This window comes from Neltuma alba, unplaced genomic scaffold, assembly GCF_004799145.2.
Source record: "Neltuma alba isolate B1F8T4 unplaced genomic scaffold, ASM479914v2 tig00003207_pilon, whole genome shotgun sequence".
NCBI classification, from domain to species: domain Eukaryota; kingdom Viridiplantae; phylum Streptophyta; class Magnoliopsida; order Fabales; family Fabaceae; genus Neltuma; species Neltuma alba.
In genome coordinates, this window is record NW_021633189.1 from 32856 (window position 1) to 101827 (window position 68972).

Below are 68972 nucleotides of genomic sequence, written 5' to 3' on the forward strand. Positions count from 1 at the left end.
TTATTTTTTAAGACCAAAATAACAGGTTATTTACGGAATCTTCTTCAAGTCCTGATATTATTCTTCCGAGGTCCTTCTTTAAAAAAAATGTAATGATCTAATTAATAGGCATAAATAAATAAAAAATTAATAGTCACGTTTAGCATTCCAAAAATTCGTTATATGTGACTATAGGATTCATTTGTTTTAATGTTGAATTTCTTATATATAACTATTTAGTAAGGTAAATTTTGTTTTCTAAATATTTATATTTACAATTAATTGGATCTTAAGTTTTTAAAGTTTGAATTTATTTTGATTTTAGTATCTGAAATTAGACTTAATTTTGGTCCATCTAAAATTTTTTTTTTATCTTTGTAACAATATTTTTTTTTCTAAAACAAGTTTTCAAAAACTAAAGTTAATCATTTCAAATTTTAAGAGTCAAAATTAAAATAAGTTCAGATTTTAAAAATTAAAAAAAGGCTTAGGTCAGATTTATTTTTCAATTACACATAAACATGTGTCTTTTTTTTTCATATAAATTTGTAATTAAATACTACTAAATATTAATATTTTTACATGATCATTATTAAAAATTTAACATAATAAATATAAAAAACTTGATATAAGTATTTTCTAAATTAAAAAGATTATCAATTCTTAGTTTTTTTTTTGTAGATTTGGGATATTTATTTATAAATAGCTGGTTCAAATATAAATCTATTGTGATGTCAGCCAGGGACCCAGGGAATGAGGAGCGTGGAGGGATGGGTGCTAACAGCTAACATGCACCAAGGGTGTTGTGGGATAAAAATAAGAAAAGGCTTTGAATTCCGTGAAAATTGATGCCATGCTGAGTGGTCGGAGGGTTGTCGGATCATGCACCCTCCGGTGCCTTGTTGGCCGTTCTCTTTCGCCTTCACTATTTCCATTTCAACGCTTCTGTTGGGCTGGCATCACCTACATCTTTATCAGCATCTTCTTTTCCCCCTTCTCTCTCCATTCGTCTACAATCGCCTTATTTTTGTTTTATTTTTGTAATTTATTTCATGATTTTTCCTCTTCCATTTTTGCCTTTTTGCTGAAGCCACAAGGAGGACATGCCAAATAGCTATAACACTTTGATTCTTAATATAAATTATTAGTAATATATTTTCACAAAATGCATTAAATTATTAATTTTTAAAATTTTATTTTTATTATTATACTCCCCCGGTCCTTAATATATAACCTAATTGGTGAGTTGATTTTGTTCTAAATATAAGACATATTTATCATATTTATTAATTTTTTCTAAATTATTCTTATGGATACTCCCTTAATCATAATCAAGTAGAAGAGGGATTAAAGATATTAAGGAAGATGATTATGATATTTTAGGAAAAAAACATGTCATATTTTTTTATAAATAACTAACTTACCTAACATCCTTAATCTAATCAAATTAGTTAAATAGTTCTTATCTTAAGGACCGGATGAGTAGTTTTTTTTGTATCTACATTTACAAATATTCTCATACCTTTTACTTCTTTCTCTTTTTATAATAAGAATTAAACAAAGGTAAGATTAGAAAACAAGTACTGGTTCTTAGTATATATAGTTAGTTTGACATTTAATTTGATCATTAATATAAGACTCCCAATTCACTTTGTCTCTCATTTATCTATTTTTTTAAGATAATCCTTGTAGTAATTTCAAATGTTAAAGATTTTATCAAATAATAATTATAACTAATACAAATGATCAACAAGAATATTTTAGGAAAGACAATACATATATATTGCAAATAATTAATTTAACTAGTTTTCTTAATATACTCAAATTAGTCAACTAACTCTTGAGAACTGGAGGCAGTATTAAATATACTACAAGTTATTTACGTTTAAAACCAAATTTTTTTTAACAAGTGACTTATCTTTGGGACTAAAGTAGTATACTTTTTACTTAAAACAGAACTATCCACAAGATATACCGTTATGGTGAGTGACGATGATGACAATTTTACTCTTGGACGAGTGACCATGTAGTGGCATGTTAAATTTTAAACAAAAATAAGTAATTGAACAGATAATAATACTCAAAGCTTTATCGATGGCAGACGGAAAAAGATTAACACGCATCGGCCAGTATATATGTGTGTTTGTATATATAGCCTTATCTTTCTTTGGTGGAGGTATAATCTTTTTAACGATTACACCAATTTTACACTTTCATTTTATGTATTTTCTTGGGGCGGTGCGCTGAAATTTAAGCATGTCAACAACATATACGGGTATCAGAAAAAGAGGAGTGTGAGAAAAGGAGGAGGATACGAGCTGATATTGTCATTTCTAACCAAGCAGGGGTATTTTTTAAAAATTGAACTGGTCAGAAAATGTGGTTTGAGCTCGCCTCGCCGACAAGGCTGAATCTGCCTGAATATTTTATTTAAAATAACAATAAATATCTTAACTACTATTTGGATTTTATGATTTTATTTTAGTATATACTACTATGATTTTGTCAGTATTAACTATTCGTCATTTGGAAATAATTGCGCGGCAGCCCTATGTGTCCCCGCCACGCTGTTAATTAAAGGTCAACTAGGTGATTGTCTTCCGGCTCTGGCCCTCTTCCAATACTACTTGTGTGGTTTGCACAAGGCAAAAAATACAATTGATTTATTTTGGTTCTAAATATAAGATTTTAATTCATTTTATTTTTTAAATTATTTTTGTCAATTTCAATTATCAAAAGAAATTTTATCAAAGAGTAGTGTCAATACAGATGTTTAAAAAAATGTCATGCAAATCAAATCACAGTTTTCATAATATTTGTAAACTAAATATCCAATTATTGGGTTTAAATCGGAGGAGAATAAAATTGTCGGTTAATATATCTTTGTCACAGCATGGCGTGAAAGAATACAAACATTTAATTACAAACTGGGACAGAGGGGCTACTCAAAATAAGAATAGAAGAGCAAGAAATGCAGAAATAGGTGGCCACATGGAGCGTGTTTGTTGGAAAAATGATGAAATATTCTTGCTGTGAAGGGAGCAAACAGGTCCAACACATAAGATGAAGATTTATTTGGTTGAGTGTGGCAGTTCCGAGTTACTCACATGCATCCTGCTGGCCTTTCATCAACACGTGAACTGCTTCCTCCCCCTTCTTTCTTTAATATATACACACACATATATGTATGTATCTATAAAGATATATATAGATATATATATCTATAGATGTGGTTGTCAGATTCTGTAGACCTCCCTCTGCACAGGAACACAAATTAACGGATCTTATAAATTGCATTCCACAGTTCTCAATTTTAATATAAGAGTTAGTTTGTGTAATGAGATGGGATATCAGATGATTATGTATATAAAAATCAATCCTAACCAGATTTTTTTTTTTTGGAAAACCTTAGAAATGTTTACGTGTCCGTTTGTTGGTTGAAAATTACGGGAGGATAGAAGTCAGCTGTGGCCATGCAGAGTGATTTATCTTTGTTGCTTCCTCCAGTTGGCTCAGCAGGGGGGATGCACGTAGTGATGACTGATGGTAGGGAATCACAAGGTTCTCTTTTTTATAATGGCCAATGGGAAGGGAAAAAAACAGGGAAAATATGTGGAATTTTTGTTTTTCCGTCATAATTATGTATTCAGTGTTTAAATATTGAGTCACCGTTATATTCGGGCTCAAGTTATCGTATGATGACGTAATAAATAACACAAAAATGTCAGGGGGCGGCATTAAAAAATATAAGAGGAAATGTCAACGTCGCCTTCGACTGTCATTGACTATGGATGGTGTTATATGGGGCAGTAGTTATGTGAAGTGAGCCTGTGAGGCATCTGCAGTTAATTAATTAATTCAATAGGATTGACTTTCGGCGTTTGAAAATTAAAAAAATAAAACCAAGGGAAGCATGTTTGGTTACATCGCGAGCAAGCAAAGCCTGCTACCGTGTGAGCACATGACTAGATGCCACCCCCGTTTAAACCGGAAAAACGAAATATCCACAAGGGACGATGGCAAAAAAAAACTAAAAATTTGTAAATATTAAATAAGGAATGTCAATAAAAATTTGTTGTTATTTATAAATCCAAAATTGTCAATACTAAATAAAGTCGCGTTACCGAACCTGATTTGAAATTTGTAATTTTTATTTTTTTCCCGTCATTCTCCTTATCCATAAAGGGGCAAAAATGAAATAAAAGCCAAAAAAAACAAAAGAGACCTGCTCTGTGCGGCGAGAAACAATATTGCTTGTTGAATTCCGACGCTTTTAGGGCATATATGAATATGACGATGAACGTTAAAGTGAAAAATAATATAATTAATAGTAATTACATGAGAAAGAGAACTTGGAATTTAAGTGTTAATTTGTAAATATATTATGCCCAACTTTTGGCGCGGTGGCCAGTGGTGGGGCTGTGAGTGGCTGGGTTTTGGGGATAAGAAAATTGATTGCATCAGAAGAAGCACGCTGCAGATATAAGAAATGAAAAGAAATTAGGGAGTCCGGTCCACCGTCCACCTGCATGTCCCTCTAAACAATGGGTTTTTTTTTTTTTTTAACTCCTTATCCTCAAAAAGATAAGAATCTTTCTGGCTGGTATAGTAACCTGCGGCAAACACTAACACCATCGGTTTTTTAAATTGAAAAAAAAAATAATAATATAAGATTATTAGTGTTGTTCTCGTCTGGTAAGCATCATTTGGAATGCAACACTAACCCAGTGGAATCAGGGGAACAGCCCCTCGTTGCTTGGTGCCCACTTAAAGGGTAAAAGCCATTTTATAACGAGTCCCCTTATACCTGGAAACATGCGATCATTAATGCGTCACCCGTCATAATTAATCAGGTTCATCTGTTCCTAATTCGGGAGCTCGCCTACTCCTTCGATTCTAAATGAAGTTTAAATATAGTAACAAAGAAGTACATAAATTTTTGACCTGAAGAAGTAAATAAATTGATTGTTTATAATTATATGCAAAAAAATTTGTGACAGTGTTCCCAAAATATGGTAACTTTATTTTTTAATGATTAAAATTTAATGCACGGGCATGTCAAATATTATAGTAAATAAAGACATTGTCAAAAGACAACTTGATGTGGGAAATGCTTTGCTGAATGCTGGCTAGGCCCGGGCCCCGAAGATAAATAAAGAAGCCGCGTGAGACGTGGGATTCACGCGATATTTGATACGTGGATCAATGTTTTTTCAGAACGGAACGGGAGATGCCCTGATCCCGTTTTCCGTCTACATACACTCCCCCTTTATTTTATTGGAAAATATTACCCGGTCTTTAGTATAAAATGTTGTTTAATTTTTATTTTAATTCTGATTATAAGATTTTAATATATTTTGTATTTCATTTTTTCTTTTCATAATAATTTTTTAATAATGATTAGTTCTAGTCAATAAATTTGATTAATAAAAATATTTTAACAAAGACAATATCTATTTATCATAAATAACTAACTTAATTTATTTTTTTAATTTATTCAAATCAGTTAACTTACTCTTATATTTAGCACGAAGATAGTATTTTTTACATACCAAATAGCAGTACGTACAGTGTATCTTAACGTCTCATAGCTCCCCAGTGCCAGTGGTGGGCTGATGGCGGTGAGGGAGTGTGTGTGTGTGTTTTTTTTGGGGTAATATCCTCTTCATTTATTGCTTTTATCATTGGATAAAGTCCAACAGCTAAGATTTAATACTACCTTTCGTCTAAATATAAGATTTTGTTTTTAATCTATAAAAAGGTCTTATTATTAAGACCTGCAGTAGCATATCATAACAACATTATTATAATGCTAATTAATAAAAATAAATAAAAATAAATAAAATTTAACTTATACTATTCAAGAGTTTAAAAAAATATTCTAATAAAAATCTATCAAGCTGATATGTGCAGCTTATATTTGTGATTTAATTAATATTATAATAATATATTAAATCTCAGCATGTTAATCTAATAATGCAAATGGTAAGTGAGAAGGCCTGATTCCTTAAATATGATGTCTTGAGTTCCAATCAAATCGTGTCCATAACAAAACTTTGCTGCGCGAGATAAAACCCCGCTTCAATAATTTCTGTGTTTTAGGAGAATTAGTCTCGGGATACCATTTAATTTCTAGTAAGAAAAATGGTAAGTGAGGAAGAAATAGAGTAGAACTTAAGTAAAAACTTTCCTTCATGGGATAAATTGGGCTTGAACGGAATGCGATTAAAACCTGGTCTCATGAAATTAAAGAGAATATGATGCTCTTGAATGAAGAAAAATATCTAACGGAAAAGTCATTCAGAAAATCGTTAGATTCTATCCTATCCCCCCTTTTTATTTAAAAACTACACGTGCACATCTTTCCGCCTTTTTGCTTTCCAAGGGAGATCAGAACCATCTACATTTCTAATGTCGTGACAGAAATTAAGGGGGTGTTTGGCAAAACCAAAACCTAGGTTTCAGAATCACTTTTCTGCAAAACGAGGTAACTTCCTCCACATATTTACTTCGTAATCCGTAAAAGCACTTCTGAAACCATGGTTTGGTTTCTATCCAAACACCCCTAAATCGTATTCTCACGTGAAACATTTAACCATAATTATTGTCATGTAATTGAATAAAACAGACAAACATATTGATATAAACATATACTATAGTTCTTAATATAATAGTAGTTAACTATTCTGACTTAATAATTATGACCGAACTTCCTTAAGGTATTATCGTGTAACATCATATTATATAGATAAATTAATTTAAGAAAAAATAAAAAATATTTAGGATCAAATTATTTTCTCCACAGGCTCTCATGCTTTGAATTGTAGTAAGAGCATGTTGCAACAAATTTTATGATAAAAGGTGTAAGCTCGTGTCAAAATGTTCGATCTAGTTAACGAGGCATGCTTGTGGGCGTGTGGGAGAGCGTGATTGCTTCGGGAGGAAGTAAAGGGGGAAAATGGGATATTTTGGAGGAGAAAGGGGGAGTGGAGAGCAAAGCCTGGTAAAGGGGCAAATTGGCGAATGGGGAGTGCTAATTGTTTAGTGGCCGCTGAAAAGGCTAAGCTTTGATCACTTTTTTTAACAGAAAACGACGCTTCCTTTGTGTTATTCCCACTTCAATGTGTCTTGTCTCTTTCTCTTTTCCCCGCCACCCACTTCCCCTTTACAGTTTTGGGCCTTCCGCATCTCTTTCCCACTTGGGATCTATTTGAACATGTTTTTATTTTTTTTTACTAAAACATTAGTATCTTCTTATCAGAAATAACTTTATTCGAGTTATTGTCAGGTAGTAAATATGAGTACCTCTTCCAGTAAAAATTCGAATCCTGATTCGATTTGAACTTGCTTTTGTGAAAAGTGTTTTATAAGCACTTTTACAAAACAATATTATCATCATACATTTATCTCGTATTCTGTAAATTATTATTGTTTTGAAAGATTCAGTTGCAATTCCAAATAAGCCATTAAACACTTCCTTATTACTACCTCCAGTCCTAATTATAAGAGCTAATTGACTAATTTGAGGATATTAAAGAAATAAGTTAAGTTAGTTATTTGTAATAAATATGTGTTGTGTTTCCTAAAATATCCTTACTTACTAGGTTGATTGGCTAGAATTACCATTATTAGAAGGTTTACTTTAGAAAAAATGTATAAATACAAAAAACAAAGTGGATTGAGATCTTATAATTAAGAGTAAAATAAAAATTAAATAAAGTTTTATGTTAAAGACAGGAGGTAGTATAACTATAATAGTTTATGTAACAAATTGCCCCCCATATTCGCATTGTGGCCCCGCTGATTAATGCTGGAAAGACACTTGTGTCTTCAATTTCATGTATTCAACTAGTCATTGTTCTGCATATAAACAGCAAAAGGATCAACATTTTTAAAGTTAACAATTGCTCGAGATATTTTATTCTGCGTCATAATTAAAATAAACATATTTTTTTCTTAAAAAAGCAATCTGGAAAAAAAGATATTTTAATTTTTTGGATAAAATTGTTTAATTTTGAAAAATGATGGATCCAATCTAAATTAAAAACAAAAAAATCATCCATGGTCACCCTAATCACACGTGGATCGCCTCAGGCTATTCAACAAGCAGGGTCAAGCGAGTTTGCGGGGCTACTAGTTTGCATACTTCACGGGCCTAATAGCAGGGACCCGTTAAATTTGGGCCTTTCTAAAGCCCTAATGAGCTCAGGATTTTGGCCCAATTCTACACCGAGCTTTTGTTACTTTCATCAAGTAAGAGTGGGCCAGCTTACAGAGGGCTTTGCCCACCTGTGTTTACTCAAGTCATGCAAGTTGCCCCCCACAAAAAGATGAATAATATACAATGTAGTTGACAGATAAATTTAATGTTGGGCATTATTTAAATAAATATAAATTCAAAAAATATTCCAAATTGGAGTTTCATTTTTATAAATGGTTTTCATATGGAAAGCCATACTGGTTTAGAATTAGATTCATCGTTGTCGTGAAAACTTAAGCGACTTGTAAACGAGCAGCTGCGATATATTTTTAATCAGAGAACGATCGAGCCAGAGGCGAGAGCACGTGGCACACCCTACGGTAAAGAGGTTCACATTTTATTGCATCATTTCTTTCATCCTAATTTTATTACAATGTAATTGCCAGATCGATGGAAATATGACATGCATGCGTGTGTGTGTGTGTATCGATGGATATGACATGCATGCGTGTGTGTGTGTGTAACCAATAATCCACGGAGCAATCATTCATTTGACTTTATCAATTTGGAAAAAATGGTTTTTTCTTGCATGACAAATAACATTGCGTGCTGTGGTGCACATGGCTTGTATAAATCAGGATAATCATAAAAGCTTTATGAACATTCCAATGCGAATTATTGGTAAGGTAGACATTCCTTTCAAGTTTTTATTAATGTCTGAAGAAACACTTGAAATGCTGGCAGCGAATTACAGGTTTGTTTGAAATGTCTTATAGATAACTTATAAGTAATTTTTTAATTATAGTTTATAAAATATGAGATAAGTATGTAAAGAGAGTTTTGCGTCAACTTACGTGAACGTGTTTACTCATCATCAATCTAACAAAGTCTACATAAGTTTGGGTGGGCGTAGGTTTTGAGTTGTTTGGTTGATATTAAAAGGACGAAGGGTTCTTATCCACATAGATAATTAGGAAACCTATATTCGTATTTTTGGCCTAACCACATGAAGTATACAACTTTCTCATGAACTCTCTTATTGAGTTGAAGCATGCCCTAAATTATTTGAGTCGCCCATAATCTATAACATGGGGAGATCGATGAGAGCATAGCACGCATGTGGAGACTCCACAGTACAGGTACGTTTGGGGTCTTGTGTGTGTGTATAAAAAATAATGCTGCTCACCCACTTTTGTCAAGTGTCAAAATCTGATAACGAAAGAGAACCATATATACGCAGTGGGCGACCCCCATCAAGTGCCTCCTGTACGTAGATCCTAGAGCCAAGTTTGGTCCTCAAACCTGATTCTCTGACGGCGAATTCTTGTCCATATCATGCCTTGCTAGCTGATGACGGGAGAGACTTTCACACTTTATAAATTAAACCAGTCTAACCTGGTTCTCTTCACCCTCAGTTTATGTAAATTAACCACAAATTAGTCTTATATGGATATAATTAACAGCGTCAGCAATTCTGCACAAGACAGAGACAGTATTTTCCAGCAGCGGCGTCATGGCGTAATAATTGAACGCCTGAATTCATGACCCCTTATTGAGTGTTGACGGACTAAAACCAATTATATACGGCAAATCCTCACTATACTTTTCTTCATTACTGCAGGAACTATATATATATATATATATATATTCTCTCAGAATATTTCGGATTATTATCTATCATGTATGTTTGAGGGCAAAATAAATAAATGAGACAAAATAGATTAAGATCTTATATTTAGAATCAAATTGACAAACTAATTCTTGTATTAAAGAATGGAGGAAGTAGTGTGCATTATTGCATGCGCTGTTATTTTCAAAAACCGTAAGTTTTTCATACACTAGAAGCTCTTTGGCGGCGAGACGGCTTGAATTAATAAAAATGACTGCCTAATCCTAATTCCTTATAACGCCCACCTCTTCTTTTTCCCAACGGAACACATCCTAATTTTCGGTCCTTTTTAATTCAACAGAAGACAAAATATATTTTCATGTAAATTAAAATATTGAGATTTTTTAGGCCGTGACTGTTATCTTAGATGTTCATTGTTACCTGACACAGTTTATCCTTTTTTTATTTTTTAATTATATGTTTTTAACATATATACAATGTATTTAATTGTGATTTTTTTAAACTGAAATGAGTCCTTTTAAAAATGACTTAGTAAGGATATATACTTGAAAGTTTTATTTAAATAATGAATATATTTATAACTTAAATTGTAAATTAAGTTTAAGTTTTAAGATAACCTTTTTTTTGGTATTTTAGATATAAGTAATTTCATATATTTTTTATCCATGAAATTCATGTAAATTACTCCAGCGTGAAGGGGAGATTTTTTTAAATATACGGCGAACCGAGTCAAAGCATTGAAATCAAGTTTTTTTATAATTGACTTCCATTTATGAGAAAAAGTTAAAGGATGGCTACGTCCCGTTCTGCTATAAATGCCGAGGCACCGGATACGTGAAGCTGCGAAGCTCAAACTCTTTCTGCTATTCGTTTCTCTCTGATCACTCCGTTGCATTTGGCAGAACTTCTCTGCCCGAGCACAGCCTTGAAGATGGTGGCCAGAGCAGCATTAGCTCGTAACATCGTTGGCATTTTAGGTTTGTGGGCTGGTCATATCAGATCAATCAACTCTTTCGATCTGCGTATTTCACTGGTCTTCCGCTGCTCGAATTTCTCTGACTTTAATCCTGAATATAAATGTTCCATTATTTTTTCCCTGTTACTGGATAATATGCTGAAGGTTAGATAATTTTCTCTCGAATTCTCTGTTCGACATTGAGAAGAGGGAGTCGCGTACTGGTTTTGTGCGCCATCGGATAGGCATGACTTTACTTGCTTTGAACCCTAAATTTTGGGGATGCATAGAGATGATGTATTGGGAAAAAAAAACCGCCTACTCCGATTTCAACTCGATGATTGAAAATTTTCATGTGTTCACGTTTGTGCAAAGACTATTTGAGATTTCTGTGTTGTGATATATTGTGTTGGTTTTCTCTGCAGGAAACGTTATCTCCTTCGGTTTGTTCCTCTCACCGGCGTAAACCTTCTCTCCTCCCTCCCTCCCCCCGCCCCTCTTGTTCTTTCATTCTTCATTTCTTTTTTTGTTTTCCTCCTTTGTTTTGCGTACATATGCATAATTGAATACTGGCCTTGTAAGCTATGCATTGCTGGAAATATTGTTGAAGTTTTAGAGAAAGAGCTCACATCGCCAATAAATCAATGAATACCACATTTTCTGAATAATATATGAATACAGGATCGATCACCTTTTTCTGATTCTAAAATCTTCGATAAAAAATTCTAGAAATTGAGAACATCTGGATTCATGAATTAGGTGAGTGCCGTAAATTCATATTTAATGAATGGGGCGTTGAAAAATACGGAAGCTTCGAGTTCGATAAATTAAGCTGTGGAGGCTCCAGGAGAAGGCATGCAAATGCAATACCAATGAATAAATGATGCATGATGAAACAAATAAAAAAAAAAAGAAATTATACAAGTAGTTTTGTCTGTCAAATTGGCTTTACACAGTTATTTCAGCTGTGTATATATTCATCAGTTATTGAATTGTTTTCAGTCCCACTTTCATTGGAATAATAGAGAAGAAGGCAGTAGAAGAATTCAAGCCAGACCCTTATCTAGCAACGGTGCTGAACTGTGCTTTTTGGGTGTTCTATGGAATGCCTTTTGTGCACCCCCACAGCATTCTTGTGCTTACCATTAACAGTGTTGGACTTGTATTCGAACTCGTCTACCTCGCCATCTTCTACACATTTGCCACCAAAAAAGGACGGGTACGTTTAGTTTTTCCCTCCTTGAATTAATGCACTTGAATGACCTGACGTCATATTTTGATTGGTTCATTAGGATACGTATGTGTGTGTGTGTGTTTTAAGTAGATTCGCTTTTTATTAGTTTTCTTCATGCCAAAACGGCTTGTAATTGCACGATGCTCACATTTTATGGAGGATATATCCGCGAGGGATGAAAGCAAGAAGGAGCTTAATAAAAAGATTAAAATTATAAAAAAAATGCGGGCAACGAATCCTCTAGAGCACAATAGGCCAAGGAATATTATAGGAGTGAGCAGAAATCCGTACGTGCTCGTCGAAGTTTGAATCGAGAATATTTCCTTCATTGAATTAATAGGGCGTTTGGGCTTTGCTTGCTGATATATTCCTTCCGTTCATGGTTAAAACTTCACCTAGAATCCCATGAATTTAGGTATATATTCGTAAACACGTGCATTGTCTTCCCTTTTATCAGTTTTTTCTTCTCTAGAGGAATCAGGTTGAGTCGTGGGCACTATAAATAACCCGTGATTCTTTTATTAGTACTCTTTATAAATTACCTTGCCTACTTTCTTTCCACAAACTGGTTCCTATCTCTGCTGGGTAAAAGCTGGTGCCCATCTTTAGTGGGTAGATGGTACCGTGAATACCTTCATTGAAATGTTTTTAGATATTTTTGGCGTCGCAAATTTTTTTTGGCGGGAGCCCTAATAAAATATTTAAATTAAAATAATAAAAAATAATATTATTTAAAATTTATGTTTTATTATATGAAATTATTAATCGCATGATAAGATGATGGATCGATTTCTTTTTTTCATTTAATTTTAAAAAACAAAGAGAAGTACTAGCATATATGTACCTTATCTCCGTGGCTGAAAAATTTACAGCAGCTGCCATATAGTCTTGCACCAGCTGTCGTGAGTCATGACTTCTAAAATTTTTGTGCCATTATTAATCTATTGCGATTTGCAAATCCTCTTTCGTCTTTTAGCCTGCTATGGCATTTCGTCCCATCATGATACACTAAAAGGACATAGACGAACAGTACCTGATGCGTTGTTTACTCTCTTTTTTCTTTTTTGCCAAAATATGTCATGTTTATTCAGTAATCAGACCCGTAAATATATTCACGGTGGCAAGAAATTTGGGTCTCTTACAGAATTCTCTAACTGCATAATTAAATATATTGTCATAAAAAACTATTAGCTGTCAAAACAAAACTAATTACGTGCGGAAAAATATGTTTAACCTAGGAATTTAAACTGTACTGTGTAACTAATAAAAAAATTTAATATAGGGAAACTTGTAAAACCATATTTTTTTATCATCTTTTAATTTGAAAAAAAAGTAAAAATTAAAATAACTCTATCTGCATATGGCTGCTGATCGATCTGTGTCCAATGGCAACCTATTTGACGCACCGCCACATTTTTTTTTGGGTGAAATGCTACGTTTTCGTATTCACATTAGTTGATCCCACTTACGCAAATACTTGTTATGTCAATATATGGTTACACTTTCCTTATGAAACTCGTCACTGGCTTGGTAATTATATATGTTGAGAAATGTTCATTGTTTCATTGCTCAATTTGTTCAGAAGAAGGTTGTGCTTGGGCTTCTGGTGGAGACCATATTTTTCGCAGCTATAGTTCTCATCACGATGCTGGCGTTGCATGGCACAAAGAAAAGGTCGTTGATCGTTGGTATTCTGAGTGATGTGTTCAATGTTATGATGTATATTTCGCCCCTCACAATCATGGCCAAGGTTATAAAGACCAAGAGTGTGAAGTACATGCCCTTTTGGCTCTCGTTTGCTAACTTTTGCAATGGTTTGTGCTGGGCAATTTATGCTCTCATCCACCCCTTCGATCTTTATGTTCTGGTACATAATTTATCATTGTATTTCAGTCTTATCTGCTAAGTATCAGCTTCTGATAATTGACCTAATGATGAATTGCTACTATGGATGATGTTACAGATTAGTAATGGTCTTGGAGCGATCTCCGGTCTTGTTCAGCTAATGCTATACGCTTTTTATCGCAATTGCCAGCCAGATACCAATGACAACGATGACGATGATACTTCTAAAAAACCAACTGACATCCAGCTCCCTACTGCAAATGGAGCACCTAGAGCCTGACCAATATCTTCGCATCACATATTAGATTTGGCCATACATGCCTCTTTCCTTTTATTTTTTGAGACCAAAAAACTGGAACTTGCTTTGATATGTATATGGAAATGACTGGAGTGAGGACTGAAGTGTAATTGCATTTATGCAAGTTATGTTCCCCGTCTTGTAATTGGGAGATCATGACTGCAGCCCAAGTAATCTTACACTTTCAATGCCAAAACCTATTGTGCATGCTTGGTAACTTTAATTGCACTATAAGTGAGGCGAACATAGTTAAATTTTACTAAATAATTTTTTAAACTAGTTATTACTGAGATGATTAGATTTGGAAAAAATCCTAACCAAAGTTGGTTATGGGTACTCCATTAAACTGGAATTAAGTAAAGTCAAAATCAAGCATCGGCACAAACAAACAAACAAAAACGATAAATGATCAAATTTGACCTGATGTCCCTAAAAGGAAAAAAAAGGGAAAACTTCGCTATTTTAGCTTTCGGCAACGGTGATGGTTGGATGGGCTGAAGCCTGAAGGTGGAGGCCTGGTCCATATCATTTGCCAAACACATCAAAGTTTTTCCCCCCCTTTCTTTCCGTTTTTTGCCCTTCTCCAGTTGGTCCAATTGGGAATTCCAATTTCCGATTACATCAGCTTTAGATATCTCACATCATCATATCTTATCCGATTCCTGACGAATGAATGGATGATCGGTGAAATCTTTCCGCGACCTTCCCTTACAAAATATAAACCCCAAATTGACTAAAACCTTATCCATTGCTTCTGCTCTTTGTCTCTTTGTTTTCAATTTCATCTTTCAAACTGGGAGTCACTACTACTTCGTCTTCGATAGTGAACGCTCATGAAATTTGTTCTCTGATATCTTGGTGTAATTTCTATGGCAGCCATTGTTCCCTGCCACTACTGTGCTTCCGCAGCTACCGCCAGATTGGCTAAGCCATACACATTCTCTAGCCGCTTTCGCTACCCACTTTCACTGGGTGATGCCGGACCTCGGTCTTTCAGCACTCGATGCTCTTACCAAGATCCCCAACCTACAGAATTCCAGAACAAACATGTAAGGCTCAAAAAATTCTGAATTTTGATCATCATGATCCCTCCGCATTCCCTTTTTAATCGAACGTTAATCTTGACATGGATGAATACGTGAGGTTGAAGTAATGATAGGTGGAATATCATCCCATCAGCGTCTAGTTCCGCCTTAGAATGTATCTTTGGGAGACAGTTCACCTTCTAATCACGTGTTCATCTGCAATATATTTTTACAAAAATGGGAATAGCGAAACTGAAAAGACAAGCCTTCCATAGACCAGGAATACAGTAGATAAAGTAATAATCTTCTAAGCGAGTTCCAGTCATATCAATATCTGAAGACCCGATATTAAATGGTGATACAGATTCGTGTTTTGGATCAAATTAATCTGCATACAATCTAAAATCTTGCGTTATGCAATGGCCCAAAAAAAAAAAAATCTTGCGTCATGTTTTCAACTGGAACTATTGTTTCAGTTACAGGTTGAAAAAGAAGTGTTAGCAAACTAGTGGTGCCCGAGTGCCCGTAATGAGGCCCCAAAAAAAAAAAAAAAATCTAGTGGCACGGTGCTGATGGCATCCGTATTATCTTCCCTTACGATTAATTGCTTAGTGTTAAACAATTGGGAACCGTGTGCATTGCTATTAATAACTTTAACCCTGTTTGTGCTGCTTTCTTGGTATGCAGAATAAATTTACCTTATTTATATCCTGGTCTTGTTGCTTTGAAAAGATTTGAAATTATTGCAATGTACGATTGGAGCCTTAACTCTTGTTTTTCTGTACCTTGGAGTAGAACGGGTGGCCATTTTCCTTAAAGCATTGTGCAATTTCTATAGCACTGGCAGTTGGTTTAGTTACGGGAGTTCCTCCCTTGGGCTGGCCTACCAATGCTCATGCAACTAGCCCTGTGTTGCCAGACCTGTCTGTGTTGATCTCTGGACCGCCAATAAAGGACCCCGGAGCATTGTTGAGATATGCTCTTCCTATAGACAATAAAGCAATTCGAGAAGTGCAAAAACCTCTTGAAGATATTACAGACAGCCTAAAGGTTGCTGGAGTCAGGGCACTTGACTCTGTCGAGAGAGTAAGTCATCGAGATTCTTATTCTTTTTTGTGGTTAGTGTAGTGCCCATGCAATTTGTGTTCTTTTTTCCACATAACAATAAAGTTTAAGGGGCCTGTTACTTTGGCGTGAAATGTAGAATGTGAGACAGGCATCTCGAGCTTTCAAGCAAGGGAAGACTTTAATTGTATCAGGATTAGCTGAGTCAAAGAAAGAACATGGAGTTGAATTGCTTAATAAGCTGGAAGCTGGTATGGACGAGCTTGAATTGATTGTACAGGATAGGAATCGAGATGCGGTTGCACCGAAACAGAAAGAGCTTCTTCAATATGTTGGAGGGTAAGTATCTTAGTAGCCACATTTAGGTTTGTAAACCGCATGAAGATACCGAATTCCTGTCATTCCTATTTGTGCTTATAAGAGAAATAGCAGGGAGTTAGGCACATCAGTCCATATTTTGACTATGTCAAGGCTCAGGATTTCTCTTTTTGCAATAATAGATTGTGCTATAAATGGTTGTCCAATCATCTGGTTACTTTAGAATGGGACTCTTAATAGAAGTTAAGATTTACTAGATTCACATGAGCGTACTTTGACCAGGTAAACCACGTCATTTTCCTTAATCTGTTCCTGGGAACTTTCAGAAAGCGTTCTCTCGAAAGGTTTGGTTGCTTCAGTTGTTTGAATTAGGTTGTACCTTATATCTGTGGAGGAAATCACCATGATTTCTGGTGTTAACAAGAACTGTATCCTTTCCTAAAAATAGGAGGTTGAGGAGGACTTGGAAAATTAATATTCTGGAGGAAAGAAGACTGTTCTCTTATATAACCTTTCATTGACTGCAGCTGAGATGTTCCTGGGGCATTACGTTTCTGCAGTGTTGAAGAAGATATGGTCGATGGTTTCCCGTATGAAGTGCCTGAGGAGTACGGAAATATGCCTTTACTGAAAGGAAGAGCAGCTGTGGATATGAAGGTCAAGGTTAAAGACAACCCAAACCTGGAGGAATGTGTTTTCCACATAGTGCTTGATGGTTATAATGCCCCTGTTACTGCTGGAAATTTTCTTGATTTGGTAGAAAGACACTTTTATGATGGCATGGAAATCCAGAGAGGTAATAAATATAACATCAGCCATGAAATTTTGCTCCTCCTGATCTCCATTCAAGTATTGCTAGTTTTGCAGGGAATATTTTATATTCCCCTTCTTCAGCTTTGTTAGAGAATAATAGAAGATACATACTCGGTACCCTGATTCTACTCTTTGCACAAGAGTGGGCAGTGGGTATTCATATCACGCTTTCATATTCCCAATCAATGGCCAAAGTCGACAGTAATTTATATTTTGTAAAGGAAGCATTATCACATACCACTATGAAAAATGTATAGTTTTTTTTTATAATAATAATGATCCACAGATAGGATGTTTTCACTATTTGCTGCCCCACTTTTATTTGCATTTTGACCGAGATGTAGTTTCTTAAAATGTTTTCAATTTGTTCAGCGGATGGGTTTGTTGTCCAAACGGGTGACCCTGAAGGCCCTGCTGAGGGTTTCATTGATCCAAGTACAGAGAAAACAAGAACCATACCTCTAGAGATTATGGTGGTAGGAGAAAAGGCACCTGTTTATGGGGCAACCCTAGAGGTCAGCTGCAACTCTGCCCCTTGTTTGTGTATTTGTTCTTGTTTGATGTTCAAGTGTTTGGGAGCCAATTTAAGCCTTAGTTAAACCTTTTTGATGTTGATTATAATGTGTTTTCACAGGAGCTTGGTCTATATAAAGCTCAAACGAAACTTCCTTTTAATGCATTTGGAACAATGGCAATGGCAAGAGATGTGAGGATTTCATTTTTGAGACGTGATGTTGATTAATCTTAATCGATTATATGTACTACTAAATTTTTTTTTCATTTTACTGAAACTACTTTCGCGTTGAACAGGAATTTGAGAATAACTCAGCCTCTAGCCAAGTATTTTGGCTATTGAAAGAAAGTGAGCTAACTCCTAGTAATGCCAATATTTTGGACGGTCGTTACGCGGTATTTGGGTATGTGACAGAGAATGAGGATTACTTGGCAGATCTCAAGGTTGGTGATGTCATAGAATCGATTCAAGTCGTCTCTGGCCTCGACAATTTGGTGAATCCAAGCTACAAGATTGCTGGATAGGGATCTTTCTCTACTCTTTGCTTCCCAATTCCGCATAGGTTACGATGATTCGTTGCTGTTATGTTCTGCATAGCTTATTTCTTTTGTCTTAGAATTCCTTGTACAAGAACCTAACATTCATTTGTTCTGGGCGAGCATATTCTATTCTAGACTGAATTGTAGCCAATATGTATCACTGCTTGTAACTTCTATTGAATCAATTCCCAAATAAATTTGTGATTTTCCCTGGAACAAATGGTAGATCGCGTGGTTTAGGTACTAGCTCACCTCATCCTTATTAGAAGATCTCTCTGGCATTTTTCATAATATAACATATTCTATTTAAAGTATTAATTTTTTTTCTCACCTATCTCTGTTAAAATATAAAACTTTTTAATTATTAATCAAACTTCTCTAACTAACGACTTTTATGAAAGATAATTTTGATATTTTATAAAGGGAGTAATTGCTAGTGAATTAGTGAGTTGAAAAAACAAGTTTCCCTGCTGGCATGGTAAATCTTCACTTGTGATCACCAGAATTTGGTGGTCTTATGTTAACCTTAAATTAGGAAATAGAGAATTGATGCATTTATAAGAGTGAGCTGAGAAGCAAACTTGAGCTAAAACAGATCACTTGCAAGCTCATAGGACATGAAATGACGCGTCGGCTAACACAGTCGAAGTATGACTTACACAAATGGGGTGAAATGAGGATGAGCATAGTTAGCTTTACAAAAATCACAGCCCAACAGTGTAACTACATATTGCAGAACTCTTCATAACTTTTTCTGTGCATTTCATCTTTGATTCTCACATCCCTATGTATCATTTCAGTTAAAGAAATACGAATTGAGCCTCCATATTGCTAAAATTTTTGAAGTTTCAAGGTCCCCGATATCTTCGGAAACAAAGACAACCTTGGGGCTCATCATGAGGGATCATACCTCCACCCTTTGAAGTGTCTATGGCTTCCAACATCGTCACCACCTCGTCCATCTCCGGTCGCTTGTCAGGATTCGCATCCCAGCATCTCTTCATTACATTTGCCAGCGAGCTCGGGCAACATCGAGGTAAATCTGGCCTCAGATTCTGTATTCCCACAAATATTCCAAACATTGTTAACACGCCCAAAAATTTGTATCCCACTTACAGTTTCACCTGTTATATCTACTCAATGAAAAAAAGAAATCTAAATAGAACCTGTTTAAGTGAAACCCCAAAATTCGACTTTTTAATGATTAGTTTTATCTGCTTATCTTTCATAAATTGAGCGTTAGAGCCATCTAAGACATTTCATATACCTGACGGACAACAGCTGATGTCACTTCTGAAAAGCTGAGGTCAGGATATGGCATGTCGCAGCAGTATATCTCCCATAAGCATATACCAAAACTATACACATCACACTTTCTATTATATGGATTACCGTTTAGGACCTGCCCAAAGCAAGAAGTTTAATGGACGTTAGATGAAGTATCTGAAATGAAACAAGTTATGCGAAGCCCATTAAGAGCTGATCATTACTAAAAACAGAATATACGCTGAAGGTCATGGATCTACAGAGAGCTAGCTAACCACAAATTTTGACCATGTACAACATTGATATTTGAAATCAATGAATCAATTCTATGAAGATGCATAACCTTCTAAGACTTCACAAACAAAAACACGACTAGGGTTAGATACGTGATTTGCTCCGAGGATTTCACCAGTTCAGGGTTCTAAAATTTCAGTGGTTGGAGATGCAATCTTCTGGGGAACATATTAAAGTAACAAAAACACAAGCATAGATGATTTTGATAGCCTAGCAATGAAAAGGTCATCCTATGTCTCTCATATACCTCAGGAGCCATGTAACCAAGAGTTCCAGTTTCACCCGTCATGTCATGAGGATTAGAAGCCTCAATACGAGCTACTCCAAAGTCAGCTATTTTCAAGGTTCGTGACTTGTCTAAAAGCATGTTTTCTGTTTTGACATCTCTGTGGACAATCTTCTGTGAGTGGAGATAGCTCAACCTATAAGTTAAAACAAAACAATCAAGCTCAGACAACAGTCCAAGATAATAGGCTGGAAAACACAAATTTAGAGTATGATTTGGACCCTCTTGCAAGATCAAGTGCCAGTTGGACAACCACTTTAAATGCCAGCTTCTTTCTCCTGTTTTTGATGAGGTAGGACTTGAGGGCACCCCCAGGACAATACTCAACAACAACACAGCAAATATTACTTGGCATTCCCATATGACCATTTTCCATTTGTATATGTAGATCTGCTGAGCCCATTGTTGCTCCAATGAACTGAAAATAAATATAACAATTGAAAATAGAGGTGCGTTAGCAATAGAAATAGTGCCTCTAATAGAATTGCCTCTAATAAGAGGATACCTATGGTATAGCAAAAAAGAAAAAAAGAAAAAGTGAAGAAATACTTTTCTTTCTGTAAAGAAACAGGATGGTGTATGTACTCTGTTGTGAATCGAAGAAAAGTATGATAAGAACGAAGAATTGAGAAACATACCTTTGTTACGTTAGGATGGTCAAGCTTGTGCCAAACGGCAACTTCTTGCGTAAAGGCTGCTCTCAGAGAAGCTATTTCTGCTTCTGACCGATGGCCCTCTTCTCCCCAGTCAAGGAGCTTCACTGAGAGTATAAAATGAAAGTATAAACTACTCCATATAAGTCATCTGGATAGCCTATGTAATAATGACTTACTCGTATCTTTCATTTATTCGAAATGCAGTGTTAATGCTGAAGGGTTAACAAATTCAACATATCGGGATCACAAAAATAACTATTGCTCCACATAGAGTCACAGACCATGATGACCCTAGTTTTTTCTTTCTTGGAAAAGAAGACTTATTTGGCGGATGGTTTCAGTTGAAAAATTTCGACAAATCAGAAATGTAACTTTTCGTGGCAGTATAATTTTGCAGTCAAAACCAGCCAATGGTCTCAATAGTATAAATTTTATCCTCCATCATACCTTTTTTTGCCAAAGATCTTCGAGCATCATACCAACTCATAATAGTAGTGGTAAACTACAACACATGAAAGTTCAAAAAGGAAAAGACGAACGATAAAGTTGATGGATAGAACTGTCAAGTCAACTCTATCTTGTGAGTGCTGATAAAGTTTTTTTGAAAAAAAAAAAAAGACGCAAAATCACCCACTCAATCTTGTGAATCACGGATATTGTAACTTTGGGTCTACAAAGTTTCATTGCATGCATTCCCAATTGCTCAAATGGCTTCTTAAACAACTAAAGGAAGCAAAAGGAAGTAAGAGATGGACTTTGTGTCCTCCAATACATGCAAACCTCAGAGGAGTATTGAGCAAGCAGAAACTGTAAGCAGAAATATGGAGCCAAGACGGTTAAGAATCAGAAATTTCTGCACTTTTAACATGCCTCTGGAATATAGACATTGACATGGAAGAAGAGACTAAGAAGTTAACTACACCTACACATTATGCAGAAAGGTCAACTGAAAACACTCAGAACATGGCCATCTCAAAGCAAACATAATTGCTTCTTCCAATAGCCAATAAGCAAATGTCGTATAATTAACAAATAAGCGGAAGTGAAAGGTACCGATAACGCCGGTCATCACTATTTTTTTAACAAAAACTTGAAATTGGAAATAGACAAGGAAGAAGCAGAGGGGGTACCTGCAACATCTTGTCCATCATAAATGCCGCGGTGAACGGAGCCAAAAGTGCCGCGAGCAATGACGCTCTTGACGATGAGCTTGGAAGGGTCAATCTCCCATTCCGGCCTCGTTCGGGTAGACCTCCCTGCACTCTCCTCCTCTTCTTTCTTCTTCTTGTTCTTTTCCATCGCCCATGCTCTCGTCAGATGCCTCTGAAGCTGCTCGTCCAAGCTCTTGAGATCTATCTGATCTGCTCTCACATACCCTCCACCCCCGCTTTCGCTCTTCTCCTTCATCTCCTTCCCACCCTTCTTCTCCACCTCGAAATAATTGCTATGGGAAGATTGTTATTACGGCTGTCGTCGTTGAATGTTGACTTCGCATGCATATGAGCATCAAAGTACCATATCCATGATCCGAGTAAGCAAATTCCGAGCTGTCTCTATGCCTTTTCTGATTATGATACCACGGGGGACGATGTTGGTGTTGGCGTGAAGGTCATAAATATGTACAATTGTGGCTGTGGATGCTAGTACTGGTTAGAGTCTCACTCTTCTCTCTCTGTCTCTCTAATCACAGTCATACATGTGGGCACATGGAGTTTACCTGAGCACGACGTGTGTCTGGAACCCGCCTCGGTCTGCCCCTCGCTTCTTTACTCGCCCTCTGACGTTCTGTTTGAAACCGAAGACTTTCTCTCTCTCTCACTCACACACACACAGACAGAGGGCTCTGCTTTCTTGGGCGTTGTGTGTTGTTACTCTTTTTTATTACTCCTCCGGTCCTTATTATAAGACCCAATTTGACTTTTTATTTGGTCCTAATTATAAGACCCAATCCATTTGTCTCTTATATTTAGTATTTTTTTCCAAGATAATCCTTCTAATAATGATGTTTAAGCCAATATACTTAATTAGCAAGGATATTTTAGGAATGACAACACTTATTTATTATAAATAACCAACTTAACTTACTTCTTTAATCTCCTCAAATAAGTCAATTGGGTTTTATAATTAGGACGGGGGAGTACCTTAATGGAATTCACGGTCAATGGACGTTTCCATGTGACATCCTTTTCAGACTAGAAAGAGGCTTGTCCTTCCTCACTGGGTTTCGCGTTTTTATTAACCACTTATGCGCCGCTTCATGCTTAATCCTGTGTTTCATAATAACGCTTCTTTAATACTACATACGCTAACTAATATAAAAATTTGCTTCATTTTTATTTTATTCTTAAATATAAGGTCCTAATTAATTTTATCTATCATATTTATCTATTTTTTTAGTAATAATAATAGTTCTAGCTAACAAGGATATTTTAAAAAATACAATACCTATTTATTACAAATAACTAACATAACTAATTTTTTAATCTATTCAAATTAATTAATTAGCTCTTATATTAAAAATTAGAAGTAATATTTACTCTAGCTTAGTATGCTAAAAGAAATATTAATAATCCTAAATTACGCTTTCTTTGGGTAAATCCATAGCCAAAAAAAAAAACAAAAAAAAAACAACAACACTAAGGCATTACGCCCATCGAAAGCGATCAGATCACAGCTCGGGAGGGAGGCGTTAAGTATCAATCATCAATCAATAGTGGGAAAGGAGAAGCACGGGTGGCGGGGAAGACAAGGCTTCATTTTTAGATTCTTCGATCCTCCCTCCATTCTCTTTCATCGATTAGCTTTTATTTTGGAAGTTTTAGTTTGCTTATCCCTTTACCGTTGCAATTTTCACTCAATTATTCTCTCCATTCTTATTATAAATCTTTTTAACTAAATTATGCAATTTAAAAAAACATTAAAATTAATTAAAAAACAATTAATATGTAGTAAATATAATTTTTTTTAAATATACTACTATATATAAATGGGTAAATGTGAAAAAATAATAGTAAGGTAAATAAAAAAAGATAATATTAAATACATTAAATACAAACTTAAAAAAAACTTATAAAAAGAGATAAACCCATTCAAAAAATTAAATTTTTATAGTATTTTCCAACAGATTAATTTGATTTAATTGAGGTGACAATATAAATGAGTAATACATTGCTTTTTAAAATATGTATTAATTATCAAATTTTTTTTTGGGTTTTATTATTTAAATACACTTACATACATGCAATTGCAAACTGTTGTGTTTATTAAAGCGGAAAGGGGTAACCAAGCTTTCTCACCAATACTTCTATTTCACATTAACTAGAATTAAATTATTTAACTATCTTAATGAACCCAAATTAAGTAACTTTTGCATTAAGACCCAGAGGAGTGCATGTGCGTATATATATAAACGACTCCATACTTGATGAACACAAAATATAGTTGATTAATAAAGTTAAAATTTAAACGTGCTTCCCATATATTCGCATAAAATTCAAGATAAATAACATTTTTTATGCCAAGATAGATCAGACTCTTGACTGCAACAGAAGAAGAATCGCAATGGTAACCACTCATTAATGTTTCCTAAACCTTTTTTACATTTTATATTGATTTATGGCGGTGGACCCAAGGAGTTCAAATATAAATTGATCTTACACGCAACAAGGGATCTTGAAGGAAAGTAGCCGTTGCAAGTATATAAGCATATTTAATTGAAGTTCAGTTCATTCAATCCAGCGGGGGGAAAAAAAATCGATTCATTCAAATTGGAGGATAATTTTAGGAAGAGAAGGGTGGGGGGGGGGTTAAAAGGGCGGGCTGGTGCTGCCGGAAGGACCTTTTTCCTTTTTTTTTGGTCCAAGCCGCCGGAAGGACCCTAGTGCTACAAGCTGGCATTGGCAATGATCCCTGAGTTTTCAGACAATTCAACCTCTGGGCTAAGACTCGAGAAGGTTTGAGATGATGATTAGGCAGCGAGGGGGTTAGAAAAAGGGGCACGCAACGCGGGAGGGGAAAAAGGAGGAGCGAGTTGAAGGCGAGGGGGACGTGCCCGTGAAATGCTTTTGTGGCTTCTGATATGATAACAGGCCACCATCCTTCCTTACTTTAACGCGGCGCTAAAAAGATGTCTCCCTACGCTCCCCAACTCACGAGGCCGCCTTCATCTCCAACGCTATAAAACCCCACATTTTACACCCGTGATGTCAGAGACAGAGAGCCTTGACTTTCGGAATTCCCCACACAAGCAAACAGCCCCCCAGGCTTCCTGTTACTGTTACTGTTACTGTTACCCCATAGTATCATACTAGCACGCTCATGAGCTAATCCCGAACTAATTCAAAGGGGCCAGTGGGCCAGCTACTCACAGGGGCTCAGAAGAAGTGGAGTGGGTTTAGGTCCAAAAGGGTGAGCATAATAAGCCCATTCATTCATTACCGTCAAGGAAATCAACCGCTATTGCTATACATGTAGATTTATATTTGATACGGGGAAATTCGGACCAGACACCCCCCCCCCACAGTGGCAGAAACGCTCAAGTCATTTTAGCGGCGTGTTAAATCTTATATATGCAGCTCACTCTTGTGGGAAACTGACTAGAAATACCTGTATACTTATAGAGGAGAGCAAGAGGTGCCTATAAAGTGAAATACAAACGCCATCATATCCACGTATTGCAACGACGCTTTTTCTTGTCTGGTGTTGAATGCACTTGTGGTTTAATCCCGTATGTTTTCAACTGAAAATTCTCGAAAGCCTCTGAAATTACTTCCACCTATACAATTTTATATTGGGACAAAAATAGAAGGTAAGTAAAAGCTGAACTGAAGCTACGTCAAGATACTATGAAGGTTTCAGCGGCATCTGACTTCACTAACCAATTCTGGCCTTTTGGAGTACACCCTTACTATCATGTCTTCATAACATACAGGCAGCAAGTGGCTTATACGATCATCGGGAATTGTAAATTTCTCCTTACTTTCATAATCCTGAATAAATTAGCAAACGAGTAAATATGCTAGATAGAAACGAAGGAAAAAAATAAAAAACTAGATTCTGGGTTCATAACTAAAAGGTTTTCCTTTCATGGTACATAGGTTCCACACACAGAATTTCCCTCAAATATTTTCCCCCCCTTTTCTGGCAAAATTCTTTGCATGAAGTGATATCAAGTCTAACATATTGTTAAATTGTTCAACACAACACCACCCATACCAGAAGATTGTAACTAAACAGCTTCTCCAGGAGTATCAGCAGAATTCTCCGTAAAAGTTATCTTGACTCAAAACGCCTTCAATCATCATGGAACAATACCATGCAACTTGGTTGTTGAACGTCAAATCAACTCACAATTTCAATTATACAACTATGTGCTTACAAGAATGCCCTAGACCGTAACTTAAAGTCCGGCAATCAAGATGAAACATCTTTGATAAAAGATAGTAGAGTTCATTCACGTACCTTGAAAAAGTTGATGCTGCCAAAGAAACAAGCACCAAAACAAAGAATAAATTATATTTAGCATCTGATAAAAAGTATAATAAAACACCTACAATCTAAAACCAGCATGCAAGTTCAATCTTAATTGAATACCTTTCAAGTGGATTGTGCTTGCCACGAGTCAAATCAATCCTGACATTACAGACAGCTACATCCTCCTCTTTCAGTGTGACTCCCCCATCATTCTATCAGATGAAATTATATGATATTAATACGGAGTCTTGGCAAGAAACAAGAGTATTTGTAAATTTGATGGTTCAAATGATAAATTCAAGGACCTGCGAACAAACAATGTCTTGAGCAGTAACTTTCTTAAAATTCTCTAGTTCATCCTTTGGTACGGCATACTCATTGCAGAACTGCGAAAATGAAAGGGCAAATCCTGACCTTCATCAGCACAACTCTAACAAAAAATACCATGTATGAAACCGCCCATCGCAGAAGGGATAAAATGAAAAGAAAAGCAAGTAACCAACAAAAACATACCTGGTACAGATTCCTCCTCCGAATGCGCAGAATCAATTCCCTTGCTTCCTTTAGTTCTTTACTTGGAGATGTCTCAATGGTTTTAATTATTGTGTCATCTAACTGCAATTTCCAAATAAAGTCATTTAAACTTGAAAAAAGGGAGAGAAAAGAGAGAGAGAGAAAGAGAGAGAGGTCAGACGCATGCTATGAATATGGTTTAAATTCAGTTGAAATCATCTCTTGGAACCTTCCAGTACTCAGAAGGATTTAGAATGTGAGATGAGATCTCCAAATAGTTGTTTGCTTCTACAAGCGCATCGGACACCATGAGCTCTATTGCCTGAAAACAACAACACAAGATTATAAATGGTAAAGCCAAGGGATAAAATTAACTGAGTCTGGGAAAGAAAAAAATGAAAAGAAAATTTAAGGATATACGCCTCAATGAGCAACCAGTAGATCTTTACAAGGAAGATAGTAGCCTCACTAGTCCGTACCTGGACTTTTGGATGAGTGTAAACTCTTCTATGCAGGTCAGCACGAGTGGTAAATAACTTGTGGATGGTAAGATCTAATCAATTGCACAACCAAGAGCATGGAACAATTAAAATGTAAAGCTTGAATGGGAGAAGTTTAAAAGTGTGTACAATTGTACAAATAATACTGACATTCCTTAGCACGATAACAGATCTCATCATCCAAAACCTGCATAGTATCCAATAATCTGCAAGTGGAGCAATTTGAGTTGCTAGGCATCTGTATTTGCTTCTCCTTCCACTTAAAAAGAAAAAGATGATAAAGAAAAAGTTATCTTGAAGTTCTTTGCTTAACCTCTGAAATTCGAAGTTGCAACCAAGACCACAAGCTCGGCTATCACGGACAATGTAATCAAACCTGCAAATCAATTGTTTCCTCAAGAGATTACAATAGAGTATAAATCCACATGCACGGAATCCGAACTCTACAAATGCAAATATCTATATGTATGTATAGCATTTTTGACCATTAAGTTCACTCAGTTTACTCACTTGTCCACATCGACTCCATTTCGACCATTTGCAACAATATCATATAGGAAACTTTTCTCACTTGAGCTCTAAATAAAAGGGGGGAAAATAAATAAATAAAATTAGTCGTTAATAAATATTTATGAAAGGTGAGATTAGGGGGGAGGGGAACCTTCAACCAAATTTCATAAACAACAATTATGTCTTGAGAATAGAATATAAAAAATCAGAAGAAAAAGAATAACAATCTTACTCTAGGAAGCGCAAACTCAGAGCTTGCTAGTATCATCTCCTGCCAAGGGGAAAGGACATGAGGAAACAGGGAAGCTACATAACTGATAACCATCTAGGTGAGTGGAAAAAATTCACCCTAATGACATTTAAGCAATAATCAAGATGACAAGGTACCTAATAGATAACAGGAAAAAGAAACTTATATTAACCAAACATACCTTCACTCTTTTTATCATCTCAGGGTCAACATCAATGTGGTGTTCATCAACCATATAATCAACCATATTAGCTGACATTTGCTCATGTGACCTACAAAGGACAGAATATGATGCATCATGGATAAATAACATTCGCAAAGTAACAGAAGAATAAGCAGTTAAAGAACAGATATCCTTTTTAATCATTTCAGTAAAACAAGAACAAATAGCATAGACAGAATGAACATTCTTTATAAAGTCCAAAGGAAAAAATGTGGGAAAAATAAAATATTTTTAAAATTCATAATAAAAATTACAGAATAATAAGAACAATAAAGAAGTTTACCAATGAGAACTGCTGACCACCCGGGGAAGAAACTGGCGTTCAAACAAGTGACTGAAAGGCCCATGGCCAATATCATGCAGAAGTCCTACAACAATTGATGAAAAAATCAGAGGATGTACAGGATAAGTTTCATAAGGAGTTCATAAGAAAAACGGTAACAATACCTGCCAGCCTTACTGTTTGAATATCGAATTTATCAATGCCAAGCTCCCCGCCCTACAAGGATAATACAGACCCATGAGAACCCTTCAAAATACAACATTGTACCTTTATATAGGCAAAACCTATGACAAAGAAAATACTGTACTTGATAATTTTTAAGCTTTTCTATAGATTCACCAGCAAGCCAATAAACACCAAGAGAATGCTCAAATCGAGAATGCACAGCCCCTGGATATACCATATTTGTCATACCTGAAACACAAAACATATGCTAAAAAAGTTTTTATACCCTGAGTATTGAAAGTTCAAAAGGTAATGGCGAATCACATCACGAGTCCATTATAGTGTGCCAGCCTTTGAGGTGATTTTAAAAATAATTTCATAAACAAAAACTTCCATAAAGGCATAGCTTCCTTTAAAAGTCAACAAGGAAAGTACAAAACATGCTGCGACCAAATGAAACCAACCCAGTCTTCTCTTTCCCCACCCCCTCCGTCCTATAAACTAATTTACGCTAGTTAAACTATTGCATTTATTATGTCTTCGAGAGGAAACGACTGAAATGCCATTATCTGATTTGGTCTTTGAATAACTAGTGTGAAAACCCTGCTAGAGGTATGTCAAGATCGTACATATTTTCCATGGTGTCATAAGAATATATAGTATGAATGACAATAGGCATGATAATGAAATTGCACTTCTTGTGGTGACATTTATTGAACCCCAAGTTCAAACTTTAATCAACAACAAGCCTTATCCCACTAAAGTTCAAACTTTAATCAAATTTCTTAAATCATTTATCAAATCCCAAAGCAAAGAAATCCGCATTTCAATACAATTTTCCAGCCTGCAAAACAGTTGAGCCAAATGCGTGATATCTTTCTCATTTAAAAGAAAAAATGCACAAGCATAATAGAGACCTCTCATCAACCTACTTGAAATCATTTACTTATTCTAAAATTAGAGGGAAAATAATATTGCAAACTGTTCGAAAAGATAATTTAGAATAGGTAGCTTTGCCAGTTTATCTCGATTCTAAACTGGTTTTCATAGCACCTTTTGATATCAATGGACAAAGGAGGAGGGAGTTAACTCACCAAGCTGTTTGAGGTCACGAAGCCTGTGTATAAGGATGCAAGGCAATATCGTACATTGCAAATAATGCAAAAGAAGCAAATCAGCAAATAAACGCAAAAACCAGTGTTAGAGAGTTAAATCATAAATTGAGTTGAAAAGGGGGGAGGGGGGGAGGAGGAGGAGGAGGAGAAGAAGAAGAAGCGTACTCGCCTCTGAAACTGCTCGGTGTCTATGAACTTCAAACTGAGCTACAAGAGACAACAGAAAAAAAAAGTGTTACTGGATTACATCGTCACATATCCAATTTCTGCAGCTAAAAGCATCACGTAATAACTTAACATGATTTATAGACGCTAGGACCAAAAGAGGAAAAACACTGAAGAGTCGATGCAAAAGGAAAAAGATAGTTAGACACTGAAACACACTATTTCTGTTTATTTTTATATCAAATCAAATTCACAACTAAAAAAATATAAAAGGATAGGAAACTGGTGTATTTGGTTGTCCGGCAAGTTCACTAGCTACAGGTTTATAACTCTTCGTCGACTGGTTAGCCGTGCTCTTCTAGTCTGTCCATTTCGACGAAAAAGTTTCAATGAACTCATAGGCATGTTTCAACGCATTGCAAGAAGAAAAGAGCAGAATAAGCCTTAAAAGGAAAGCAGCGAAAAATGAAAATATGGGGGGGGTGGGGAGCAGAGTGTGGGAATACTGTATCAAGATAGATGTTGCCATGGACGTTATCGTGGATGTGCTTGGAGAATCGGCGAGGACCAGGGGAAGGAGAGAAGGAAACGTCGCCGTTGAGGCAGGCTCCCATGGCTTCCCTTCAGTCTGGGAGAGTTGCAGGAAAGGAAAGGGCTGAGCAATTAAGTGGAAAGTAATGGGATATGCAAAATTTCAGTTTCGGAAACGGGAAGCAATTTAAGACCAAACATCTTATAAATAGTTTTTTAATAACAATTTATAAAATAAAAAATAAATATATAATAAAAATTTTGTCTCAATTTATAATAAGAGTTTTGTTCAATTTATATAAGATGTGTCCACTTTTCCAAACAGGCACTTATTCCGTGCAGGTCAAAAAAAAAAATTTATTCCCCTTTTTATTCTTTTTTTTCCTGACCAAATTCCTTTTTTCTTTTTTAAATTATAAATGGTTCTTGGTAATAAATGAGCCAAGTCAACGAAGCGTGTTTGGAGTCTCCGGAGAAAGAAAGTAACAAGATTATCAATCAAACCGATAGTACTCCGACATAAAAACTTCTTAATTAATTTAAATAGTTTAAAAAATAATTAATTAATTATTTGTAGTAAATATGTGTTGTTTTTTTTAAATATTCTTACTTAATAAGTATATTGGTTAAAACTACTATTATTATAAGGACTATCTTAGAAAATAAATAAATATGAGAGACAAAATAGATTGAGATCTTATATTTAAAACAAAAATAAAAGTCAAACGAGCTTTTATACTACTTCTGGTCCTTAATATAAGAGTTAGTTGATTAATTTGAATAGACTAAGAAAATTAGTTAAGTTAGTTATTTATAATAAATAAGTGTTGTTTTTTTTAAAATACTACTATCAATCAAATATCATTTGATAAAACATTTAATATATACAACTACTACAATAATATCTTAAAAAATAGATAAATATAAAAATAAAATATATTAGAATTTTATATTTAAAATCAAATTAAAAATTAAACTAATTGAATAAAAAGTATAATTAATTATTAATTAGCCCACCTAAAAATTGAGAATGCGGTCCCCGCTCTCCGCGACTTTGGCATTTCCATGTTTTACTAAATCGGGGCCTATTCTCCCTTTAGTCCCAAATTTCTAGTTTTATTATCTTTTAGGCCTCGCTGGGTTGCTACAAAAGCAAAACCATACCCGACGGAAAGAAATTGAAAAACGAAAAAGAAAAAGAAAAAGGGCTGTCCATGTTTGGCCTTTTTTTTTTAAAATGTTTATTTTAATAGTTTTATGAAAAGATTCTCGTAATTTTTGAAATGCCATGAAATGAGTAACCATTCCAGGACAAAGGAATAACTTATAGCCATATTCTTCACTCCTTACGTTTTATCATTATCAATTTTCCTAAAAGAATGATGTTAGAAATAAAATAAAAAAGAATATTTTGATAATTTTATTAGATAAATATCTTAATATATTCTTAAAGAAAAGTATTATGGTTATTTAGTTATAAGATTATCTCTGATAGATAATTAAAAGTTATCTGTTAATGTAAATAATTTGTACGAATTAAATAAATTACAATTGAAACTTCAATTTTTTTATTAATATGATGCAAAAAAAATAATTTATAAAAATATGAATATCAAACAATGTCCCTAAGATTTCGTAAGGCCCGATTCATGTTAACATTATTATTTGAGGAGATTGTGCCAGGCTGCCAGCCGTGCGCCTTGCTATCCATCGCAACTTTATTTAAACATGCGTCAATTAATTCATTCTACAACAAAAGGACAGATCTTTGCATAGTCATTAAACTTAATATTAAAAAGTTTAAATGATTAAATGTAACTTTTCCCCCGCTAATTTTCGTCTCCTGTCAATCACTTAACTACCATATTTGGTGGGGCGGGGGGTGGTGATAAACAAAGACAACTAACAGGACCTTCGGTGGCTTTGTTTAAAAATTCATGTAAATCTTCACGAGCAGAACCTTCATATTCGAATCACACGTGAAAGATACCAAGACATAAACTCCACTCACCACAGCTTTATTTCTGAATCAAATTCCACAATTCAAACTCTATAAAGACATGATTAATTATTTGAGTGCCTTCCCAACTGTTAAGTGATCATCAAATCAAATCAACAACGGAAGACTTTCACACCCAGCACAAGTTTTAGCTCAGCGGTATTGGCTAGCCAATTGACCCTCCTTGACAATGTAGTTTTGTGCTGGGAATTCTTCACCCTTGAAGTACCTATCGAGCATGTCTTTGACCCCAGCAGCATATCGTAACTAGACAAGATTCATTATCATTACTTCATCAGCAAAAGACGCAAGATCTGAAGCACACAAGAAAGCAAGCATATGAATCAGAACTGGGAGTACCTGTGCATCTATTGTGGTTCCGGATATATGCGGAGTCATGGCATGGTTTGGCATGTGACGCCACGGGTGATCCTTTGGAGCAGGTTGCGGGAACCAAACATCACCACTGTAACCTGCAGTGGTCAACGTCGTTCAAAACAGTTAAGGAAAGCAGTTAGCTAGTTGGGGAGATGGCATCAGTCTCACGCCACTTGTCAGTCTAACGACAGTAATCAGTCTAAAATACAAGCCCGTATCTCTTTTGTCACTTGATACCCAAGACACAGGATGTCCCAAAAAATGGCATTAAGCGCAAGATGTTTTATGGGAATTAAATCACAACTTTTTGAAGCCATGATGATGTAGGGTTATTTCAATGGATGTTTCTAAAACATTCATGAAATTCTAGACAAAAAAATCCACCACAAGCACGTAACATAAAATTTAGATGGTACATTGACAGCAACAATTTCATTTTTTGCTAAAAAGGCACCAATATTTGGTTGGTGGTTTCAAAATTACCTGCAATGTGCCCACTAGAGCAAGCATCTGCAACTGCTTGGGTGTCCATGATTGCCCCACGGGCATTGTTTACAATCAAGACGCCCTTCTTGCACTTAGCAATTCTATTTTTATCAAACAATCCCCTAAGTCAGAAGCCAAGTTTTGGTTAGAAATAAAGATGATCGAAACCATTCTTCATGCTTGAAGCATATACATCAGAACAGAATTGCCTTTTATTTTGGACTAGTCTCAACTCCCTTGTTTAGTCTGTCCTGATGAATCACTATACAAAACAAATAACATATAAACGATTCTTTAAGTGCTCAACGGTATCCGCTGAATTAGTACTCAACCACGCTAGATGTACAGACCATACCTTGTCTTATCAGTCAGAGGTGTGTTGATAACAATTACATCACATTTGGGCAGCAGTGTATCAAGGTCCTCCTCGTACTTAGCCCCAGTTTGTTTCTCCAATTCAGGATCCATCTTAAGCCGGTCATGATAGAGAAGATTACAGTTAAAAGGCTTCAATCTTTGCAGCAAAAGCCTGCCAATTCGGCCGGCACCAATAGTCCCAATAGTCTTCCCTTGGAGATCATATGCTCTATGAGCAATGCCAGCAACATTCCATTCCCCATTAGCAGCCTGATGATACCCAGGTACGAAATTCCTCACTAGAATAAGGATTCGCATGAGTTCATCCTCTGCAACTGACACTACATTGCTTCCTGTAACCTCAGCCACAGTCAATCCAGCAGCTGCGGCAGCATTAAGATCAATGTGATCGGAACCGATTCCAGCTGTTAATAGCAGTTCAAGATTTTTAGCTTTCTTTATTCTTTCTGCAGTGACATATGCTGGATGAAATGGAGTGGATATGAGCACGTGGAGATCAGGAATGTGTTTCTCAAGTTCTGAAAAAGAATTAAAAAAATAAATCGATAAGTTCAAGCAATCATAAAAATTAAGAAGAAAATACAATAAACCAAGGAAAGAGGAAATTCTTCATGAGTTGGTGAATTGCAGTTCTCGGTAAAAAATAAGAACACCCAACAAAAAACACATTAAGTAATTAAAAGAACCATAAATAAATGCAACAAACATTATTGGAAAAATTCCATGCAAGTTCATTCAACAAAAAGTCTTCTAATTCTGCTCCTAGAAGTGGTTATTTGTCTTGAAATGCAATTGATTCTAATAAAGTGGCTGATCTTCCAAACACTGCAGATAGGAAATAAATTGGAAATTATTTTTCTACTAAAAGGAGCTCAGCCGAAACTGCTTTTCCTGAAACTTTCAGGAGTACAGACACACACAAGCAAGTAAATGAATCTCAATGTTCTAGATGTCACTTTCAATTGAGCATTTTTCTTAAAATGCTGATAAAAGTTATGAATATTTTTTAAGACTAATGTACAATCTGTAGGAAAAAGAGTTCTGTAAAATGGGTAGAGTCTAATCGATAATCAGTAAGTGATACTGGTTTAGAAGTCTATTCACTTGCAAATGAAGAGCTTCAACGTTTATATTCATCGCAGCAACTTGAACAAACTTAACTGCTGCTTATGCTTTCACAAGCACAGAGTGGGGAAAACGACTGCCTCATTTAGTTATTAAAAAAAATTGAAAATGTTTCAACGAGTGAATTTTCGGAGTTTGGGAGAAGACTAACCGCAGTCAGGTCCTTCTTTGTCATCTGTGACAATGTACTGATGACCTTGTGATTCCAACCATCCACGTATACCCAAGGCTCCTTCAACACAACCCACGAAATTGGGATTCAGGGAAGCGTACTCATTGGCTTTGTAGAAAACCCCAACGATTTTCTTGCTTCCACCAGTAGCCTATCCTCAAAAGAAAAGGAAGAAAACAAATCAGCTTGACCCAAGAGTCAAGAAATCAAAAGCAGAGACCATCTCAAATGATTCTTCCGATTATCTCTTTTTTGTTTTCGGGCGAAAATTATCAATAGAAATTCAAAGCATTAGAATGAGTTATAATGGGCCTAAGTCGTTACGAATCATCAGTCGTGGAGCCCATACCAGCCCAAGCCCATAAGAAAAAAATAAAGAAAAAAAATTACTGAAAAAATATGCAGTGGAAGACTGGAGGATCGCCGAAAACATGGTACTTGTGACCACGAGTGGCGGGCAACTCCGGGAGCCAAGGCGATCCCTGCGGATGAATGGTAAACCCTGCCATGACCTGGGAATGGATCAACCACATGACCCAAACCACATCAAGACGAGACCGTCTGCATGTACAATTATGTCATCCATCGTCGGGATTACCCTTCCCTTGAACAACCCATGCAAGTATAACTATGAAACCCACCCATAGAAATTACAAATTTGTGAGGATTTTCGACAGAAAACAAACAAAAAATGAAAACGAAAGGCTCAATCGACCGAATTAAACTGAAAGCGGCAACTAAAAAGTTGAACAATCATATAGAGCGCTATGAAGAATGGAATTACATGAAGGTGCCTGGCGAGAGCGGGTGAGGAGAGTGAAGTCGAAAAGATCGAAGAGGAAGAAGCAAGCGATCGAACCGCAGAGGAAACAGCACGTTTCATCGCCATCTCAATTTGGGCGTGGAAATGCGGGAATAAGAGGAGAAGGGTTTGGGAGTGAAAGGAAATCAAGTGAACCCGCTCATTTATACTCCTTGCCGCAGCAGCAAGGGGCTAAATCGTCTAATTGCGCTGGCGGCCTGTCATTGACTAATCGTGAGTTGTGATGTGATAAGAATCCGGATTAGCTTCGTCTCGGTGATCGTCAGATACATGCACAAGTCATGTTGGGGGTCACCATGTACCCACGAGCGCGTACAACGCTTGCTCTCTGGGGCCACATACAATAAATAAAAACCCAAGTCCTCGTAATATAATTAAAAAAAATTATAACAAATCAATTATACTTATTTTGATATTAAACTAGTTAAAGCGGTGTGCAATCAACCACATCCATTTAAATATGTTTAATATTTAAACAGTGTAAGGTGATAATTTTAATCAAAACATAAAACTATGTTGATTTTTTCAATACCCATTTTATATAAGAATAACTCCCAGAAAAAAAAAATCAAAAGTGCATGTTAAAGTTTGCATGTTAAAGTTTTTTTAAAATATAGTTAGTAGAAAAACATAAGTTAGGGAATAAAAGGACTTTTTTGCCCTTTTCCTTCTCACATTTGTTAAAGTTCAAATTCCAAAAATATGACTATAATTAAAAAAATTTAAGAAGCTCTCAAATGTCATTTGCCCGTATCATGGAGGAGCGTCTACTGAACCATATTCGTAAATCAAGTGCACAGGGATGGAATATCGATATGAGAAACACAATTCATGGGTCAGCATAGCAGGGTCCTTTAGCGATAAATAATTACGATGATATTATATTATTTATTTTTTATACTAATACCTCCTGTTTTTAATATAAGACCTTGTTTGATTTTTGTTTAGTCCTAATTATAAGACGCCAATCCATTTTGTCTCTCATATTTATGCATTTTTTTCAAGATAGTCCTTCTAATAATGATAGTTTTAGCCAATACACTTAATTAGCAAGGATATTTTAGGAATGACAACACTTATTTATTACAAATAACTAACTTAACTTTTTTTTAATCTCTTTAAATTAGTTAACTGGGTCTTATAATTAGGACAGGAGGTAGTAATAAGAATTGAGAGGGACAATCTGCAGCGAGTGGAATTGGGACTTGGGAGGGACGCCTTTGTCGCGTAGTGGTTGATGGACCGCAGCGAGGGACGGTGACTAGGTGCCTGGTAGGCCCTGGCAAATGTGCAAAAAAAGTAGCCCACGTGCTTCTGGTATTTATTTTTTTAAAATTATTTTTAATAGTATTTTTTTAATCATAATTAAATAAGAGAAAGAGGCTATTAAAAAATATAATTACAGTGTTTAGAAAAACTAATTTGCGGGTCCTTATAATTTACATCAATTTCAAATCAGGTCCTTATAGTTTATTTCTTTTGAATCGGGTCCTTATACTTTAATCTGATAAGTCCATCTATCTCTCAAAGTCTAAACTGTTATAACACTGTTAATTTTAATGAGCTGGAGGTTGATCGAGCTGACACGTAAACATAACAATGTGATTTGGCTGCCAGGTGGATTAATTCCCAATGTTCAGAGTCTTCACCGGTCATCATGTGACCTCGTTTTCATCTCATCCTAGGTTCATGAGCACAGCCGCTAATAGCAAGAAGAATAATCACTCTCAACCAAGGAAAGATAAATTTCTGTTGATCACTACATCCACTAGATCACCAATACCCAATGTTTGATTCATGGACATGCCTTCCCTGCCATCATCGTCGGTACCTTCTATATTTCATACTTCTTCTCGTATTTCAATTTCATTAGGGAAAAAAAAAATCTTATACAATAAAAACCCATATGTTGAGTTTTTATTGCCAGGTAAGATTCTGATCAGCAACTTAGACCTTTCAAGTACTTTCTCCATTTTAAAGTCACAATTCATTTCGATTCAATAAATAAAAGTTTTATATTTTGAACAGTATATGTATATTGCCCACTTTCATCCTCCTACATTATGATATCCAGTTGTAGTTTTTTCCTACTCCCAACAACCCTTCCCCTTCAATGTAAGGAAATTTGAAGAACTTAATGAAATTTGGGGGGGAGGGGAGAGATGGAAGGCCAACCCCCATACTTATCATGGCCAATTTTGCCTAGAAACTTGAATAGCTTGAAGAAACCAGATGTTAACTCTCCACTCTCATTTGAAACTATTCACCAGCAGGTGTGGGGATTGAGAGGGATTTTCCTTCCTCCTACCAACAAATGTGCTTAGGAAGTCAAAGGATGAGATGAGAATGAGGTGGCTATAGACTCTCAACACCACCTAGCTGCCATGTCATGTTTATTTGTCTATGTATGTGTTAGCTCAGTCAGCTTCCAATTCAGTAAAATTAACAATGTTATAACAGTTCAGACCTTCAGAGATGGATGGATTTAACAAATTAAAGTATAAGGGTTTGATTCAAAAGAAATAAACTATAAGGAGGTGATTCAAAATTGATGCAAATTACAGGGACCTGCAAATTAGTTTTTCCTACATGTTTTAACAAAAACATATCACATATCTTATAACTAACTAATTTATGTAACTTTTGTAATGTAATCACATTAATTAAATAAATTTGATGTTAAAAACCGAAGGAGTATTATATTATTGAAAGGTGAAGTAGTCCTAGTTGGCTTTCGCATCTCCCTCGGCTCGCCTCCCCTTTTCTTTATTTTTAAATCTTTGTCGCTGGCCAGTAAATTGTGAGTGTGCAAATAAATTTGATCCGTTTTCAAAGTAATCGGTATTTGATTAGCCAAGGACCATGCAAATCCAGAAATTAATTAATTTCTTAAAAAAATTTATGTAGACGTTACTTTTTAATATTTTATTTATCAAAATGCCAAACAACATTTCAAAATACATATATGGCCTTCGAATTATTTTTGCAGGAAGGGAAATTTAAATTTAAAATCAAATTAATAAAGTGTTTGGATAAAAAATAAATTACAATTTTAAAAATAATTTTATAATATATAAAATAACTATGCGATAAAAATTATATTGCTTTTATAAGATTGCCTTTTAAAAGTGTTTTGAGTCAAACCAAACAACGCCCCTAAATCCAGTTAGCCTCCTTTCAGTCAAAAAAAAGGCCAGCCTCCTTACTTGATTAGGTGATGGGATGGGCCCACTCGTGCCACATGGCACACACTGCGTCGGATTTCAAGGGTCACCAAAATTCCATTCCCCCGCATATTACTGGCCCGGTTGTCTCCTCTACACTCTGCTTCCCCAGATGGCATTTGAAAAAGATGAAGGTGGCACCTGGTGACTAATCTGTAGCACGCTTTGTTTGATTCATGATAATCCGGAGTGTTCAATACTGATCCGTTCTAATCGGCCTGTTCCGGTTTCGGTTTTATTGCGATAAGACAGATTCATCCTGAAATTTTTTAAAATGAGATAAACCAAGACAAGACAAAAAGAAAAACTGGGACAGGACAAGACAGGACACAGGACAGGATGATCCCGTCCCTGTTCCTTTTATTTTTTTATCATATTGATATAATATAATTTTTTTCATATTTTTTTAAGATTTAAAACTATTATATGAAACTATAGACCTATTTATTTATAACTTTTATATTTGTTGATGATTTGAGACTATTGATGATTAGAATTTTCAACAAGTTTTTATTGTGTTCCAAACTTTTATTTAGAGTTTTTAATGACTATTATTTATAATATTTTGGGTTTTTGTTTAAGGGTGTCTAAAGAAATTTAAAAATAAAACAGAAAGACGTTTTTACAAGGGTTAAGTCCAAAAAAATACAATTAGAAAAAAATCAGATTTTATTATGCCCAACAACTCAGAAAAATAATAAAAAATATCAGGATGTTTCGGTCCCATCCCGACTAGGACCAGGACAATACCAGGACGGGACAGGACAAGAGACAATTTTGTTATCCCGTTACTGTTCAACGGGACGGAATTGTGATAGGCCTGTCCCGATCTCGATCCGTCCCGTGAACAACCCTATTGATAATTACTACCCTTGCTTCTAATTATAAGAATTAATTGACTAATTTGAAGGGATTAAAAAATAAGTTAAGTTAGTTATTTGTAATAAATAAGTATTATTTTTTAAAAATATTCTTACTAATCAAGTGTACTGGTTAAAACTACTATTATTAAAAAAATTACCTTAGAAAAAATATATAAATATGAAAGAAAAATTGGATTGGGATCTTATATTTAAAATTAAAATAAAAATTAAATAAAATTTTATATTAAAAATGGGGATAGTAATTAACCTCCTGTGACTTTGGGTTGCGGAGAGGAGAATTTGGTATAATTCACGTTTATCCCAATTAGACACGTGCTCATTTGTACTACAATCCAGTGTTTGTCGGGCACAATGATAAGATCCTTCAAAAACCACTTCTTAATCGTAAAAACACGAAAATCTGTGAATAAAATTTTATCTTAATTAAGGGAGTGTTTGGTAAAAACAAAACCTAGGTTTCAGAATCACTTTTCCGCAAAACGAAGTAACTTCCTTCACATATTTACTTCGTAATCCGTAAAAGCACTTCTGAAACCATGGTTTGGTTTCTATCTAAACACCCCATAAGTCGAGCATGCTTATACATATTTATCATAAACAGTTCCAACAAGCACTAAATTGGCTAAAACCTTTGGTTAGGGTGTTAAAATTGGTTATGTTTTTTTTTTTTATTAGCTTTTGGATTTTTTCCCCACCGGCTCTTACTCCTTCTAATCTGGGTTAAATTAAAAATAAATTTTCCTAAAAACTGGAAAAAATCTCCTATTCTCCGGTTTTTAATATAGGACCTAATTCTTAAGTTAATTTGGTCCTGAATATAAACCTATTTTTCATATTTATCAAATTTTTAAATTATCCCTATAGATACTCCCTCAATTATAATCAAATAAGTGAGGGATGAAGGATATTAAGAAAGATGATTATAGTGTTTAGAAAAAATATGTTATATTTTTTATAATTAACTAACTTACTTAAATTTTTTAATCTAATCAAATTAGCTAAATAAGTTTTATATTTAAAAACCGGAGGAGTATTAAATTTTTTATTGATAAAGAGGGGTTAATAAAATTTTTTTTTTGGGTGTACGGGGATTAATAAATTTTTATACACAAAAGGTATTAGTACATTAGTACTCTGCAAAGTACGGGCACCCAAGGTGTTCTTTGTTTTTGGGTAAAAGGCATACAAGGTCACTTGTTAAACGTCTTCAACATAAAACCTGAACTGAGTATGTCAGCGCAGGGAAGTCACCGGCCCAAAAGAAAAAACTCAGGGGAGTCCATAGGAGCGTTTGCAGCAACAAAAAGTGCTTCTCTACAGAATCAAAATAAATTTCTCTGTAGTTTACCAAAAAAAAAATAAATAAATTTCTCAGTATATTTATTTTATATATTATAAAAATATTTTTAAAATTATAATTTGTTTTTATCTAAACACTCCTTGTTTTTTTATTGGCATGGTTGTGTTAGAGAGTTGAGTATTTTGCCTCCCTCCGCAGTTTTCCTCCATTTTCTCTTCATAATATATTTCTTGCTCTTCCCTCGACGTTTTAATTGTATTGCATCAATTTTTATACATTATATCACATATTCAGATATATTTTTTTATTAATCATAACAATATCTTGAAAAATATGTCACGTTCTTTAGAATTTACAAACAATAAAAACATACTCGTAGCAAAGTACACATTATATTTCGGCTAAACAAACAAAATACTACTTTCTATTTTTAATATAAAAATTCGTTTGATTTTTATTTTTGTCATAAATATAAGATCATAATATATTTTATCTTTTATACTTATCTTTTTTTTTAAGATAATCTTTATAATAATGGTAGTTCTAGTCAATGCATTTGATTAACAAGGATATTCAGAAAAAATAACACCTAGTTATTACAAATAATTAAGTTAACTAGTTTTTTTAATTTATTCAAATTAGTCAACTAACTCTTATATTAAGAATCAGAGATAATATGTATTTTTATTTTAACTCACAATGATAGTATGTATTTTTTATTTTAACTCACAATCTTTTTTCCTAACAAATTCACGATCTATATTATGCTTCTTTGACACGGATTGACAAGTGATAACTCACCGTATGTTTTTGGCCAGCGCTAGTGATAACTCACTATTACGAATTGAAGATATTGTATTTACGCAATATAAAATATAAAGTGCCATTTCCCAATTAATTTTATATATTTGGGTCACACACCCAAGAAAAAATTTTCATCATAATTTTAACTTATTTATAATTTATTACTTACATTTTGACTCGTATAAGATAAAATTTATAGTTTTGATGCATTTGTAATTGTAATTAAATACTTGAACTTTACCTTATTATAGCTCAGTTTTTATGGCCTCAGTCATTTTATAATTTAATTCTTATTTTTATTAAATATATAATTTTATTTTTAAAAAACATATCAGAAATAAATTATAAAATGGTCAAACTATCAGGACCAAGTTGATCAATTGAGTTAGTGCGTTGCCATGAATCTAAACACAGGAATTGAGTCATAAAGAAGTCAAAAATTAGATAATCAAAAGATTAATTTTTCTTTTTATACAAAAATCATGACCTCCAGTTCTCACCAGAAGACCAGAACCGAAGTGAACTGAAAAGCGAAGACCGGGTTGGTCGTCAAATTTCCAGGGTTCGATTTCTTAACCGCACGAGGCCATGAGTGAAGGCTCAGAGGAAGGCATGAAGAGTGTGGAACCGAAAGTAAAAGCAGCAGAAGCAGGCCAAAAGGATTTGGTAGCCAAAGATGCAGACGACTCGGTGCAGAAGAAGAAAGACCCTACACTCTCCGATGCGCCACCATTTCTCACACACCAGTCTTCTTCTCTTCGAAGCCGCAAATCCCCGTCGCCCCCGGTCCAATCTTCTTCAGAATCACCGATTTCCGAGGGCCACTGCTCCCCCACTCCCACCCTTGACAAACGCTTCTCTCCTCCGCCACAAAACTCGCCGCCCCACTCCTCGCCGGACTCATCGATTTCCTCTGATCTCTGCTCCATCGCTGATGGAGCCCCTCCAGTCGAAGACCATCGCTTTTCCCCGAGGCCACAGGAAAAGCCTGCATCGCCGGTTGTGGTGGCCAATCGGTTTCAGGTGGAGCCGAAGGTGGTGACCAAGGTAGATCCGGGAGCCCAAAAGGGTGTCGTGGGCGTCAATGATGTCGAAGAAGGCACAGGCGCCGCCGGCTCCGGGAGCGATAATCGGCGATTAAGGCCAGACGTATACAGTTTATTGAGGTCAAAGAAAGAGAGCAAGTTGAACAAGGCTTTGTTGGGGCTTAGGATCGTTGCTTCTGTTCTCTGCTTGGCCTCCTTCTCGGTCTTGGCTGCTGATAGGGATAAGGGTTGGGCTCTGGACTCCTTCTACGTGTACAAGGAACTCAGGTACGTTGCTAATCAAATCTCGGGATGAGTTTAATTTTGCTGATCATATGAACAAATCGTTTCCGCTCCTGTCACCCAATTCAAGCTTTATGTTCATTTCAAGTACCAAGCTGCCAGCATGGTCTATACTCTATATTCATGGATTATTTTCATTAAAAATTTCTAGCTCTGATTTTTTAAAATCATTATATGATTGCAGGTATAATTTTTCCGTTAATGTAATAGGATTTGTTTATTCTGGGTTGCAAGTAATTGGCCTGGTTAACTACTTCATCACCGGAAAATACTTATCGCAGCATCGTCTAAGGGGTTTCTTCAATTTTTCCATGGATCAGGTAAGACAGTCCTCTCTTTCTGAGCTCTGTTTTTTCGCAAAAAGTAAAACCTCTTGCCTTTCTGTATCAGCAATGCATAATTTGTAGTATTGATTGGTGGCATTGATTCATGGACCTGAAAAAAGATACTACGTGGACTAGAGGGAAAAGTTTAAGCATTAGAGTATTATAGACTGCGACTGTGATTATAAATTACATGGCTTCTGGGCAGCTTTTGGACGCCTTTCTACTACTGCCTTCCCCCGGTTTATATGTTGCCTTTTGGCTTTCTTAAAGTTGTTTGTATTGCCTTTTCTTTTCTTATACTGCTGGTTCTAAAGTGAAATAATATATTTTAGTTCAGCATTATGGCCTTTCAGATATAAGTTCTTTACTTCAGAAACTTTTAGTAACAATTAAGGTTTCATGCGTTTCCTTGAACATGAGGAATAAGTCATATCAATCACAGCTTTATACTATTTGCTACTTATAGATAGTGGAAGTTATTAGATTATTTATTTTTTACGTTGATATTGGTATTGATAATTTCTTTTGTTTGTTATATAATAGATCAAGGAATAGTAAATTGTTGCTCCCAACTCCAATTCTATTCATATCCATGAGCAACGACGACTAGATTATGCCCTGTTATTCCTTATAGGAATAAAAGTAACCTTAATAACAAATTGAAATGAATAATTTTTTAGCCTCCAGGTGCATGAAACTAATGCATTACAGTAATAGAAAGTTTTAGACTTTTCGTCATTCTAAACGTTCTTGCTATAATTTGCAGCCTGAAAAGCTATATTTTGCTGCATGTGTTGCTCTTGCTTACATAGCTGGACAAGCTGCTGAAGTGGTTTTTCACTTTTTTGCACTGCAGATCTTGACTTATCTTCTAATGTCTGCATCATCAACGGCTGCTACAAGAGCTTATGACTGGGAATCCAACTGGGGCGAAGACGTGTTCCCAGAGATGGCTAATGCATCAGCAGGCTTATCCTTTGTTGCATTTGTGGCTTTTGCTTTAACCTCTCTTGTCTCTGGTTACGTCCTTTGCAAGTTCAGGTAGTTTATATTTTCAAATGATTGCCCTTGACACGCGCTTCTGTGTTATGATTGATGGAGTTTCGCCTTTTCCGATGGTTGAATGCGCTCGAGTTTCTGAAGAGGTGTATTGCTATTTCAAGCGTTGTACAGAAAGAGAGATGGATATATACTTCAATATGTTCATGTCTGTTCTATAGAATAGGATGTTTATAACCTGTTGTTTTTAATGTCTGTTTTGTCCCACAGATACCCGTTTATTTCACACTTTTTTGTTTTTTGGTTGGGGGTGGGGATATTCTCGTGTCAGGTCTTTATTTTATGCCTATTTTTGTGAATGATGTGTAATTTCGATTTATCTTTATTCGTAAATTTATGATTACTTGGAAGGAAAAATTTATGAGGAATTGTGCCTGCAAAATGACTGCTCGTGAGCAATTGTGTTAGTGCCGCGTAAAGGGCGCATGCAATTATTACACATTTACACCCGGCTATTTTTTTTTTTTTTGGGGGCCAACTTACTACCTAGTGAACATGAAATGCAAAGAAAGAGAAAAAAAATATAATTAAGATGATTTATATTGTTTATAATTGCCTATGATAATTATTATGAGTTTTATATATTATTTTATATTGATATCAATTCGTGGAGTAACTGAGCTTGGAAGTGGATGCATCACGAGTAAATTGGAGCCCGTGTTGAACTTTCTATGCTAGGGCTTGGCTATAAAATACTACCATATTCATGGGGGAAAAAACGAATCACTTTTAACATTTTCTTATGATTCTTAAAAGAAAAATTATTGGCAGCAAGCAGGGTCTTGCAAGCAAATGGGATGGGGCCTGATCCATTGCCCCTGGGCTCTCAATCTCATTTTTGATTTGGATGAAATGGACGGCCCACTGGAATCTGAATTGTACATATCCTCGGAAAGCAGAACCGCAGAAGATGCTCCACCCGAAAGGCATGGGGGGCGACTTTACATCCCCGAAAATGACGGAGGCTTAAAAAGCAATCATCGGTGGTGTAATTGACAACTGTGGCTGACCAACCCTTCATTTAATTGTCTAAATTTATAATAAATTATATTTTCAAAATGCTATGAATATACTATCTCCAGTCCTAAATATAAGAACTAATTAACTAATTTGAGGAGATTAAAAAAAATTCTCAATAGAAGGATTAGATAACTAATTTACGAATATTAATAGAATTAGTTATTTATAATAAACGAGTATTATCTTTTTTAAAATATCCTTATTAATCATACGTATTAGAATAAAAACTTTTTAATATGTTTGATTATTATTAAGACTTTTTTAAAAAATAAAAAAATATAATAAACAAAATAAATTAGAATTTTATATTTACACCAAATTAAATCTTCAGGGAAGGCTGAGTGCCGTTCCCATTGGCTTAGCCATCTTTTCTTTGTGGATGTGTTCATTTATTGTGAGCGGAGCTGGTCGCATCCGAAGTGTGATATTGGCAGCAATATGAGAAGAAAAAGCAATTGTGCAGCTTATCGTGGCATCCCATCGTTAGTGGGTTCATTGTTGGGTTTAAAGGGAATGGGTAAATAATGAAAAGGAGGACAGTTATCTTGGCCTTCAATTCCACTCCACCCGTCATTGTGTCTGTTAATGTCCTGTCTCCTTTCCCATTCTTGTCATGATTCACATGGCATGCCATGCATGACTGTCTCATCAAACCTAATTAAAAAAAATATCAAGTCACTAATTAACTGTGTTTGCAAATAAAAAAGACCTCTAAGTTTGTCCATATTTAATATAATGAATTTTATCATAGAACTAGTAATTAATGAGATTTTAAAATGTAATTTTAAAAGATACAATTAATACCAATGAGCACCATCCATCAACTTCCATTGATGGTCAGGGGGAAAAAAAAAAAGCTTTGTTTGTGATATAATTCCAAAAAGCGAAAACAAAAAAAAAAAGACTTTTGAGGTTTTGTCCAGTTTCGATTTTATTCCTTCTATAGGGTTTAAAAGCGCAAACGATTATAGATTTTGATAAACTCCCATCTTATTATCATAAATAATACTCAAGAGTCGTGATGTCCTACAATTTTTGTTAAAAAACAATTAATAGCAATAAATACATTAAAAAAATTAGATTTGCGTGGAAAGATGAATTTAATTATGATAAGGAAACCGAAGGGGAGCACATAAATGCATTGGTGTAAGAAGGTATACTGCTAACAACACATAAACACCATGAATTATTGGGAGTTTTTTTTTGTTTTTTTAATACCTGGATGTGATTCCCATGCGAAGCAATTACTGTATTGGGAAAACGACTAACATCGAATCCAATCAACTATCAATCTTTATATAGTGCATGTGATGTCAGAATATAAAATAGAAAAGGTACCTTTATTAAAAAAATAAAAACCAAAGACAAGGTCGCTTTAGTTAATATATTGTATTAAAACAAAATCAGTTGCCAAAGTGACTTCAACTTTTCGTTGCTAGTTTATCATCTATCCAGTAACAGTTAACTCATGTAACATATGCATGTTTTGTAAATTGAATATTTCTGCGCAAGGCATTTTTAGTAATACACGTGAAGCAATTATTGTAATAATATTATTAAAAAGAAAACAACTAACACCGAATCCGGTCAACTGTCAATCTTATATTAAAATAAAATCAATGGCCACATTGTTTTCAACTTTTCATTGCAAGTTTATTATTTACCCATTAACTGACTCGGCTAACATGTGTATGTTTTGTAAATTGAATATTTCTGCACATCCTGCAAGGCATTTTTAGTTGAATTAATTATTAAATTTAAAAATGTTATTTCTATTTTTCTTCCTAGAATAAGATATTCTTTGACCTCCGGTGAGTAAATATCGAAAAACGATGTCAAAACAAATGATTACATACTACCTCTTGCTTAATATAAAACTACTTGCTTGATTTTTATTTTGCTTATATTTTATAAGACTCTAATTTATTTTATTTTTTATATTTATTTTTTAAAATAATTATTGTAATAATAATAGTTTTAGTCAGTATATTTAATTAGTAATTATATTTTTTTAAAAAATAATTATTTATTAGAAATACCTAACAAGTATCCTTAATCGACTTAAATTCAGTCTGGAATCTGCGTCGCTCCCCATCTTTGCGGCCATAATCCACTGTCGTCCTGTAGAGAGGGTCTGCTTGCTTCTCTGCCATTTCTCTCCTCAGCGCCATTCTTCTCAGACATTATCCGTATGGCTGGTGCTTCTACTCCTACCATACCGTCTCACATGAAAGCCTGGGTCTATTCTGAATATGGTAAATCATCTGATGTTCTCCGCCTTGACCCTAATTTTCCTTTACCCCACGTCAAGGACGATGAGGTTCTCCTCAGAGTCGCCGCCGCTTCCCTTAATCCCGCTGATTACAAGAGAATGGCTGGCGTTTTCAAGGACACTGACTCTCCTTTACCTGTAAGCCTTTCTTTCCCCTCTTTCTTATTTGTGTTTTCACCACACTCTCACTTCTTAAGCGATTTTCTGACTGGCGATTCTCACTTCTGCGATTTTGTTAATCAGCTTGATCGTCATTTGTTGGGAGCGAATATATAAGGCTAAAATAATAAAATAATGGGGGAATCTATTCGATCTTAACTATTTATTTATTTATTATTCTCGATATGTTGATTTCCTAGCAGATAGATGGGAAGTTTAATTTGGGGGTGGGCAAGAACCTGAAAACAATGCCTTGATATGTTTATTTACTTTTCTAAATTGATTTCACCCTTTTTCGTTGCTGTGGGTGTGATGGATGTGTGCAGTGTGTTCCTGGATATGATGTTGCTGGTGTGGTGGTAAAGGTGGGAAGTGAAGTGAAGAAATTTAAGGTTGGGGATGAAGTATATGGTGACATTAATGAGAAAGCTTTGGATCACCCAAAGGTGGTTGGATCTCTGGCCGAGTATACCGCTGTAGAAGAGAAAGTGTTGGCCCACAAACCTCCAAATCTGAGCTTTCCTGAGGCTGCTGCCTTTCCTTTAGCCATGGAGACTGCTTATGAAGGGCTCGAGCGTGCTGGCTTTTCTGCCGGGAAATCCATCCTTGTTCTGGGAGGTGCTGGCGGAGTTGGAACCTTTGTTATCCAGGTACCATTTTTGTTGATACACCGACATGTTAAACAAGATGGTGCAGTGCTGAATAATTGAAATATTTTATTTATTTGTTACTTCGATGTAATGTTGTAAGTACGATGATTACTGATTGAGAACTAATGTTCATAATATTTTTTGTTTGATACAGCTCGCCAAGCACGTTTATGGTGCGTCGAAAATAGCAGCGACTTCTAGCACTGGAAAATTGGAGTTGTTGAGGAACTTGGGTGCTGATTTGCGTATTGACTACACAAAGGACAAATATGAGGATCTACCAGAAAAGTTTGATGTCGTTTATGATACAGTAGGTAAGATTTTGAGCCTATTTATATACATAGTAAAATTCTTTATAGGGGAGGAATTAGGCATTTTTCTTAATATCACGAACAGGAGAGCCTGAACGAGCATTGAAGGCTATTAAGGAAGGAGGCAAAGTGGTAGCAATAGTACCTCCTGCAAATCCACCGGCAATCATGTTTATACTGACTTCAGATGGGTTTAAGTTAGAAAAGTTAAGACCTCACGTTGAGAATGGCAAGGTGAAGTCCATACTGGATCCTAGGAGTCCGTTTCCATTTTCCCAGACAAAGGAAGCATTTGCCTACCTAGAAACTAATAGAGCCACAGGAAAAGTAGTGGTCTACCCTATCCCCTGAACTTTGGTCCGTCACTCCCCAGATTGTAGAATATGTTGCCCTTCTGTTTGAGGGAGACGATACAAATCGGTAATAAATATGTTCATGATGTGGTTGCTGTGGTTGTTATTTAGCATCTCTATGTGTACTTCACGGCTGAAACATTGTATCTGTATAAGCGGTTTTATCTTGGCATGATATTGTTACGTTAGGTTAATGCGATCTGTCAACTCCCTTAATATGATCACTCGGTGAATGTGACATCTTCAATGGAATAACTGAACTTGACAAAGTTATGCGATTTTGTCACTGTGTTGGGGTGTGATTTGCCGAGTCAAAATCTGAGAAGAACAGGTATTGGGGCATTCACTTTTCAGCTGTTTACGTGTTTAGATACTCACCATGCATAGGTCGCCAAACCCGAAGCAGAATGATTGTTGGTCGTAAGATATATATATATATATATATATATGAAAGAACGAACGGATCAAAGTCCTCTTTATTTAAATAATATCTTCTGCGAATGTAGTATGACATTGATGCTTCCTTTGGGGGGGGGGGGGGGTCCGGCATCCCAAGACAATAAAATATAAGAGCGGGGAGGGCAGTGTTGAATTTGGCTCTGTATCTCACTCTGTTTTGTCGATTCAAATGGAAACCGCGTGCCGTGCTCAGCGAATCTCTGTGCGCGGCATGTTCATCCCCCAGACGATGAGATGCCCGTCCCCTCCACTCCCCTCCCCTCCCCTCCCCTCCCCGCCCCTTCTCTCTCTCTAAATTAAAAATTTTATTAATATTTTAAATATTTTTTCAGTAACATTTAATATTTTAAATTAGTTAAATTTTAGTATATTAAGTATCCTGAAATAATTTTTTTAGTAACACTTAGTATTTTAAATTAATTATTTTCTAAGTAAATTTATCATCTTGAAATATTTTTTAATAACACCCGATATCCTAAATTAATTAACTTATTGTATACTAGAGTATTTTTTAATTAGTGAGTGTTGTTAGAAATATACTTTAAGGTGTTGGATGTTAATTAATTTATAATATTGGGTATTACTGAAAAATACTTCAGCTGCTGTATACAGTAAAAAATAATTAATTTGGGATAATGGGTATTATTGAGGAAATAGTTGATAATGCTAGATACATTAAAAATTACTTAACTTAGGATATTAAGTCCTACTGTAAAAGTATTTCGGAGTGTTAGATATATTAAAAAATAATTAATTTATAAAATTAGATGCTACTAAATAAGTATTTCAGATGCCGAATACACTAAAAATTAATTAATTAGGATTGTAATTATTACTGAAAAAAATTTTAAAATGCTGAATACACTAAATATTAATTAATTAATTTGAAATACTGGATCCTACTGTAAAAATATTTTTAAGACGCAGGATGCATTAAAAATTAATTGATTTAAAATATTAAGTGTTGCTAAAAAATATTTTAGAAGACTATATCCAACTTAACTTAAATAAAACAAACAAATAAAAATTATTTTAAAAAAAAGAAAGAAAGAAAGAGGGGGCTCCCGGCTCCATCCGCCAAACGCGCCGTTTGGGGAATGAACATGCGCTCCTCAGGAATTCGCTGAGCAGGGTATGCGGACTCATTCAAATAATATTCGACTCTCTCTCATTTCTCTCTCTATGGCCTTGTTTCCCCATACCATATAAGCTTGGGTGTACCCTGAATACGTGAAATCAAGTGAGGTTCTCAAGTTTGATCCCAACTCTCCGATGCCTCAACTTAACGACGATCGAGTTCTCATTAATAAGGTCGTCTCCGCCGCCCTTAATCCCTTTGAGTGATCGAGAACGCAGCGAATCTGAGGTTAAAGGTTTGAAAGCTTCTTTGAGCAGATTTTTTCTGAAAAAAATATAGAATTTTTAAAAATATTCTATCGGGTGTATTCCCCCCCCCCCCACCTCCCACCCCCAACTCCAAAAAAAAATTGTCTACAGCTCGTTGCTTTCCATCATTCACAAGACTACCTAAAAAAAGAATGCTTTTCTTCTCTCTCGTCTCACAGTGAGGCGGTAAGTAATACTCCTCTTGTCCTTAATATAGGACTCAATTCTTGAGTTGGTTTTGGTTCTAAATATAAAACTCATTTCTCATATTTATCAATTTTCTCTAAATTACTCCTATAGATACTTCCTCAATCATAATTAAGTAAAAGAGAGAGGGATATTAAGAAAGATGATTATGGTGTTTTAGGAAAAATGTGTCAATTTTGTTATAATTAACTAACTTATCTAACTTTTTTAATCTAATCAAATTAGTTAAATGGGTCTTATATTAAGGACTGAAAGAGTAATAAATAATAACTCAATAAAAAAAAAGTAATAAATAACCAATGTTTTAAACCCTCAACCAAACGCCACCGTGTCATGGTTATGTTAATAAGAGTATGGGTATTCTTGTATTAAAACATGGTTATTATGAGGCTTTCCCCTTTTTTTTCCCAGAAAATTGCATGCTTTTTTTTTATTATTGGATTATTTTAGTACTACGTTCAGTTTAATTATAAGACTTTATTTATATTTTATAAAATATTAATAGAGTTTTATGATTAAATGAATTCCCTGGTTTCAGTTTTACAATGTCATCAGTCTCTACTCGGTCAAAACTCATTCTTACGACGGTTCGATCCGTGCAGATCTGAAAGCATTGATAATAATTAATAAAAAATGAATAATTTATTAATAATTATATAATTAATTGTTTGGCTTTTAACATTTTTTTTAATCGCTGGTTTAAGGCCAAGTGCTGTTTCCAACGGCTTAGCCGTCTTTTCCTTCTAGATGTATTCATTTATTGCGAGGGGAGCTTGTCGTGTCTGAAGTGATATTGCCAACAAAATGAGAAGGAAAAGCAAGGTGGTGCAGATCGTGGTGTCCCATCATTAGTGGGCAGTGGGCTGATCGTTGGGTTTAAAGGGGAAGGGCAATAATGAAACGGAGGAGAGTTAGTCACAATATCTTGGCCTTCAGTTCCACTCCACCCGTAATTGTGTTTGTCAATGTCCTGTTCTTTCCCATTCTTGTCATGATTCATAAGGCATGGCATGCCTGACTATCTCATCAAACCTAGTAAAAAAAAAAGTCATTAATTAAATTTGTTTGCAAATAAAAAAGACTCATAAGTTTATCCATATTTAATGTTATGAATTTTATCTTAGAAACGGTAATTGATGAGATTTTCAAATGTAAGTAATTTTAAAAGATACAATCAACACCAATGAGCACTATCTATCTACTTCTATTGATGGTCAGGAAAAAAAAAAATCTATTTCTAGTATTTTCCCTAAAATGTGCCTTTAAAATAGTACCTGTAAAAGGTGGCTGATTTTGTACTGTTACTGGTGAACATGACATCTTGTATATTGATCTATTTATTTTTTTTAAAATTCATATGAACTACAAGTATTTCATAGTTTTGGAAAATAAATTATACTGCTAACAACACATAAACATTATGAATTATTGAGATTTTTTTTATCACGAAATATAATTTTTATGCGATGCATGCCCATGCCAGTTTTTTTTCTTCTTTTCTTTTGTTCTCACTTGGATGTGATTCCCAAGCGCAGCAATTACTGTGTTGAAAAAACAACTAACATCGAATCCAATCAACTGTCGATCTTTATCGAGTGCATGTAAGAATATAAAATAGAAAAGGTACATTTATTAAAAAATAAAAACAAAAGAAAAGGTCGCTTTGGTTAATATATCGTATTAAAATAAAATCAGCTGCCAGAATGTTTTCAACTATTCATTGCTATTTTATTATCTATCCATTAAGAATTAACTCGTTTAACATATGCATGTTTTATAAATTGAATATTTCTGCGCAAGGCATTTTTACTAATACACGTGAAGCAATTACTGTAATAACATCATTTAAAAAAAAAAAAACATCGAATCCAATCAACTACTACCTCCGGTTTTTAATATAAAATCTTGTTAGATTTTTATTTTTGTCCTAAATATAAGACTCAAATTCACTTTGTCTCTCATATTTATATATTTTTTTCCCTTAAAGTAGTCCTTCTAGTAATAGTAGTTCTAATCAATACACTTAATTAGTAAGGATATTTTATGAAAGACAAACACCTATTTATAACAAATAACTAACTCAACTTACTTTCTTAATCTCATCAAATAAGTCAACTAGCTCTTATAATTAGTATTGGAGGTAGTATCTATCAATCTCTTATCTAGTGACTAGTGCGTGTAAAAAGGTAACTTCAGTTATTAAAATAAAATCAATGGCCACAATGTTTTCCACTCTTCATTGCAAGCTTATTATTTACCCACTAACTCACCGAACATATGTATGTTTTGTAAATTGAATATTTCTTTTTTTATTACATAAATTGAATATTTCTGCACATCCTGCAGGCATTTTTAGTTGAATTAATTATTAAAATTAAAAATGTTATTTCTATTTTTTTTTCTAGAATAAGGTATTCTTTGACCTCCGGTGAGTAAATATCGAAAATGATGTCAAAACAAATAATTACGTATAACAACAAGGCTATATATCTTAATAATTAAAATCATATAATTTGAGAAACTAAGGCCAGCAACATAGTGAAAAGTCTTATGATTTGATCAATGCGGGTTGAAAATTTTATTAAAAAACGTACGAAACAAGGCACGTTTAATAAAAGGAAAACGTATTTGAAATTTTCACAGGCCCACAAGTGAGGGCTATGTCCAGAAATCATCATGGCCACATGCCGACGATGGTGCGTCACCAAACCCATCTTTGGCTTTATCTTTGTGTGCGAGAAGGCTCTGCCATGATTAAAGCATAATCATGGTTTTTACTTAATTTCATTAACAACTATTGTAAACTCCCGTAGGATGCGTGGCTGATGTTAATGACTAAGTATATCGATTTATTTGGAATGTTTTGGATAACTAACAGTAAAATTTAAAAATTGATTGGTTTCATACGATGAAGCAGCGAGTACTAAGCAATTATACATGTACATATATTTTAAGATTTGTTTAAAAATTAAAACAAGTAGGAGATAACCAAGAGAGAGAGGTCAAAGATTGGGTATTAGAAATCATTTGAATAGTTACAACAACAATAAAACCTTATTTCATTAGGTAGAATTAGCTATATGAATCACACGACATCATAGTATACTGTTAATAACCTAATTTTTAAATATGTTGTTAATCAAGAGAGTTGTTCAATCATGTGAATACTTAATATGGAGAATATTACGCATTGCAATGATAGGAAGAAATCATCATGTGTATATTTATAACGTGTAAATAATTAGGAATTTTAGCAAAAATGCGAAAAACGTGCGTGTTCGAATCGCACAATATAACCCGAGAGCGCTTCTAGCGTTCACCAACTCATTTTCAGTCTAGAATCTGCATTGCTCCCCGTCTCTGTGGTGATAATCCTCAGTCGTCCTGTAGAGAGGGTCTGTTTGATTCTCTGCCATTTCTCTCCTCACCGCCATTCTTCTCAGATACAATCCATATGGCTGCTGCTCCTACTCCTGCCATACCGTCTCACATGAAAGCCTGGGTCTATTCTGAATATGGTAAATCTTCTGATGTTCTCCGCCTTGACCCTAATTTTCCTTTACCCCACCTCAAGGACGACCAGGTTCTCCTCAAAGTCGCCGCCGCTTCCCTTAATCCCGTTGATTACAAGAGAATGGCTGGCTTTTTCAAGGACACTGACTCTCCTTTACCCGTAAGCCTTTCTTAGCTTTCCCCTCTTTCTTATTTGTGTTTTCATCAAACTCTCACTTCTTAAGTGATTTTCTGACTGGCCGTTCTCACTTCTACGATTTTGTTAATCAGCTTGATCGTCATTTGTTAACAATTTATTTATTTATTTATTTTTATTACTCTCGTTGTGTTGATTTCCTAGCAGATAGATGGGAAGTTTAATTTGGGGGTGGGCAAGAACCTGAAAACAATGCGTTGATATGTTTGTTTACTTTTCTAAATTGATTTCACCTTTTTTTCGTTGCTGTGGGTGTGGTGGATGTGTGCAGTGTGTTCCTGGATATGATGTTGCTGGAGTGGTGGTAAAAGTTGGGAGTGAAGTGAAGAAATTTAAGGCTGGGGATGAAGTATATGGTGACATTAATGAGAAAGCTTTGGATCACCCAAAGGTGGTTGGATCTCTGGCCGAGTATACCGCTGTAGAAGAGAAAGTGTTGGCCCACAAACCTCCAAATCTGAGCTTTCCTGAGGCTGCTGCCTTTCCTTTAGCCATGGAGACTGCTTATGAGGGGCTCGAGCGTGCTGGCTTTTCTGCCGGAAAATCCATCCTTGTTCTGGGAGGTGCTGGCGGAGTTGGAACCTTTGTTATCCAGGTACCATTTTTGTTGATACGCCGACATGTTAAACAAGATGGTGCAGTGCTGAATAATTGAAATATTTTATTTATCTGTTACTTCGATGTAATGTTGTAAGTACGATGATTACTGATTGAGAACTAAATGTTCATAATATTTTTTGTTTGATACAGCTCGCCAAGCATGTTTATGGTGCGTCGAAAATAGCAGCGACTTCTAGCACTGGAAAATTGGAGTTGTTGAGGAACTTGGGTGCTGATTTGCGTATTGACTACACAAAGGACAAATATGAGGATCTACCAGAAAAGTTTGATGTGGTTTATGATACAGTAGGTAAGATTTTGAGCCTATTTATACAAATAGTAAAATTCTTTATAGACGAGGAATTAGACATTTTTCTTAATATCACGAGCAGGAGAGACTGAACGGGCATTGAAGGCTATTAAGGAAGGAGGCAAAGTGGTAACAATAGTACCTCCCGGAAATCCACCGGCAATCATATTTATACTGACTTCAGATGGGTCTAATTTAGAAAAGTTAAGACCTCACGTTGAGAATGGCAAGGTGAAGTCCATACTGGATCCTAAGAGTCCGTTTCCATTTTCCCAGACAAAGGAAGCATTTGCCTACCTAGAAACCAATAGAGCCACAGGAAAGGTAGTGGTCTACCCTATCCCCTGAACTCCGGTCCATCACTCCCCAGATTGTGGAATATGTTGCCCTTTTGTTCGAGGGAGACGATGCAATTCGGTAATAAATATGCTCATGATGTAGTTGCTGTGGATTTTACTCAGCATCTCTATATGTACATCATGGCTGAAACATTGTATCTGTATAAGCGGTTTTATCTTGGTATGATACTGTTACGTTAGGTTAATGCCATCCGTCAACTGCCTTTATATGATTGCTCGGTGAATGTGACATCTTCAATGGAATAACTGAATTTGACAAAGTTATGCGATTTTGTCACTGTGCTGGGGTGTGATTTGCCGAGTCAAGATCTGAGAAGAAGAGGTCTTGGGGCTTCGTGATTCACTTTTCAGCTGTATACATGTTTAGATACTCACCATGCATGGGTCGCTAAACTCGAAGCAGAATGATTGTTGGTCGTAATATATATGTGTGTAAGAAAGAACGGGTCCAAGTCCTCTTTATTTAAATAATACTTCTCCGATTCTAAATATAAAACTGTTATACACTTACATAAAGATATTATATTTAGAATCGGAAGATCTTGAGCGAATGTAGCATGACATTGATGCTTCATGAAGGGGGAAAAAAAACTTCCGCGTCCCATTACGATAAAATATAAGACAGGGGAAGGCAGTGTTGAATTTGGCCCTGTATCTCACTCTGTTTTGTCGATTCAAATGGAAAAAAAATGGAAACCGCGTGCCGTGCTCGGCGAATCTCTGAGCACTAGGCACGCTCATCCCCTAAACACTGTCGTTTTGGGATGAGATGCCCACCCCCTCCTCTCTCTTCTTTTGTTTTTTGTTTTCTAGATAATTTTTTTAATTTATTTGAGTTAACTTTTACTTAGCATTCTAAATATCGTTGCATTACCATTCAGTATTTTACTTAACTTGTACTTAGCATTCTAAATATCGTTGCAGTACCATTCAGTATTTTACATTAGCTAAATTTTAATGCATTAAGTATTCCGAAATACTTTTTTTAGTAACACTTAATATCTTAAATCAATTATTTTTTAATTGAATTTATCATATTGAAATATTTTTCAGTAACACCCGATATCCTAAATTAACTTACTTCTTGTATATTAGATGATTTTTAATCAATATCTTAAATTAATTATTTTTAAGTGAATTTATCATCTTGAAATATTTTTTAATAACACCGGATATCCTATATTAATTAACTTATTGTATATTAGAGAATTTTTAATTAGTCAGTATTATTAGAAAGATACTTTAGGGTGTTGAATACGTTAAAAATTAATTTATGATGTTGGGTATTATAGAAAAATGCTTTAGGATGCTGTATGCAGAAAAAATAATTAATTTGGGATAGTGGGTGTTACCTAGAAAATAGTTCATGACGCTAGATGTACTAAAAACTAATTAACTTGGGATACTAGGTCATACTATAAAAGTATTTCAGAGTGTTAGATACACTTAAAAAATAATTAATTTATAAAACTATATGATACTAAAAAAAATATTTTAGGATGCTGAATACTCTAAAAATTAATTAATTCAGATACTAAGTATTATTGAAAAATATTTTAAAATACTGAAGGCACTAAATATTAATTAATTAATTTGAAATACTGGATCTTACTGTAAAAATATTTTAAGATATTGGAGGTATTAAATATTGATTGATTTAAAAAACTGAATGCTGCTAAGAAATATTTTAAAAGACTATATACAACTTAACTTAAATAAAACAACAAATAAAAATTATTTTTAAAAAAAAAGAAAAAGAAAAGAAAGAGCGGGCTCCATTCCCCAAACGCGCCGTTTGGGGAATGCGCATGCGCTCTTCAGGAATTCGCTGAGCAGGGCATGCGGGGTTGCGGACTCATTCAAATGATATTCGACTCTCTCTCATTTCTCCTTCCATGGCCTTGTTTCCATGGCCATATAAGCTTGGGCGTACCCTGAATAAGTGAAATCAAGTGAGGTTCTCAAGTTTGATCCAAACTCTCCGATATCTCAACTTAACGACGATCGAGTTCTCATTAATAAGGTCCTCGCTGCCGCCCTTAATCCTTTTGGTTTGGTTCCATTTAGTAAGAAACATTCAAAATTAGGAATACATATTGGGATTGAGATTGAGATTGAGAAATTTATTAAGAAAATATTTAGTGTGAGATATTACTTGTTATATAGGATTAGCTACACTCATATATGTGGGATCAAAGTATATTATGAGGGGAAGTGGTATTTCCTAATCCTATCTCTATGGGTTTACCTAATCTCATATAACAAGTAATTACTGATGTTAAATACCATTTTAATAATTTTTTTCAATGATAATTCTAATTTCTGTCTCTTATTTTTAATGTTTCTTATCAAACAGGACTTCTTTGAGTGATGGAAAACATAGCGAATCTCAGGGTTGAAGGTTGAAAGCTCCTTTATGCAGATTTTTTCTTAAAAAAATCTGGAATTTTTGAAAATATTCTTTCTGGTGTATTTTTCAACAAAAAAAAATTGTACAGCTCATTGATTTCCATCATTCGAAAGGTTTTTTTTTTTTTTCCAGTCAGAACATCATTCATAAGGTTAGCTATAAGAATTCTTTTCTTCTCGCTATGGTCTCAAAGTGAGGGGGTAAGTAATACTACCTCCAGTCCTAATTATAAGACCCAGTTGATTAATTTGAGGAGATTAAGGAAGTAAGTTAAGTCAGTTATTTGTAACAAATAAGTGTTGTCATTCCTAAAATATCCTTGCTAATTAAGTGTGTTGGTTAGAACTATAATTATTAGAAGGACTATCTTGAGAAAAAATACATAAATATGAGAGACAAAATGGATTGGGGTCTTATAATTAGGACCAAACTAAAAGTCAAACGGGGTCTTATATTAAGGACCGGAGGTAGTAATAAATAATAACTCAGTAAAAAAAAGTAATAAATAACCAATGGTTTAAACCCTAAACCAAACGCCACCTGTCATGGTTACGTTAATAAGTATGGGTATTCTCGTATTAAAATATGGTTATTATGGGGCTTTCCCTTCTTTCTTTTTTTTTTTTTGCGGCACATTTGGTTATTTGAGCAATTATTTAAATGAGCTCCCTGGTTTCAGTTTTATAATGGTGTCAGTCTTTAGTCTTTACTCGGTCAAAACTCAATTTTACGACGGTTCGATCCGTTCAGATCTGAAAGCATCGATAATAATTAATTATTAATGATTATATAATTAATTGTTTCGCTTTTGACACCTCATATGCTCGGCTATAGTAAAGGCCCCCGGTTCTTTGTGGGAATATTTAAATGCTTTAACTTTAAACTACAATTGAATTAATACGTTCCTTTGGTGGATACATATCATCTCGGAGAAGGAAGGGGATCGACTTCTCGCATAAATCATGCTGCCTCTTATCCTAAATATAAGAACTAGTTAACTGATTTGAGTAAATTAAGAAAAATAATTAAATTAGTTATTTGTAATAAATAGGTATTATCTTTCCTAAAATATCCTTGCTAGTTAAGTTTATTGGCTAGAACTACTATTATTAGAAGGACTGTATAAAAAAAATAGATTAGAATCTTATATTTGTGATAAAAATAAAAATCAAATGATGTTTTATATTAACGACTGGAGGTAGTATTAAATGAAAGGTGAAAAGGAAAAAGGATTTATTAGAAAGTCGAACTGATTGAATCTACTTTCAGATTTTGTTGCATGTTAGTCCTTCCTCCTATCAATATTATGAGTTTGAAATAGTTAATTCACGAATAACAAACAATTAGTTAAAATTAGTTAAAAATAATAAATAGGTTGTAAATATATTTTTGTTTCTATATGTGTCTTTACAATAAATGAGAAAAAAAAAAAATGTGTGAAAAAATGTGATAACATAGATTATGGTAAAAGAGAGAGAATGAACAATTAAGGATAAAATTAGAAAAGGTACATTACATATTAAGACAAACATCAAATTAAAACTTATAAAATAGATCACACCTCCTTCGCAATTTGAAGCTTATAAATAGGAGCGGAGAGAGTAGTAATTAGGTTCTAACACGTGGTCTTTTCCGAGTTTTTTTTTGGTATTTGTGGAACAACAAGAAAGGCTAAAGGTTGGATCCAGCAGAACCGCAGAAGAGACTAGGGTTTGAATTGTTGTTCAGAGAAGTACCCACATATTTCAGTGTCTGAAAATGTCGACAACAAGATACGAGAGTTTATCTGCGCCTATTAAAAAAATAAAGGAAGCGGTCCGAGTTGAGTCAACAGACGATTGGCGTAACGACTGAGAGTACTACATTTGGCCGTGGAACCATGCTTCTGTGTTTTTACCGCAGATAATTTGATGCTCGCTTTCAACATTCCTATGCTGCGATCTCTGCACATTCCCTCCATATATTCTAATTCTGACTCTATCCTTTCATCTCTTCACTCATATTAAGGGGAGAATTTCTATCAACTGTGTAGTTTTTAATACGAATAATTAAAGAAATATGTTTTAAAAAATTAACTCAACATTTTCTCCAAAAACAAAATGTAAGGCTTTTCTTGCTTTTCCTGAAGTGCACCAACACGTGGAAGTATATATGCATGGGAATTCCGCTGGGATTGAGATAAGAGGAATCCTAAACTAAAGTGGCACAGGGAAAAGGAAACAGAACGGGGCAGTGGAGGCGACCGCGCAAGTTGCAGGTTGAAAATAAATGAATGAACAATGGAGGGTTTAATAACAATGAGGGGGGAAAGTGTTTGGGATTTGGGAATATGGAGATAAGGTACTTGAACTTGATAATGATGGGGGTACATTGGAACTTAGGAGGCTGTGATTGGAGGGGCAAGTGCAACTTTAATTTCTATGCCCAGACGTTGACTTGGGATTGGAACACGTACATGGAATGAGAATTTGTCAGAAAAGACCTTTTTGACCGTGGGGAGGCCCATATCGGATTCCTCATTTGGGCACTCTCCCAGCTCCAGCCTCCGATCCCAATATCCCCGCAGAATATCTTTCTTCATTTTAAAAAATATTAAAAATAATTTTTTCAATCCTTTCAAGTTCATAATACTCAGGTTAGTAGGTAAAGTAGAGCTGTTGCAGCGTCCAACGGTGCCCTGGCACCCCACCGGTGGACACCTGTTCATGGCTGTGGTCTTTTGAGCTTTAATGAAGGAACCTCGTCGACAGAGCAATGATCAAAATTAGATGCATGGAGGCTAAATTTGCATTTGGCTGGTTGGTTAGTTATTTTGTTTAGATCCTTTGTTTTTAGTTTTAAAGACTCTCTGGTTGTTGTTTTGTGATTAAAGAATTCATTTTTGACATCCAAATATTTTACGGGGAATTATATTATGTTCAAGGATCAGATCCACGAATTTTTTTTTTCAAATAACCACGAGAACTAAATATTCGTTGATTCACAGGTAAATTTATTGTGTCGTCTAAATGGTAAATAATGTTAAATTTCTTTTTAGTTATAAATTTAAATGGTAAATACTCATGGTTCCACTGTCAAACCGAGACTAGTAAATTTCAGAGCTTTCCCAGTAATTAATTTATGAACTTATTTTTTTAGAATAATTCATCCTTTTTATCACCTCTTAATCATATTCTTTTTTCAATAATAATTATTTATTTAAAATCATTTATGCACACAAGTGTATGCATAAATAACACTACATCTGATCCATGATATAATATCTAATTTGGAGTTAAATTTGTTGCTAAATATAATACCTCGATTCATTTTGTCTCTCAAATTGTAATGTTTTCTTCAAAGTATCTCTATTGATTGTAAGGGTTTCCACCAAGAGATAGTATCAATACACATTATTAGAGAGTGTTAGTTTGTAATTTAGAAAAGCTAACATACATTTATTACAAATATCTAGTTTAACTAACTTTTTTAATATCCTAAAATTAGTTACATAACTCTTATATCTATAACTGGAGATTTATACTATTTTCGGTCCTTAATATAAGAGCTAACTGACTAATTTAAGTAAATTAATGAAATTAGTTAAGTTCGTTATTTATAATAAATATATGTTATATTTTCTAAAATATCCTTGTTAATCAAGTATATTGGTTAAAACTACCATTATTACAAGGACCACTTTGAGAAAAAATAGATAAATATAAAAAACAAAATGAATTAAAATTTTATATTTAAGATCAAAATAAAATTTAAACAAACTTTTATATTAAGTACTAGAAGATAGTAGTTTATAGCAATTCGAATTCACTGCCGAGTGCTAACGTAAAATATTGGAAGGCATGACGGCCCGTGGTAATCAAACTTCCCAATAAGACATTTTCAAAAATCTTGATCACCAATTGTTTTAGGATACAATATCCTTGCGGTGAGAAATTTTATCGTCGTTAAATGTCTTAACGGTGAGAAATTTCTGTATTACTTTTTCAGACTTGCAATATTTTTACCTATCGATTGTTGTTCCCACTTCCCAGACAGTGAGATTCTCATGAAGATAATATTTCTCAATTTTTCCTACATCATAAGAATTTAAATTTTAGACTACACTATTCAAATCGCATTCCACAGTCCACGTTTAACACTATTATAAGCCTCATCTTTCCCTCATTAGTTCATGTTTGAAAAATTGACAATGCACCATGTGATGACTGAGGAGGAGCAAAATCTCAAGTCAAATTCATAATCAAAGTGGTCAGCTGAAAATACGACGAAATTAAACAAAGGGGTTTAAAAATTAAATCATGGGTCCTTTTGTTTTGGTTAACGAGTGTATGTATATCAGTGCTCATTAATTCGCACACTTACATCATCCAGATAAGATATTTTATATGCATGGAATCCAAGCACAATCAACGAGCAGTAAACATGAAGTGCCTCATTAAATAAATAATCAAATCATACTGCTATATATATATTGTTTATTGATTTGTCTTACATATTCCATGTAGCGTAGTTCATACTATGAAACCTAGTATCCCATATCCGTGCAGTGCAAGCTGCTCCATAAGTCCCATGATATCTGATGAAGATTACTAACTAAAACTTCTTAATGCCCAGTGGGATTGAGGGCTCTTCTTTGCTTGACTATTTTTTTTTCATTTTATTTTATTCCCTAGCTAATAGAAATAGAATGTATAATAATAGTTGAGAGCGATGATCATCTGATGTGCACGAGCATAATTGAGATCTTGTTTGGAAGCAGAACTAGACGGAGTCGAGGCACCAGCAGTAATAGTCAGACCTGGAGATTGCCAGCATTTGTTCTGGGGTCATTCTTTCCAGCTCTCTTTGCCTCCACGAAGCAAAGTTATTCTTATTTTGAGGATCTGAAGCCAAAGGGCGCTCCTCCTTTTTGTGTGGTTGGGATCTCATCCTCATGTACAGCCTCATCGTTGCCACGCAATCCTCATACGGATCCTGTATCCCTGTCTGAATGTCATACCTGCACATATTTAAACTCAAGCTAATTAGCTTCGTTCTCTTCACACACAAGGGGGAATCAAAAAGTTTTCTCTTTTATTAAAGATACTTGCCCCAGATATGCTTGTGTCAAATACTTGAGTGAGTTGCTCAGCTTGCTCGTCTTCATCAATGGAGGGTATTTTTCTGTGTCCCTGATGATGACACAGAACATTTGGTCAATATGAATTTAAAATTTTTCGGTATTATTTAACAATTACTAGAGCATATGTCCTCAAATAATTTTAGTATTTACTACCTGATCATTTCTGCTCGATATTCCACTTGCAAAGACTCCAGGTCATGATCTAACCCATGGCCTACTAGAATCCTGGCTCTCCCACATTTTGGTCGGACCTTCCACAAGGGTTCCCCGTTGCAGAGGAAGTCCTGAATCTTCCTCTGCACTTGCCTCGTCGTCATTGCATCCCTCAGGTATTCTGGTCGAATACCTGTTTTCTCATACCTGTCAAAAGTTTTAGCGGCCTAGTTTAGCGCATCCGCTGTAAGTATATATATGATTAGAGATTTCAACTGTGTGTCGAACCTGTAGTTTGTGACAGGAATTGGGGGCTTCACGTAAGAATGGAATATGATGTTTTCTTGTTCATCAATTATGCAGACTCTTGCACAGAGATCCAGTGAGCCATCACTGCCACCTCCGACCATTTTGCAAGCAAGTGCAACTACCTGTGGCCCTCTTCCAATAGTCAAATTATCACGAATACCCAGGTTTGAAAAGCGTCCAATTAGTCCCTACAAAGGGTGGAAGAATTTGCACAAACAGTCAGCACCGAGGAAGAACATATTGCAAATTCTGCAGTTATGCTAAGTGAGGGATTGGTACAGTGTTTGCAGAAAGTTGGCATCTTTCTTGGTGGATCCTTCGAGCGTAGGGGCTGTCAAGGACCTTTAAGCAAAACTTGCATCCTCGGTTGGCAAAAATATCTCTGCATTCCTGTTTTGGCAATGGACCTGGAATAGCGGAAATTTTTTGTCTCACAATCTAGATATTTTCTTGAATGATACACAGTTTGGCTAGAAAAATAGAGAATTGAAGAAGATTACCGATAAGGTGTTCCCTTAGAGACTCAAATGATCTGCAGTGTTTCCCGCAAATGCCGCAGGTGGGTTCGTGAACCGAATGATATGAGATCCTCATGTGCTCCACTAAGTGCTCCAACTTGTTGAACTGCCTAAAGCATGCCGCACACTTGTTCCTGTCCCAATTAATTCTCTGTTACTAGTGCCTAAATACTATAATTACTATTTATGATGATTTATCTGATATGTGCTAACTCTGTGTATGTGTATTGTGCGGCATGCAAGGGCATTTCCGCATTAGATCGAGTGAGAGAACGAACCTGTGAGTTTCCCCGTGGTCGATTCTGCTGTCCATGTTTGTTTGTTTGCTATGAAATCTATACTGCTCAGGAAAGGCGTAGATATCTTAAAGAGAGGACTTGAGGTTAAGGAAAGGAGGGGGAGTGGTATTTATAAGAAGTGGAAGATGGCAGAATCGCTCCAAGTTGCATGTACCAGCGATTCCTCTCTGGGTATTATACCGCATTATATTATGGATTTGTCCTTTTGTTCCTCTCTACCCGATTTTTATTATACCTTTTCCCTTCCCTTTTTACCTGATCGTTGGGCTTGTATCATTAGCAGCTGACTTTGAACATTCGTTACGATCCATATTCCATATGACAGGGTCCATTCTTTCAATTCGAATATCTTCTCTCGCTGCTTTCTCTGACTCTTGCCATCCCACGTGGCTTTAATATGCCTTTCATGGTTGCTGCTGAGTCTAAATTAAATTGTCTTGTTTGTGCATTTCCTTGTCTGTGTGATAGCTAGGGTTGAGCAAACTCCTGTTAATAATACAGAGAGTAACCCAAACGCATCGAGAATCATATGGTGATTTGATCTGTCTCGCACGTTCTCTTCTTCTGTTGTCCCACGCGAGAATTTGACCGAGAAAACCATACCCTGACACATGGGGATATATAGTGGCATTAGAAGTATATATGCCTTACTGAAGCAAGATGACAAAATCATGATCATTCATGCATGGGACTAGGCCTTTCTTCGTGTTATGGCCTTTGACTTGGAGGAACATTCAAGCATACGTAATGTTCTAACCACAAGGTTATTGTGATTCTGAGATTGTCCACCTTAGTGCTTGATGCTGAAATATGTTAACAAGGATTTGTCTATTCCTTTTACTCTCCTTTACTTGCATCAAACGTTGACTATAGTAACATCTGCAACTCCGTACTGGAATTCCAACAGCTTCGAATCAGAAGATAATCCTAAATGCGTCCAGGGATCGAAGGAAACAGACTGTAATGCAGAAGACACAGCAACGTACTCGGGGATTGAAATTAAAGTTGAAAGTATAGGTTCTTAAAGACGATGAAGAATAGGGAACCTTACGACGCAGGGGCTAAGATGCGTGGAAGTGGAGAGACAAGATCATAATTAAGATCTTTACTCCTTACTCATCGTATTCGTATTGTGGAGTAAGGGAGGCATCTATTTTTGTCTTCAAGCTTGCCGTAATTAAAGTGCTCCCCCCTCTCTCTATCAACGCATGCTTTAGGGTAGGGGGTTGACTCAGAGAAAATTTCAGCAGGACCTTCTTTTGACAATGGAGGTCCAGAATCCAGATAGATTCGTCATTTATCCAATGGGAACCACCTAGAGAGAAAGTTGGCATCGGGCGGAATATCTTTTCGTTATTACAACTTTGTAAGTTCTAGCTTCCTCTTCCAGTTGATGATTCCTTCGCCTTCTTCAATCCCCAGCCTATATTTCTAGTTGAGATAGATCAGGAGGTGAAATACGATAGACAACAAAGGATTACACGCACAGGATTAACGTTAATTTGTTTGAACATATTAATATTGTTAACTAGAGTAAATCTGGTGTGTTTGTAAAATATTTGAGATAAGCCATCGCCATACTTCTTTGTATCTTAAATGTTGTATCGATGATGATGTGATGAATAGAGTGAGGACCAGAGTTGAATTTTCTAGATGTCAAAAGACAAAAGACAAGAGAAGAGCAATATATTCTGAGGGAAGAAATTAAAGCAGGTGGTGAAGGGGGAGTTGCGTTTTGGGTGTGGACCTTGGTGATGGTCAAAAAGCAAATCCATTACTCAACCCATGTCCAAGTGCTTACGTTCTGTCTGCAACAAAGACATGATGAGCACAGTCCGGGACCATCCTCTTCCACCTCCCTATTAATACTCGTCCGGTCTTTAATATAGAACCTAATTTTTAAGTTATTTTTTTATTTTAAATATAATACTAATTTCTCACATTAATCCTAAACCCTTAACCATAATCAAGTAAATGAGGAAGAGAAGATATTAAGAAAAATGATTATGGTGTTTTAGAAAAAACATATCATATTTCTTATAATTAACTAATTTACTTAATTTCTTTAATCTAATCAAATTAGTTAAATAGGTCTTATATTAAGGATCGGAGGAGTAATATTCTCACCAATCACATCTCAAATTCCGATCCAAAAAAACACAGTGATGACATAGTCAAAAATGAGCTGGTCCGTCAACTTTGACCCTCTGATATATATATATATATATATATCTTGGCATGATCGATCAAAATCATCACTCTATATCAAACTCAACATCTAAAATCTCAACAATACGAACACAAGCCACATTATACTGGGGAAAATATAGAACCCCAAGGCCCAGTTAATCTGAGGTGAGTTCAATATCCATACATGCGCACATGCACAGAATCCAGGTCGTCGCTTCACTGGACTGCGAGCATCAAGTGTGTTCAATTATTTGTGTGAGAAAAAGGCCAAAAAGAAAATTCTTGACTCTTATTACAGAGCTCGTCTGTACCACCAAAACAAAGAGAAGATCCTGCTATCATATATATGTTTTTGAAGACCACACACAGTCATCATATATACAAAATAATGGTCAAACTTAAGTTGGCGTATATGTGTGAATAATGATGCCATAATTCTAAAACGCATCCATCCACATCGTTTTCAAAACCCCAAAATCTACTTGGCCCCCGAAACAGCCTTTAAATTCAAGAGATTGAACCCCAGTCTCTGACCAACGAACATACGCGTGTGCTTCAGCACTGTTGTTGTTAGTTATTATTGCTGCTTCTGGGATTAATATCGGGTATAGCTGGCTTATGATTAAAAAGTGTTTGGGTAGATACAAAACTATAGTTTTAAAATTATTTTTAAAATATACGAAATAAATATATAGAAAAATTTATCTCTATTTATAAGAAAATACTTTTCAAGAGTACTTTTAGAGTTAAGTAAACGCCCCTAAGTCGTACATGTTGATAGAGGAACACTTCATGTCATATAAGGATCTTAATTAAGCTTTTTCACATAAGCAGAGGTGATGCTTATCCACCACACATCCACAGGTTTTGAGGAATATGTTGACTTTGCGAGCGCAGAGAAAAAGATCAGAAGCAAAATCATAATGTCGCCTAATCATACATTGATTGCAAGTACCAGCTTTTTTTCTTTTTTTCGGGGAGAAAATTTAGGACAACTAAGTTACATGGATGCCGACATACAGAGTTGGTTCATTTTGCAATGATTCGGTTTATATCTCGCAAGGTGGTAACTTTAAATCTTACTCCCTCCGTCCGTTTCTTATTATAAGAGACAAATAACTACATTACGTTGATAAGAAAACAGTTAAAATTAGTTTAGGACAATTAATGTGTAAAGAGTATAATATTTTTTTCAACAATACCTCCATTAATAAGGAGAGAGAGTATGAGAGAGAACAATTAAATT

At 35.1% G+C, this 68972-nt stretch overlaps 9 protein-coding genes across 12 annotated transcripts; 5 read left to right on the plus strand and 4 right to left on the minus strand.

Moving 5' to 3' along the window:
• The first annotated feature begins 10670 nt into the window (after positions 1-10670).
• On the plus strand, positions 10671-14327 carry LOC114740952 (bidirectional sugar transporter SWEET5-like). The gene is made up of 5 exons (XM_028929211.1): positions 10671-10786; positions 11190-11226; positions 11767-11983; positions 13581-13865; positions 13962-14327. Exons 1-5 carry the CDS (start codon positions 10741-10743, stop codon positions 14121-14123), a joined length of 747 nt encoding a protein of 248 aa, XP_028785044.1. The 5' UTR covers positions 10671-10740; the 3' UTR covers positions 14124-14327.
• Positions 14328-14841: 514 nt separating this feature from the next.
• On the plus strand, positions 14842-18612 carry LOC114740947 (peptidyl-prolyl cis-trans isomerase CYP38, chloroplastic). Of its 3 annotated transcripts, none has more exons than XM_028929205.1 (7): positions 14843-15190; positions 15962-16252; positions 16371-16570; positions 17110-17345; positions 17735-17877; positions 17997-18090; positions 18173-18257. In XM_028929205.1, exons 1-7 carry the CDS (start codon positions 15011-15013, stop codon positions 18178-18180), a joined length of 1152 nt encoding a protein of 383 aa, XP_028785038.1. In that variant the 5' UTR covers positions 14843-15010; the 3' UTR covers positions 18181-18257. The 3 variants fall into 3 exon arrangements, with proteins under 3 accessions (XP_028785037.1, XP_028785038.1, XP_028785036.1); XM_028929203.1 differs by having other exon boundaries at positions 14848-15190; positions 17997-18068; positions 18173-18612; XM_028929204.1 differs by lacking the exon at positions 17997-18090 and having other exon boundaries at positions 14842-15190; positions 18173-18612.
• A 334-nt stretch (positions 18613-18946) lies between these two features.
• LOC114740948 (serine/threonine-protein kinase STY13-like) lies at positions 18947-22398 on the minus strand. The gene is made up of 6 exons (XM_028929206.1): positions 22048-22398; positions 20900-21021; positions 20483-20679; positions 20223-20397; positions 19683-19817; positions 18947-19470 (listed from the first exon to the last, which is right to left on the minus strand). The coding sequence occupies exons 1-6, from the start codon at positions 22322-22324 to the stop codon at positions 19264-19266; spliced, it is 1113 nt and encodes a 370-aa protein (XP_028785039.1). The 5' UTR covers positions 22325-22398; the 3' UTR covers positions 18947-19263.
• Positions 22399-25500: 3102 nt separating this feature from the next.
• LOC114740939 (deoxynucleoside triphosphate triphosphohydrolase SAMHD1 homolog) lies at positions 25501-30733 on the minus strand. Of its 2 annotated transcripts, none has more exons than XM_028929195.1 (19): positions 30620-30733; positions 30118-30155; positions 29928-29950; positions 28976-29082; positions 28833-28884; positions 28669-28753; positions 28344-28434; positions 28145-28183; positions 27913-27980; positions 27716-27778; positions 27553-27608; positions 27382-27455; positions 27132-27224; positions 26903-27004; positions 26695-26775; positions 26510-26601; positions 26378-26393; positions 25795-25905; positions 25501-25691 (listed from the first exon to the last, which is right to left on the minus strand). In XM_028929195.1, the coding sequence occupies exons 1-19, from the start codon at positions 30725-30727 to the stop codon at positions 25578-25580; spliced, it is 1413 nt and encodes a 470-aa protein (XP_028785028.1). In that variant the 5' UTR covers positions 30728-30733; the 3' UTR covers positions 25501-25577. The 2 variants fall into 2 exon arrangements, with proteins under 2 accessions (XP_028785028.1, XP_028785029.1); XM_028929196.1 differs by having other exon boundaries at positions 30114-30155; positions 30620-30642.
• Positions 30734-32566: 1833 nt separating this feature from the next.
• Positions 32567-36105, minus strand: LOC114740941 (formate dehydrogenase, mitochondrial-like). The gene is made up of 6 exons (XM_028929197.1): positions 35967-36105; positions 35162-35333; positions 33863-34403; positions 33505-33629; positions 33004-33116; positions 32567-32910 (listed from the first exon to the last, which is right to left on the minus strand). The coding sequence occupies exons 1-6, from the start codon at positions 36069-36071 to the stop codon at positions 32797-32799; spliced, it is 1170 nt and encodes a 389-aa protein (XP_028785030.1). The 5' UTR covers positions 36072-36105; the 3' UTR covers positions 32567-32796.
• Positions 36106-42674: 6569 nt separating this feature from the next.
• LOC114740942 (CASP-like protein 4A3) lies at positions 42675-45305 on the plus strand. Its single transcript, XM_028929198.1, has 3 exons — positions 42675-43530; positions 43730-43865; positions 44728-45305. Exons 1-3 carry the CDS (start codon positions 42806-42808, stop codon positions 44914-44916), a joined length of 1050 nt encoding a protein of 349 aa, XP_028785031.1. The 5' UTR covers positions 42675-42805; the 3' UTR covers positions 44917-45305.
• Positions 45306-48091: 2786 nt separating this feature from the next.
• On the plus strand, positions 48092-49917 carry LOC114740944 (2-methylene-furan-3-one reductase-like). The gene is made up of 4 exons (XM_028929200.1): positions 48092-48360; positions 48708-49031; positions 49186-49345; positions 49428-49917. The coding sequence occupies exons 1-4, from the start codon at positions 48142-48144 to the stop codon at positions 49691-49693; spliced, it is 969 nt and encodes a 322-aa protein (XP_028785033.1). The 5' UTR covers positions 48092-48141; the 3' UTR covers positions 49694-49917.
• A 5140-nt stretch (positions 49918-55057) lies between these two features.
• LOC114740943 (2-methylene-furan-3-one reductase-like) lies at positions 55058-57028 on the plus strand. The gene is made up of 4 exons (XM_028929199.1): positions 55058-55420; positions 55728-56051; positions 56207-56366; positions 56449-57028. Exons 1-4 carry the CDS (start codon positions 55202-55204, stop codon positions 56712-56714), a joined length of 969 nt encoding a protein of 322 aa, XP_028785032.1. The 5' UTR covers positions 55058-55201; the 3' UTR covers positions 56715-57028.
• Positions 57029-63575: 6547 nt separating this feature from the next.
• On the minus strand, positions 63576-65601 carry LOC114740956 (RNA exonuclease 4-like). Its single transcript, XM_028929214.1, has 7 exons — positions 65516-65601; positions 65220-65371; positions 64999-65126; positions 64699-64907; positions 64411-64617; positions 64226-64306; positions 63576-64134 (listed from the first exon to the last, which is right to left on the minus strand). Exons 1-7 carry the CDS (start codon positions 65548-65550, stop codon positions 63897-63899), a joined length of 1050 nt encoding a protein of 349 aa, XP_028785047.1. The 5' UTR covers positions 65551-65601; the 3' UTR covers positions 63576-63896.
• Positions 65602-68972: the final 3371 nt, after the last annotated feature.

Excerpts from the sequence above, each read along its gene's own strand:
- LOC114740948 (XM_028929206.1), bottom strand. The coding sequence starts at position 22,324 with ATGAAGGAGAAGAGCGAAAGCGGGGGTGGAGGGTATGTGAGAGCAGAT. Across the intron at positions 21,022-22,047 it reads TGATGGACAAGATGTTGCAG|TGAAGCTCCTTGACTGGGGA; the intron begins GTACCCCCTCTG and ends TTATACTCTCAG. Across the intron at positions 19,818-20,222 it reads TTGGTTACATGGCTCCTGAG|GTCCTAAACGGTAATCCATA; the intron begins GTATATGAGAGA and ends TGCTTTGGGCAG.
- LOC114740942 (XM_028929198.1), top strand. The coding sequence starts at position 42,806 with ATGAGTGAAGGCTCAGAGGAAGGCATGAAGAGTGTGGAACCGAAAGTA. Across the intron at positions 43,531-43,729 it reads TACGTGTACAAGGAACTCAG|GTATAATTTTTCCGTTAATG; the intron begins GTACGTTGCTAA and ends ATATGATTGCAG. Across the intron at positions 43,866-44,727 it reads TCAATTTTTCCATGGATCAG|ATCTTGACTTATCTTCTAAT; the intron begins GTAAGACAGTCC and ends TTTGCACTGCAG.
- LOC114740943 (XM_028929199.1), top strand. The coding sequence starts at position 55,202 with ATGGCTGCTGCTCCTACTCCTGCCATACCGTCTCACATGAAAGCCTGG. Across the intron at positions 56,052-56,206 it reads TTGGAACCTTTGTTATCCAG|CTCGCCAAGCATGTTTATGG; the intron begins GTACCATTTTTG and ends TGTTTGATACAG. Across the intron at positions 56,367-56,448 it reads TGTGGTTTATGATACAGTAG|GAGAGACTGAACGGGCATTG; the intron begins GTAAGATTTTGA and ends TATCACGAGCAG.
- LOC114740941 (XM_028929197.1), bottom strand. The coding sequence starts at position 36,071 with ATGGCGATGAAACGTGCTGTTTCCTCTGCGGTTCGATCGCTTGCTTCT. Across the intron at positions 35,334-35,966 it reads CTCTCGCCAGGCACCTTCAT|GCTACTGGTGGAAGCAAGAA; the intron begins GTAATTCCATTC and ends TTTTGAGGATAG. Across the intron at positions 32,911-33,003 it reads GAACCACAATAGATGCACAG|TTACGATATGCTGCTGGGGT; the intron begins GTACTCCCAGTT and ends AATCTTGTCTAG.
- LOC114740956 (XM_028929214.1), bottom strand. The coding sequence starts at position 65,550 with ATGGACAGCAGAATCGACCACGGGGAAACTCACAG. Across the intron at positions 64,908-64,998 it reads GCCAACTTTCTGCAAACACT|GGACTAATTGGACGCTTTTC; the intron begins GTACCAATCCCT and ends CACCCTTTGTAG. Across the intron at positions 64,618-64,698 it reads ATTCCTGTCACAAACTACAG|GTATGAGAAAACAGGTATTC; the intron begins GTTCGACACACA and ends AACTTTTGACAG.
- LOC114740944 (XM_028929200.1), top strand. The coding sequence starts at position 48,142 with ATGGCTGGTGCTTCTACTCCTACCATACCGTCTCACATGAAAGCCTGG. Across the intron at positions 48,361-48,707 it reads ACACTGACTCTCCTTTACCT|TGTGTTCCTGGATATGATGT; the intron begins GTAAGCCTTTCT and ends GGATGTGTGCAG. Across the intron at positions 49,346-49,427 it reads TGTCGTTTATGATACAGTAG|GAGAGCCTGAACGAGCATTG; the intron begins GTAAGATTTTGA and ends TATCACGAACAG.
- LOC114740952 (XM_028929211.1), top strand. The coding sequence starts at position 10,741 with ATGGTGGCCAGAGCAGCATTAGCTCGTAACATCGTTGGCATTTTAG. Across the intron at positions 10,787-11,189 it reads TAACATCGTTGGCATTTTAG|GAAACGTTATCTCCTTCGGT; the intron begins GTTTGTGGGCTG and ends TTTTCTCTGCAG. Across the intron at positions 11,984-13,580 it reads TTGCCACCAAAAAAGGACGG|AAGAAGGTTGTGCTTGGGCT; the intron begins GTACGTTTAGTT and ends CAATTTGTTCAG.
- LOC114740939 (XM_028929195.1), bottom strand. The coding sequence starts at position 30,727 with ATGGGAGCCTGCCTCAACGGCGACGTTTCCTTCTCTCCTTCCCCTGGT. Across the intron at positions 28,885-28,975 it reads AAAAGCTTAAAAATTATCAA|GGCGGGGAGCTTGGCATTGA; the intron begins GTACAGTATTTT and ends TTATCCTTGTAG. Across the intron at positions 27,456-27,552 it reads CTGTTATCGTGCTAAGGAAT|ATCTTACCATCCACAAGTTA; the intron begins GTCAGTATTATT and ends GCAATTGATTAG.
- LOC114740947 (XM_028929203.1), top strand. The coding sequence starts at position 15,011 with ATGGCAGCCATTGTTCCCTGCCACTACTGTGCTTCCGCAGCTACCGCC. Across the intron at positions 16,253-16,370 it reads CACTTGACTCTGTCGAGAGA|AATGTGAGACAGGCATCTCG; the intron begins GTAAGTCATCGA and ends CGTGAAATGTAG. Across the intron at positions 16,571-17,109 it reads CTTCTTCAATATGTTGGAGG|TGTTGAAGAAGATATGGTCG; the intron begins GTAAGTATCTTA and ends ACGTTTCTGCAG.